The 72,089-nt window shown below is 32.6% G+C and overlaps 2 protein-coding genes across 2 annotated transcripts; one reads left to right on the forward strand and one right to left on the reverse strand.

Moving 5' to 3' along the window:
• Nucleotides 1–12,553: 12,553 nt before the first annotated feature.
• Nucleotides 12,554–49,756, forward strand: LOC134718771 (uncharacterized). The gene is made up of 11 exons (XM_063581475.1): nt 12,554–12,975; nt 23,231–23,277; nt 23,569–23,614; nt 30,613–30,714; nt 32,882–33,042; nt 37,699–37,818; nt 41,580–41,672; nt 42,807–43,014; nt 43,786–43,881; nt 44,718–44,918; nt 46,384–49,756. The coding sequence occupies exons 1-11, from the start codon at nt 12,891–12,893 to the stop codon at nt 46,440–46,442; spliced, it is 1,218 nt and encodes a 405-aa protein (XP_063437545.1). The 5' UTR covers nt 12,554–12,890; the 3' UTR covers nt 46,443–49,756.
• Nucleotides 49,757–64,439: 14,683 nt separating this feature from the next.
• Nucleotides 64,440–68,473, reverse strand: LOC134718765 (hornerin-like). Its single transcript, XM_063581466.1, has 2 exons — nt 68,314–68,473; nt 64,440–66,911 (listed from the first exon to the last, which is right to left on the reverse strand). The coding sequence occupies exons 1-2, from the start codon at nt 68,386–68,388 to the stop codon at nt 64,998–65,000; spliced, it is 1,989 nt and encodes a 662-aa protein (XP_063437536.1). The 5' UTR covers nt 68,389–68,473; the 3' UTR covers nt 64,440–64,997.
• Nucleotides 68,474–72,089: the final 3,616 nt, after the last annotated feature.

A 72,089-nucleotide genomic window follows, 5' to 3' on the forward strand; every position in this document is an offset into this window, starting at 1 on the left:
CACCCTGTTAGTCCGACATCCCATTGATCCGACACCCCAATAGTCCGACACCCCATTAGTCCGACACCCCAATAGTCCGACACCCCATTAGTCCGACACTTTAACATAGATTATGACATTATAACTATGCAAATGCTTGAAATACTGAAAAACATAATTGCAAACTGCGTTCGTACATTAAAAGATATATAAAATTTACACAAGTACCCGGCCACATCCACTTGTATTTTTGTCCATTTGATGAGTTAAGCCATTTTCAACTGATTTGTATAGTACGTTCTTATGTTGTACTGTTATACATTTGTACCACTGTCCCGGGTTAGGGGAAGGTTTTGAATTTCACTAACATGTTTAATCCCGCCACATTATGTATGTATGTGCCTGTCAGGAGCCTGGAATGCCGCGGTTGTCGTTTGTTTATGTGTCATTTGTTTTTCGTTCATTTTTTTTATATAGATAAGGCCGTTAGTTTTCTCATTTGAATTGTTTTACATTGTCATTTCGGGGCCTTTTAAAGCTGACTATGCGGTATGAGCTTTTCTCATTGTTAAAGACCGTACGATGACATATATATTTGTAAAATTCTGTGTCATGTTGGTCTCTTGTGGAGAGTTTTTTCATTTGCAATCATACCACATCTTCTTTTATATATATATATATTGGCACGATTAAAACATCGTCATCACACAATTTTAGGGGAAATAAGTTCCATTTCAGAGAATCGACAATCGCAGTTGACTTATAAATTCCTAAAAGATGTTTCATATATCCACTTGTTGAAGCCTATACCTGAAAATTAGCAAAATCAAAAAAACTTTAATTTAGGAACGTCGATTATGTTACAGTTCTGATTTCTTAACTTTTACTTCAAATTATTCTATTTATGTTATCAACTACTCCTTAATTCTATTCAATGATTATCAAGCTGTTCATTAGACTCCGTGTAATATGACTCAAATGCTAATAAATATGTACAGTTTTAGCTCACCTGACTTAAAGAGTCAAGTAAGCTTTTCTCATCACTTGGCGACCGTCGTCGTTAACTTTTACAAAAATCTTCTCCTCTGTAACTACTGGGCAAAATTTAACCAAACTTGGCCACAATCATCATTGGGGTATTTAGTTTCAAAAATGTGTCCGGTGACCCGGCCAACCAACCAAGATGGCCGCCATGGCTAAAAATAGAACAGGGGTAAAATGTAGATTTTGGCTTATAACTCTGAAACCGAAGCATTTAGAGCAAATCTGACATGGGGGTTAAATTGTATATGAAGTCAAGATATCCAAAATGGTCAGTTGACCCCTTAAGGAGTTATTACCTTTTACAGTCAATTCTTTAACACTTTTCACAAATTTTGTAACTAATGGGCCAAGTTCAATATAGATAGAGATAATTGTAAGTAGCAAGAATGTTCACCAAAAAGTATACAGATCTTTACATTTATATAAATATGAAGTGTATGAAGTTGTAAGAAATAATCTTAAATTGTTTTTGAGATACGGCGCAACATGTGACACCCCCCCCCCCCATTTTTTATTTTAAAAAACCTCAATATCTCTTAATAAAATTTTGAAACCAAAAAGTATATAGATCTTTAGGTAAATAAAACTGAAAAGTATGTTAAGTTTTAAGCAAAAATCATAAATGGCTTTTCAGATACGGCGCGACATGTGAAAAAACTACACCCCTGTTTTTGTTACAAAGTCCCGTAACTCAAAAAGTTTAAATCTTATTGTCATCAAAAAGTATACAGATCGTTTGACCATCATAAGAAACAACTATATAAAGTTTAATGAAATTTGGATGAGTCGTTCTCAAGTTACGATGCGACATGTCTACGCCGGGCGGACGGATGGACAAACGGACAGACGGACATGTGTACCATATTACGTCCAGTCAAAATTTTGATTCTTGATCTTGGTTCCGTGAAACTACTATTGCACAATTGAATACTGGTAACAAGTAAGAATATGACGATATTCAAATATATCAAATACAATAGATACATGATATAATAGGACAAACAATAAACAATCAAATGAATACAGAAAGAACTCACAGTTTTCTGTTTCGGTCAAACTAACCAATGATTGATTGATTGATTGTTTGTTGCTTAACGTCCAGTGGCAAATATTTCATGCATATTCAGGACGAGAACAAGTTCACAATAAATACTATAGGTAGGTCTTGAAATAATAGAGGCCATCTGGGATGATGGTCGGGGAAATTTGGACTGCCACTGGAAAATGAGGGTATATTGGATAGGGACAGACATTTTGCCTTGCAACAGGCCACCTACGGACCCCTCAAAGAGTTGTTGCAAGGATTCTTAAAGGTGGCACTCTTCTTACACGAGGCATCGGATTTAACGTCCCCAATCTGACCGGACGTGACTGCGAAATTGATACATCCCGCACAGCCAAACGGACGCCCCACTTCGGCAAGCGTTTTACTGCCGGTCGGAAGAAGACCAAGTGACCATATTTCTATTCCCCAGTCACCCGTGGGGGTTACTAACCAATGAATGTATATCTTTAATCAGCTTGAATCAAGTTATTCACCAATAAATGAGTTGAAGTTGAAGATCGTTGTTTGCATCTCCCGCAATGGAGGGGTGAGGGTAAGCAAGTTCGGATAGCGGGTTAATTGATGTGGAAAGTGTGTTCACAGTTTCGGAATGCAAGTTATCTTATGTTGTTCCTCGTAAAGATAAACATTTACATAATAGTACTATCGATGTGTCCTTGATTCTCTGGTCTAACACTAGGTTCACAAATTAGTAAGTTTCTGTGTATCAGCTTACTACTATTGGTCGGGATTAATTGTATTGTCGGACTATTGGTGTGTCGGACCAATGGGGCGTCGGACTAATGGGGTGTCGGACAAATGAGGTGTCGGACTAATGGGGTGTCGGACAAATGAGGTGTCGGACCAGTGGGGTGTCGGACTAGTGAGGTGTCGGACTAGTGGGGTGTCGGACCAATGGGGTGTCGGACTAACGGGGTGTCGGAACATCGGGGCTGCCCCACCGAAAGATCGTATCAAACATTTATTCATTTTTAACACATTGAGATGGTTGACCTACAATTTGCCCTCAGTCTATAAATAAACTCAGTTGTCTGTTTTCTACCTTATAATGACATGTTGATGTAAATACATATAAGCTTTGATGAGTTAAAACTAATTCCATTATTAAAACCTTTTGAAAGACATGTTTGTAGAAGTTAAAAATAAAAATACAATTCTATATATTGTAAAAACTCATGAAACATTTCAAACATGCATCTGTTTGGATCAACCTTCCGGTTAGAAATTTTTCAAAAACAAATAAATTGCTGGACTTCTGCGAGGATTATAAGCAATCATGTACAAGAAAACTTGATGACTCCTGTTCCATTCTATTTTCGTTATTTAGTTTCATAAAACCGAGCTTAGTTCTGCACCGTATTTATTTTGATTTGAAATAGTATATCTCAATTTAGAAAAGTGATATAAAAAAAAAATCGAAGGAAAAATTAAAACGGTTAGTCCCTTTGTTAGAACAAAATTTCAAAAACATTAATCAAACGAATAACCGACTTTGACTCGGTACATGTATATGATTATCTAGTATAAATGGTGGATTAAACCTTGTTTTAGTTTTTCTAATTCCAGGCATAGATAATGTAAGCCGTATTTGGAACAAAGTTTTTTGAATTGTGAGTTGCAATGCTCTTCAACTTTGTACTTGTTTGGTTTTCTAACTATTTTTTATCTGAGTGTCACTAATGAGTATTGAGTAGACGAATTGCGCGTCTGATGTAATAATTTATAATCCTGGTACCTTTAATAACACTTATTACTACCTCATAATACTGGTCATCATACTAATGTCTTGTTTATGCATTTGGAAAAAAAATATTTCTTATAACCTTAAGCAATGCACAATTCGGTTATACTCTTTGAACTAGTGCTCATTGATTAATTTTGTTAAATATATTTGCTTTTGATGATCATCTTAATGTTCAGGTAAATTCATAACTAGACCGATGCTTTAAAATACCAAGTTCACAACCACAAATTATCAGTCGGCTCAAGTTGACAATGGAAAGATACACAAATTGACAAAGAAAATCAGATGTCAACGAATCATTGAAATGGAAACTAAATAAAGAACAATTTGAGACCCTTGTCCCTTTCATGAATGTGACCTACCGAATTAGACTATTTACCGGATTTGTTATCACATAAGCAACACGACGTGTGCCACATGTGGAGTAGGATCTGCTCACCCTTCTGGAGCACCTGAGTTCACCCCTTGTTTTTGATGGGTTTCGTGTTTCTTATTCTTTTTTTTTTAAGACATATACACGTTTTATTCCTATTTCCTGTGTACAATTACCTTAGTCGTCCAGGCTCAGACTAAGGGTCCCTGTTTACAAAGTGAAACCATCTATCCAGGGGAAATAGAAGGCAATACAAAAGTAGTCCACTTTTACTAATCACAAACTTATAATCGTCAAAAATTGACAAAAAAACAAGGTCGACTAAATTACAACATCAGTGCACCAATGATTGTCCGGGAAGCATTACAATCGAAATTGAAATTAATGATCATTTAATTAGCATATGTTATGTTGATCAAAATACAGCTGAAAACTATAATTTATGTGTGCCTTTGCAATTTCAATTATATGCATCACTTGCACACATTACATCGGCTTTATATTCATAGAACAACATCAAGTTCAGCTGGCTAGAATTGAAAAGGGAATCTTTGTCATTAAGGAATTTAATTGAAAGGAAAAAGCTAACAAGTACACATGTTATAAAATCCTCTAGAATTGTAGTCTCAAAAAGGTTAATAATAAATGCCGCCCACATATTTACGTCTATTACTAAGTATTCTTAACTTCACTGTACAATCAAGTATGCCTAATTATTATGGTTCGAATACATAGATTAATTGGGCAAATCTCAAACGTCTCTCAACTGGAAATTAAACTCTTGACGATGATAATGATAGCTTCAAGTTTATATAAACTAACAGTTTACCATCTACAGTAAAACCTGGCTAAACCGAATCCTGCGTAAACCGAAAACATGTATAAACCAAACTTGTTCTTTAGCACCGTCATATCAAATTGTATGCATTGTCAACCTGATATAACCGAACATAGATCAAAACCGAACAAAATCATAAGTCCCGCAGAAATTCGGTTTAAACAGGTTTCACTGTATTGTATAATTTATATGCCTCAGAAACTGTCCTTGATACAGTTTGTTATCAGCATGCAGTCGTTACAATTTTTAACATTTACAAAATACAGTGTTTAAAATTTTATACTTCTTTGTGTTCACTTTCGTGAATGGTCTCCACTCTCGAATGGTTTTATTGTTTTTGTTCAAGAAGTTGTCTCCCCTCTCGTGTACTTTTGTGGGTTTGCTCTCCTGTTTCAAGATTATAATTTGTATATATATATGTAGTGTTTCGGCTATGGAACCATTGTTTTGGTAATTTCAAACAATATTTGTCAGATTAGATGTTTTACAATTGAAATTATAACTTAAATTTGAGAAATAAAACAAAGATGTCAATGTTTAACCTAAACGATATATCATAAAAGTTGTCTGAACCATATATAAATGCCATGAAACAAGTCATTATTCGTTACTGAAAAAATGTATTTCAGTCAGACAGTCATAAAAAATCCATCTTAGCCATACAATAGTAAAAAAAGCCATTTGAAAATGCAACACTATTAGCATCAGAAAAGAGAAGACAATAAAAGACCCGTATCACCACAAAGCTGTGCAAAATTATGAGTGATTTCTTTTTCTAAATTTATTTTGTATTAAGTAATTTATAATTATGACAATAATAATTCATACCACACAGAAGTGCTGACTATTGGGCTTGCGATATCTTCTTCCAAGAAACCTCCTCCAACAGTAGCATTGACCATGAGGTTCAAAATATATAAATAAACTTCTGTTTTGACAGAAATTATCATTGATATGGTCATACTTATAATTTAGGCGTTTAAAAAACTTTGAACTGTTGAAATACTAAGCTTTTTATACCTCAGAAATAGATAACCTTACCTGTATTTGGCAAAACATTAACGAAATTTTGGTTCAAGTGCTCTTCAACTTCGAACTTTATTCGGTTTTTTTAAGGTTTTGTAATTTGATCGTCACTGATGAGTCTTTTTCAGACATAACGCGCGTCTGGTATCTATAATGAGCCAAAATGACCATTCAATCATGGGTAAGAGAAAAACGTTTAATATTTGAATTTAATCTTACATAAATATGTGCCCTTACATTTGTGTGTATAACCATAAAAGAATGAAGACCTGAGAAAAACATCAAACTGCAAAAACAAGGTTATCAAAAGTTCATTTAATATTGTGTTATCCGTGACGAAAGAGTGATCCCAGGATTAGTCTTAAAATGAATGTACACCTAAGTCTTATGTAATTATCAATTGCATTCTTGTATTACATGAATATTTGAGTGATACTTAATGAATCTGTATAAGCTGTTATTCAATAGCATCGGTAATAAAGGATTAAATCATTTTATCTAATGTTGATTTACGAGTCATATGTATGTCACGCCTACAAGCCATCGTTGACGCAATATCACTGAATATATAAAAAAGAAGATGTGGTATGATTGCCAATGAAACAACTATCCACCATAGACCAAAATGACACAGACATTAACAACTACGTACGGCCTATACCGCTTAGTCAGCTATAAAAGACCCCGATAAGACAATGTAAAACAATTCAAACGAGAAAACTAACGGAGTTACTTATGTAAAAAAATTAACGAAAAACAAATATGTAACACATAAACAAACGACAACCACTGAATACACAGGCTCCTGACTTGGGACAGGCACATACATAAATAATGTGGCGGGATCCCAACCATCTCCCTAACCTGGGACAGTGGTATAACAGTACAACATAAGAAGACCATTTTGCTGCTATGAATAACAATCACCAAAAGCAGATTTACTATTTAAAAACTAATGACGACTTTATTGTTTGTCTTCCTACCTTTCTATTTCTAATTATATGTATATGATATAGTGCAAGCGACATCGCTTTGAATGTACTCACGTTTCTATATTGGCTAGAGGTATAGGGAGGGTTGAGATCTCATAAACATGTTTAACCCCGCCGTATTTTTGTGCCGGTCCCAGGTCAGGCGCCTCTGGCCTTTGTTAGTCTTGTATTATTTTTAATTTTAATTTCTTGTGTACAATTTGGAGTTTAGGATGGCGTTCATTATCAATGAACTAGTATATATATTTGCTTAGGGGCCAGCTGAAGGACGCCTCCGAGTGCGCTGCATTGAAGACCTGTTGGTGACCTTCTGCTGTTGTCTGTTCATCTATGTTCGGGTTGTTGTCTCTTTGACACATTCCCCATTTCCATTTTAATTTTCCATTGTTCCATAAATGTAAACTCATTAAAAAATGGAGAATAAATGACAATTTTTAAAATAGGAAAAAAATATCCAATGATGCATGTGTTTTGTTTACCTATGAAGTTTATTTTTGTTTGATAACGAAACACTTGGGGTTCGTGTTGTTTATTCTTTAGTTTTCTAGTTATGTCATGTGTACTATTGTTTGTCTGTTTATCCTTTTCATTTTTAGCCATGACGTTGTCAGTTTGTTTTCAATTTTTGAGTTTGACTGTCTCTCTGGTATCTTTTGTTCCTCTTTTGAAACTAGTGCAAGACCCTTTTTGTGTAGTCAAGGTCATTAAAAATCACCCTCGTCTCTTGAAACTTGTTTATTTTTCCAGTACAGTTTGTAAATATTTACAGTAAAAATTATTCATCAAATACCTTTTACCATTTATACAGAATATTTAAATAAAATTGAACTTGCAGAAGGGTATGTCTAACGTACCTTCACTGTGGAATTTAAAGTAGGAGGTAAACCTTACAGAAAACTTTCAATTATTAACCAGAAAAGTAATTTAACAAAAGTTAGTGTTTTAGCTAGCTATAAAACCAGGTGTTATCCACCATTTTCTTTATAAGAAAATGCCTGTACCAAGTCGGGAATATGACAGTTGTTATCAATACATTTGATGTGTATGATCTTTTGGTTTTGCCATTTGATTACGGAAATTCCGTTTTGAATTTTCCTCGGAGTTCTGTTGGTTTTTTTTTGTCATTTTACTTTTTACAAGTTCATGTAAACTTTTGTCATCTGAACAAAAAAGAAAATGGAAATGGGGAGTGTGTAAAAAGGACAACAATCAGACCAAAGAACACAATACTATCAAACCTGTTTCAAGAGACCACTTAAGAGAGAGCAAAATAATGGATTCCTTACATGTAAGACATCATGGTGTTTTTTAATACAGGTTTAATTTATAAGAAATGTACTACAGAGGGATCTGAAATCGGTGGTCTTGTAACATATGTATTTGCTTAATACAGATGGTCTCTTAATCAGGTTTAACTGTACTTCATATAGTATTATGCTTTTTTTATATATTACAAGACAACATGTCTTTTCTTTACGTGACAATCGTCATGTTCCAATTGAAAGTTATGCAACAATAACAATCGATTGTAAGGGCATGTGATCACGTTATCGTGATGGATATGGTTAAGTTTCAGAATCAATGGTACTTCAGTGTCCTGATACACGGTGATACAAGTGGTTTTTATATTTGGGGGAATATATAATTAACAATAGATATTACTACGCGACATGCAACTTTCCTTTCAAAATAAAACATTATTCTTGTGTATGTGCAGCAAGTTAAATGCAACTTTTTATGTCTTACTATGTAATCGGGTAATGTTCTTTTTAGACATATTATGTCTTATCATATATGTATACATCTTATTGATGTGAGTATTACTACGCGACATGCAACTTTCCTTTCAAAATAGAACATTATTACTTTGTGTGTGCACAAGTTAAAAATGCAACTTTGTATGTCTTATTATCTAATCAGTAAATTCTCTTTTTAGACATATTACGTCTTGTTTTATATTTATACATTTATTGAGGATGTGATTTGTCTACGATATGTATATCAAATCACATTTAACCTTGCTGTAGCTTTCTATGCGGCACAAGTTTTGATCATTGTTAAAGGCTGTATAGAAGAAGAAGAAGAATTGTTTATTATAGTGCAACCTGAATATAAAGTATATCGTTACATTAAATACATAATATAAATCTTCAGCCAGCCAAATAGGCGTATGATGCACTGTTTGAATCGTTATTTAACATACATATAATTAAGAGACTTTATCATTGTTCATAAAATTTAGTGTCATGTTATAAATATAAGCGAATTGCAAAAAAGATAAGATAAATAATTTCAAATCAAATGATCATAGTGTTATAGTTCTGATATGATAACAGTCTGCTATAAAATTTGCCACGAGTTTGCTAAGTTTGTGGTTAGAAAGAAGCTCACACAGTTTATCAGTGTCAGAAAGACCAGATATATCACGGAATGTTACACAAATATTTTCAAACAGTTTGTTTCTTTTCTCTGTATATTTTGGACAGTGGATCAAATAGTGTATTTCGTCCTCAACGGAGTCTGTATCGCACATTTTACAAGTTCTGCGTTCTACTGGAATGTTTCTAACTCGTCCCTTTTCGATTTCTAAAGGAAATGTCCCACAACGCATACGTGAAATAGAAGATCGTTGACTTCTAGTTAGGCAACGTTTCAGAAAAGTTTCTGTTTCAAATTCTGTTTTAAAAAGTTTGTACGTTCTCAGTTTAGGCATTTGTTGAATATTGTCAAACCAAGATTGTTTATGTTCGTTTTCTAAATGCATTTTCACAGAATCGATTAAGTATGGCGTTATAATATGTTGATTATCTAGAAAAAGCACATCGTTGAGTCCGCATGAATCAAACAATATCTTTGCGTGATTGAACCACGTATTTGGGGGAATATATAATTAACAATAGATATTACTACGCGACATGCAACTTTCCTTTTTAAAAATAGAACATTATTCTTGTGTATGTGCAGCAAGTTAAATGCAACTTTTTATGTCTTATTATCTAATCGGGAAATGTCCTTTATAGACATATTACGTCTTATCATATATGTATACATCTTATTGATGTGGGTATTACTTCGCGACATGTAACTTTCCTTTCAAAATAGAACATTATTCTTGTGTATGTGCAACAAGTTAAATGCAACTTTTTATGTCTTACTATCTAATCAGTAAATTCTCTTTTTAGACATATTACGTCTTATCATATATGTATACATCTTATTGAGGATGTGATTTGTCTACGATATTTATATCAAATCAAATCTAACCTTGTATGAGGTTTGTTCATTGTTAAAGGCTGTATGTCTACGATATTTATATCAAATCATGTCTAACCTTGTATAGCTTTCTATGCGGTATGGATTTTGTTTATGTTAAAGGCTATTTGTCTACGATATTTATAAAATCAAATCATATCTGATTTTGTATAGCTTTCTATGCGGTATGGTTTTTGATCATTGTCATAAAGGCTATTTGTCTACGATATTTATATCTAATTGTATCTAACCTTGTATAGCTTTCTATGCGGTATGGGTTTTGTTCATTGTTAAAGGCTGTATGTCTATGATATTTATATCAAATTATATCTAACCGTTTATAGCTTCCTATGTGACATGCGGTTTGTTCATTGTTCAAGGCTGTACGTTGCTCTTTTGTTGTTTACATATACGACATTTGGTAGTGATAGCGAGTTGTCTAATTGGCAATCAAAACACACGTTCTAATTTCTATATCAGATACAGGGAGTATACTGTCGTTTATCGTATTTCGACATGAGGTGTACCTTTGAAAGTCAGTATATTTACATAGATATGGCGTTATTTGGTTTTCATCAATGTATGAGTTGGAATCTCCCGTCGATATCTTCCGTCTCTGTTTTATAATGATTGCATTTGTATTAAAAGGAATAATGAATATAAAAAATGAGCTCCATTTCTTGAAAATATAAGTAAAATTGAGAAACTTGAGAAAGGAAATGGGGAATGTGTGACACTGTCAAAACGACAACAACATGACCATAGATTAGACAACAGCATAAGGCCCCAAAGGGTCTTCAATGTAGCGTGAAACTCCCGCACCCGGAGGCGTCCTTCAGCTGGTCTCTTACCAACATGTGTATACTAGTACAGTGATAATGGACGTCATACTAAAAGCCGAATTACACACAAGAAACTAAAATAAAAAATCATACAAGACTAACTAAGGCCAGAGGCTCCTGACTTGGAACCGGCGCAAATGTGCAAAATGTACATGTATCATATATTTTTTGGTACATTCCACGCAGCATTTGCGACTAGTGAGACAGGATTGTTAAACTTCCAAATGGTTTTAGTACTTTACAGCTATTTTATCAAACATTTGTTCTAATATATACATAAAACGCCGACCATTCATCTTTTGAGTTGGAATTTTTTTTAGAAGTACATGCTTCAGACGGAAAATGAAACATTCGTTTGCTACAATTAAAAATTAGATTGAAAAGCTATGTTGGTCAAATGCTCTTATAAATGAGGGTTAGGAATGATGTCTTTCATTTCTGTTTTTTAAATTTGTTTACAAATGATTCTATTCTCTGTATTTTGTTACGCACGTGTAAACAACTCTCAATAAAACATCAAACTACATGTACACAGAAATTAACAACTATAGGTCACCGTATGGCCTTGAAAAATGAGCAAATCTTTTTCGCATAGTCAGCTATAACTGACCCCAAAATGAAAAGAGTAAAACAATTCAAACGAGAAAACTAAAGGAATAATTGATGTACAAAGTTATGAAGGAAAAATAAGTATGTTACACAGCAACAAACGACATTATGTTCATAAATGTGCGGTCCTCTTCAAACAAGGAAGTAAAATTTTATCGGTAGAAAATCTGTTTTTCTAAGTAATTGCAGTTCCATAGTGCAAAGCAGGAAATAACTTTATATTGCATTTCAAAATTTATTTAGCTTTTCTTTTTTACATCTTTGTTAATAGTAAACTCTAAAATCAGTCTTAACACTTTGTCTCTTTTTTTGTTTTGCCAACAATGGTTTTGGTCCGACAAAGTTTAAAATCAAACCGTTTTGCTCTCGCAGAATCTTGGTTTTTTTTCTTTTTTTTCTGTATCCTGTTGCTATATAGGGTGTTTAATTAGTTTAATTATTTCCTTTCGTTTAATTTAACGTTCGAATAAATGATTATAAACTGTTCGTCAAAACAATTAAAGATTCCTTGAAATATATTTTATTGCAGATTATATGTTGTATTATTTGAATAATCAATTCGATTGTTTGTTTGTCTCCTTTCAATCAAAACTGAAAGCATACTATGACGTCTGTCAAACAGCATTATCGATCATTGGAGCGTTTGTTATAACAACATTTACACCATATTTAACAAACTTCTAATGGATCACTGCTTTTACAGAATCCAGTCTTGATTCCAGAGCGTTATCAACACTCAACAGTAAACCGATCGATACCATCAGAATAAATACAATTCGGTTCCCTCTGACCTTTTCCTAACTGTCACCATTGAATAAGCAGCATCTCATCATGGTAAAATTGTTAAAATTTTGTCCAATCAAATATTAGACAACTCTGATATCCATGGAAACGGTCTGCGCAAATGAATCTATATTAGGTTATACAGATTTAATCGTACAGTTAGTTATTAGTTTAGTAGAGATAAAGAAACGCTAGAATATTATATTTTTATAAGAGCGCGAGATTATTGTATTGGAATTATAAGAACTTTGACAAAACAACATTAACAAACTTCCGAACGTACGAAGGAAAACAAGTTAAGAAAAACAAAGACTTTTAAAGTTAAAAAAGAAATTAACAGCTATGAAAATCAGTTTGGAATCGTTGTGTGTACTTGTGTTCGTCTGTGTGGTAACGGTTCTATCAGCTCCCGCCAAAAAGAATATTGGTGAGTAAAATATATAAGTTTAAATCTTTATTTATTACAATTTGTTATGAACTTGTAATCTTGAATGGTATCCGCTTTTCAAAATTTAAATTGAGTGAATATCTATTGTATATATGTAACAACATTGCTTATCAAAATAACAAGGTATATATATATATATAACAAGTATGACAGAATGCAGAAAACAATTAAATAAATTAAATAATGCAGAGATAACTTATAATAGCACATACTTTACATATTTGTAATTTGCGATCTTAATTTTCATGTAGCCTTCAGATAATTAAATTTTTTCTTAGTTTTAAAAGTTGTTTGACCCAGCTTTTCGAAATTGACATAAAAACTTTCGTGTATTTGGCCATGGACAGTAATACTTTGGTTAACAATTATAAAACAAAGATTAACCAAAATTAACATGTGTTCCAGACCTTTCATGCCGTTGGTGTTTTTTTTTTCAATTATTAGATTGAATTGTAAATAATCATTAAATATTTGTCACTGGACATTAAATATTTGTCACTGACTAACAAGCAAGCATCAACTGATCGGGTTGTTGTTTCTTTGGCACATTCCCCATTTCAATTCTCAATTTTATGAATGTTTTCAATCTGAGACCTTATAGTCATCAGACCTGTGTTATGTACGAGTAAAAGCTACTTGACATTTCAATCTATTTTTGGTAGTTCGCGGTTCTTATTACGAAAAGAACTTTTAAACCAATTTTGTTTAACATGAACTCTAAACATTGCAGGCCTCTCATGACAGAAATTTGTATATATCTGGATGTTTTGTAGTAGGAACTATTTAATGTTTTTCTTTTTTTTTCTTTGTGGTATTACATAATGTGATTGTTTCACTGAAGCTGTTTTATGTGGTGTTTTATTGTTGTTAAGAGCGATGGAATTTGCGGTTTCCATTCTTCAATATAATTCTGTAATCCTTTAGGTCATTTTTCAATATTTTTTTTTACTCCAAACTTTCGTTTGTGCAAACCCCGTCCTGAACTTTATTTACGTATATCCAAAAATTTCAATGTCTTCTTATTCGGTATTCAAAAACCATAAGATAAGATAAAATGCATTGAAAACTTGTTGTTAAACTAAACTGATGACAAGAGTTTGCTAAATTGTGACATTATACACAGCTACTTTTGTATAGGTATATTTATGTACTATTTATGTATACCACAAATCTATAGTTCAGGAAATCTACTTTGAATATTCAGTACTATTGTGTTACCTACGAATTATTGTAATATTTAAGTACCTGTATTTTACAGTACTTGATTTGTACTTGAAATTTAAGTACCACATATTTTTGGTTGCACGGTTACATTTTCAGCATTTTGAACGTTTTGTCTTTTTTCAAATCTCATGAAGTTATGATGTTCAAACATGGAATACTGTGATCATTGTTGGCATCATTTTTGTACCAACATTTTGAGTACATATCAAGTGTTGGAAAATACAAGTACCTAAATATTACAATAATTTTAAAATAAATAAATAGTACTAAATATTACAACTACAGATTTTAAGTACAGATATAGTACCTATGCAAAAGTAGATGCGTAAGAAAAGATTAAGCATGATACAAACTACTACACCATACACCCTATCAATATAATGGAATTATATACAAGTAAGAGGTTAAGTTACATGTATCTATAAAACCAGTTTAAATCCACCATGTTTCACATTAGAAAATCCCTGTCCCAAGTCAGGAATGCGATTGTTGGTATCCATTCATTTCTGTTTTGAATGTTCCTCGGAGTTCAGTTTTTTTTATTATTTGTACATCCATATCTTGACACCATAATAACTTTGTCTTTCTTAATCTTCGCTTTATTTCATTATTTTTTTTTATCTTAAAGACATGGAATTTAACCTTAAAGAAAGATCAAATACATATTTACATATTCATTGCTACAAACCATCCCATTTTTTGTTCTCAAAGGTGGACTGTACTTCGATTTTTTAGACGACAGCATTTATAACTCTCTCTATTCTATGCTTCATTTGTCGTGTTTTTTTAACCCAAAAAGACTTCTGACAATTCAAAAACTTTTACATAGGATATTTTATATTCTTACATGCAATATATTCGTAGTTGTATTTATATAGACTTATGTTCGTCTTTCGGTCGCATTTCGTCAGTGTTTGTTTTGACATCATTAATTTGTTTTTGACATTTGAGTTTGACGATCCCTTTCGTCAATCGGTAATCCTCGGGTGGTTCCGCTTCTCTCCTTCTATGAGGTACGGAATCGGCCGAGTTGTGACGATTGTCCCTTTCGTGTCATCCGGCTCTCTCTATAGCTATCTTTTACCGCAAATCATTCTTATACAATAAATATTCAATTACTGTAATAACCAAATGTGCTCATGAATGTCAAACTCGGAGCATGTAAGAAATTTTAATCATTTTCATTCGAAATCTCTATAAGAAAAAAATCTATCTTTTATGTTATATGAATATTTATATTATAATTTTTAATTTGGTTGAATCAAATCTGTCAGTGGAAGTGCAAAATATTAATTAATTTTGAATATTTTAGTTTTGAACAGTTTACGGCCGTTTTATTTGACACGATGGAATAATTAATTTGGGTATGGCAGATGTTTCTTTACATGTAATATCCGTTAATACGATTGTTGACGACGCTTCTCAGCTATCAATATATGACTAATTAATTATTCATGGAAATATAATACAAGTTTTATTTTCCTGTTAATTGATACGATTTGTAATAAATTTCACATTTTATTGTTAATCTTATCGATATGTTGCAAAATGTCATAAATTTCTGATCAATTTTTACTTGAGAGTTTTCGAATACGGATATGACTGAAATCTCTTAGTTTGATAACATGCATAACGTCATCCTAAAACAATATAAAATGTTTGGTTTCTATAATATTAACTTGTAATGTATGCACTGTTGTAGATCATAATAACTTTTTAAGGTATCAACTTTATTGCACCAGTTGCGCATTAAAACAAATAATATGTTATGCAAATGTTAAAAGGCTGATAAAACCCAAAAAGAAACTAAAAGTAAATCCAATTTCGGACTCTGCGTACAAGATGGATACATTCCTTAATTTTGTAATGATTCCGAAATTTTGAAACAAATAAGTTTTATATCTGTATATTTATTCAAGAACCAATGTACTCTAGGGAGGGAGTCAATAACATTAAAAGTACCAATGATACATGAGGAATAAGCAAACGGTCAGCTCGAAAATAATTGAAAACGCCATGGTTTATTTGGAAAAAAAACAGATAAACACAAAACATAATATAACATAGAAAACTAAAGAATGAGCAGCACGAACCCAAGCAAAAATCAAAGTGGTTCTCAGATTCTCCGAAGTATAGAGTGTCAAATAAAATTGAGAATGGAAATGGGGAATGTGTCATTGAAAGAGACAACAACCCGACCATAGAAAAGAAAACAGCAGAAGGTCACCAACAGGTCTTCAATGCAGCAAGAAATTCCCGTACCCAGAGGCGTCCTTCAGCTGGCCCCTAAACAAATATATACTAGTTCAGTGACAATGAACGCCATACTAAATTCCAAACTGTACACAAGAAACTAATTTAAAGTTAACAATAATACAAGACTAACAAAGGCCAGAGGCTCCTGACTTGGGACAGGCGCAAAATTGCGGCGGGGTTAAACATGTTTATGAGATCTCAACCCTCACCCTATAACTCTAACCAATAGAAAAAAGTAAAAGCATAACAATTCGCACATTAAAATTCAATTCAGTACTAAAAAGACTAAAACTAAATGTACAATTTGGTGAAGAGTTGTCGCATTGACAATCATATCTTTGTCATATCTTCCTATTTTAATATATACAAATTAGAAAATCTTCCAACTGTATTGATACTTTATAGAGCATTTATATTTTTGTTAATCTTCAAGTCAGAGTTATAAAAAAATATGTAAGAAGATGTGATGTAATTGCCAATAAGAAAACACATTATTTATATATGTGCCTGTCCCTAGTCATGATGCTGTAACTCAGTGGTTGTCGTTTGTTTATGTGTTACCTTTTTTTTTTTCGTTCATTTTTGTCGAGCCTTCGACTTTAGTCGAAAAAGCGAGACTAAGCGATCCTACATTCCGTCGTCGTCGGTGTCGTCGTCGTCGGCGGCGTCCACAAATATTCACCCTGTGATTAAAGTTTTTGAAATTTTAATAACTTTCTTAAACTACACTGGATTTCCACCAAACTTGGACAGAAGCTTGCATATGATTATAAGATAAGTATCCAGAATTTAAATTTGTAAAAATAAAATTCCATTTTTTCTGTATTTTACTTCTAAATGGAGTTAGTTTTTTTCTGCGGGGAAACATTACATTCACTCTGTGGTTAAAGTTTTTAGAATTTTAATAACTTTATTTAACTATCCTTGGTTTGTACCAAGCTAGAACAGAAGCATGTGTATGTTCATAAGATAGTATCCAGAAGTAAATTTTGAAAGAAAAAAAAATCCATTTTTTTCCGTATTTTACTTTTTAATGGACGTTATGTGAAATATAAATCTAAAATAAAGATATATCAAATAGGAATGTAAGTAAAATTCACCGATAGCGCATATGCTTCAGGCAAGATCGTCACATGTAGCACACGTGATCACGTTGACAGATTATATAAAGTCACGTGACACCAATTTTCTTGTCTGCGATTGTAAGACTTTGTGTCGAATTGACAGAAAATCGAAACATTTACTATAATTAATTAAACAGAAAACATAAAACAATATGTTGAATCCGACTGCGTATCTGACACGTGATCTGTAATGGCGTTGTTCATAGTCACGTGATTTCTTATTCATAGTATCATCATTCCGTAGTTTCAAAATAAAGATATTACAATTTGCATTTGATTTCTTTCTTGTTTTTTTCACCAAACAATGAATGAGATCAATTTATTATTTCTCGTGATTTTGGGGCCTTTTTTAGCCGACTATGCGTCATGGGCTTTGCGCATAGTTGAAGGTCATAAGGTGACACAAAACTGTACATGGTTCCATGCATGTGTCTGTCCTAAGTTACCCCGAATAATCCAGTCGTTATATTCCGACTCACTATCGATCGCTACATTAACGACACTGACCGATAGAGGGCGCTGAATTATTCGAGTTAGTCCTAAGTATAGAAAATTATTGGTTGCTTTGTTATGTCATAATGAAGTTGTCTTTTGGTTACTGTATGTACATATTCTGTTTAAAACTAAGCTATGACCAAGCAAAATCATACCGTGGGATATTTTATGTCGTTATTTGTATCTGTCAAGTACTTAAGTATTGTAATAATTTCAAACACAGCAATAAACTAACATAATATCTATCAATAATAGTTATTTTATTCATTTATTGTGTTAAATTTCCTTTTAAAGTGGAATTATATGTCTTTACCAATATGTCACGGAAGCCATTGAAAGCTACATAGAAAATAAACAATACCGTTGTTTAAAGTTGACACGGAACAACGGAAAGTGATCAGAAATCAAATAAAAATGGCCGCATGTATCAGTGTCAAGAATCGGTTATTAGATAAAGCAGTTTGAACTTTAAACTATTACTGATTTTCAAGGTTTTAATTTTAATTTAATCAAAATCCCTGCGAAAGTCATTTACATTTTGGCCTCAAGATAAAATCATAATCAAGTTTAAAATTCATTTGTTTTATAATATGCATGCACCTTCAGTTGATACTAGTACATTCAAAGATAAAATATAAAAAGAAAAGACACTTCTATAAATTGAATGAATCCGAAGCTGGGAACGCTGAAAGTATAATACTTAATATGTAATGTTTAACAGGCATGCGTATACGTACAAGAATGAAACAGCAAGATATAAATACAGCTCTCCATCCAAGTCATCATGTGCAAAAAACAAAGGGCTCATACTGACCAGCAAGTTATTAATGACCTCAAAATGACTTGTGTCAAACAATTCACCTTCAGTTGATACTAGTACATTCAAAGATAAAATATAAAAAGAAAAGACACTTTTATAAATTGAATGAATCCGAAGCTAGGAACGCTGAAAGTATAATACTTTATAATATGTAATGTTTAACAGGCATGCGTATACGTACAAGAATGAAACAGCAAGATATAGATACAGCTCTCCATCCAAGTCATCATGTGCAAAAACAAAGGGCTCATACTGACCAGCAAGTTATTAATGACCTCAAAATGACTTGTGTCAAACAATTCACCTTCAGTTGATACTAGTACATTCAAAGATAAAATATAAAAAGAAAAGACACTTCTATAAATTGAATGCATCCGAAGCTGGGAACGCTGAAATTATAATACTTAATATGTAATGTTTAACAGGCATGCGTATACGTACAAGAATGAAACAGCAAGATATATATACAGCTCTCCATCCAAGTCATCATGTGCAAAAACAAAGGGCTCATACTGACCAGCAAATTATTAATGACCTCAAAATGACTTGTGTCAAACAATTCAAACGGGAAAATCAACGGTCTAATTCAACAAAAACGAAAAATATGAAACGATACATACTAGTAGTTTAAAGACCCTCTAAAATTTCAATTGCCATAAGAACGTGGATCATTGGTCAAATAAAAGAGAACAAAAAAACATTAACCAGAGATGAACATGTTGTTAGTTTTGTCACATAGAAAAGATTGCCATCTAAAATACATCGATCTAATAAGATCGTCATTGTTCATATCTCCAATAAAGAAGATCAGCAACCAGAGATGAACAAATTGTTAGTTTTATCATATTGACAAGATAGCCATCTAAAATACATCAATTTCATGTCGCTTCTCTGACATTAATATACAATGTTAGTCCACAGAAATAGCGTATGGTGAGGATCTAATGAAATTAACAATGAAATCCGTAAGAAATCTTTGTGTAAGATGACACTGTAAGTCTAGACAGACTCCGAATGACTTGATACTTCGTGATTTAACACATCACAGATTTGGGGGTCTGTATGGTGTTAGCAGAGAAAATAGAATAATGGGCAAAAAGTATAGAATAAAGAAAAGAGGGAAAAAAAAGAAAACAAAAAAAATAGGAATAGAGATAAATGGGATGCTCTAATATAAAGAATATTAGGGAAACTTAATAAAGATCAGAGAAAATTTAATTTAGAAAATTGAAAAATAAATGAGGACCCTCCCATTCTGACCCTCAGATTGTAGGATTGATTTCTTGGAAATTATAACTCAATAATCAGGGGAACATCTTACATCTAATAATTACATTTGTACAGAATAATGTAATTTATGTGAAAATTTTTGTCTAAAATAGATTAAATCTGCCGTCGTTGACATGTTGGTACAGATTTATTTCTCTCTATAAAACTTTACGGGGATGTTTGTGATGAACAGCAATGGCGGGGAAATCGAGATACACCTTTAAGGGGCCATAATTAAGATTAATACATGTTTCTAACAATAATATTATACGATCATTTATATTCTTTAGCCATTTCAATCGCAATTATCGTTTGCTGCGACATATTCCATATGGACTGTTATTTGGACGGAGAGTTGACTCATTGGCACTCATACCACATCTTCCTATATCTAATGAAATTGTTTTAAAACCAACATCAATCAATTTAAAAAATTTACAAGACATTTAAAAAATTTAACTGCAATGTATTTACAGGATTGTTTGCCCCCTTACTGCATCGACATCTTTACACATTATAGTGTATGATACTTTATAAATTCCAAACGTACAGGAGACGTAAATTGGAGAAACCCACTGATAATTATAGATTATCATTGATTATCTCAACGAGATTGATTTTCTCGCTTGAGCTGGTACAGCGAAAGTGAGAAAAGCAATTGAGTTGAGATGACCAATGCTAATCTGTTTATCGCTATTTTACCTATGACGATGTTGACAATTTCAATGTCAATTTCGTTAGCAACGCCACAGGCTTCCTTAGTTTCTAGCGATAATTTTTCCATCTCAAGCAAGAAGCATGATATGAAAATTATCTCAAAAAAAGATCAAAGGAAAAATGTACAAAATAGCGATAATCGTTTTTATGATGCAGGCGGATTGTTGGTGATATCATTATTCATGAACCAAAATAAGAATCTAACTACGCCATTATTGTTTGAACATCCATTAAAAAAGATATCAAGCAATCGCAATTATTTGGTAAACTCTTTTGAAGACATGGCTCAAAATACGTCATATTCTAAAACTGTGAACTAATAAAGATTTTCTTGGCTACCATGAATAGTCAGCCCAAGCTGATCTCCATGGTGATGACATTTACATGCTTCATTTTATAATTTACACAATGGATCCTACAGCTTCAATTTTTTTTTAAACCTTATTGTATTTTAGTTCTGTACCACCAATGAGTTAACGAGATCTGGTAAAAAAATCTATCTCAATTCCATGCTTGTCACGTAGCGAAGTAGCCGTTATTCAGTAGGTGTACTTATTGCTAATCTTAACGAATATCGATATAAAGAGAATTACCAATGATTGTATAAAACGCGGGGGCGACGCTTCTAGCAGATTCTGTCTTTTATGTTCTGGGTTGTCTTTAATACATCAAGATATCAAAAGCGTTTTTTTTTGTGTCTGTCTGAATGTCATTTTCGTGATTGTTGTGGCATTATGAAGATAAGATGTTTCATTGTTAATACGTACATAAAAGTCACGTTGATATGTTCAATAAGTATGGTAGATCAACATAGCTATAAAGTATGAATAAAAACAGATTATATCTGATCTTACAAGTAGAGTTCACTTAAAACTAGAGTCGCAGGTGTTGTAAAATCGAATAGGCGTAGTCAACTTGAAACTCCAATATATACTTGTTGTCTGATATTTTTGGTATTCAGTTGAAACTTGAGTCTCGAATGGTGTTCCAATAAAACAACATGTTATTCTCAATTAGCAGTCCTGAAGTAATATAGGCAATTGCTTGATTTTGATTATTGAATCACGTGATTTTGCGATTTTTTGGGGGAAATTTGTACCGATTGTTCAGACAGGATGCTATATATTTTGTTTTCAGCAAGCAACATTGCCAACAATTTGTCCTTCAATTATCATTAACTTTCACAAATACTCTTGAAAAAGTCTTGCTTTTTTGAAAGGGATCAATAGCACGTTAAGCAGTTGGTATGTAACAGTACCTAAAGTATATAATGAACAAAATAATAATATATCAGCGTGTTTGAATTATAGATTTTTTAGTACGATTGTTTACACAGTCTTTAATTTTCCTAATCATTGTGTATGGTTCAAGGATTCATTAATTCAAGGATAAATTGATCGCGTACGACGTTAATTAATTACTTGCTACAAGATATCATTAGAAGCTATGGAGTCATATTCGTCACTGTCACACTAGTATCAACATTACCAATACAAAATAATATCAGAATTTACAACTTTCTTCTAATCGAGGATTTTTTTAAACTATTTTTTTATTCCATAAAGACTTGTCTTTATCCCACGTTATTCCTTTAGGAGTCTGTTTATTGGCGATACATGATGAAAAGTGAAATGGGAAATCTGTCTAACGTATTGTATGTATAGATGGCGCTTTACAACATTGTGAAATCTGCCAAACGTATTTTATGTATAGATGGCGCTTTACAACATTGTATTCGCATCACCCGCAGATGTTATTCGATTAAATATATTTTTGTATGGTTATACTTGTAAATATAATTTTATAGTCTCTTCAGAATTTATTAAAAGAAGAAGCAAATTTCTTGGAATAAATTCCGCTATAAAATCTAAAACGCGTAGGAAGATGAGCATCAATAATAATTCAGGGACGTGTTCTTTATCCAAGATTATGAATGATGTGTGCAGTCAGTCATTCAAACTTTTCATATTGATATTTTGATTAAAGATGGGTTTTTTTCAACGTTTTTAGGATGTCCTTTACATGCATATATAATAATAGAATATCGATCTCCGAGAAAAATTCAAAACGGGATGTCCCTTACGATCTGTTTTAATTACATTTTACTTCTTTCTTGTATAATATCACCAGGAATATGCATGAAATATGTGCCACTGGATGATCATAAACAAACAACATAGGTGTTTTTTTATATTATTGCTTTTATTGTTAGGTCAATTTTTGTCTATTTTGTCAGTTCCAATGTAATTGTTATTTAAGGAAACTACAATTTTTTGCAATTAGCTTTACGGGTTTACTCAATTTAACATGATATATGTTTTTATTTCAGATTCTGTCCAAAAGCCATCATCATCATCATCTTTATCGTCATCATCGGTAAGTATACATAATTTGAAATTCAGTATCTCAGTTGAATATTTTTTTATCTACTGTAGGTAAGTTTTTTTAAAGAAGTAGACAACAGTTATTTATTGTTGCCATTCTGAACAAACTTGTTATAAATTAGGCTTTTAGTTTTCCTTATTGAACTGTTTCATATTTTCGTGTAAAGACTCTTTATAGACGACCTTACAGTATGCTTTTCTGAATTTCGTGTCTTTAAGCCCGGGATTTCGGGATCAGGACCCCTCCTTTCGTCCCACATTAATATATTTTAATTGATTTCAGATTCAACAGCAAGAAAAAGAGCTTGAAAAACTGGCAAGATTAGCAGGTAAAATTATCATTTTATGTTGTTTAATTATTACTTTTTGCTGTTTTTTCCGGAGCACCTGAGATCACCCAGACGTTGATTTACTGTGTTTTGAAAACTGTATTGAAAAAGATGGGCGAAAGATACAGGTTTTTTTAGATCTTTTGGTTGTGTTTTTTTTTATCGATTTTGTCATACGGCGTTGTCAATTATTCTTCGAATTATAAAATTTAATATAATTTTTTTCAAATGTATATGTCGGACATGTGTATCTTTATATTGTTACCATATAAGAGAGTATCACAGGCAATTGTTATCTTAGAATACCATTGTTATCCACAAATAATTGTACAATGTGGTTTCCTTTGTATCAGCATGTAAGCCACACCGTAAACATGCGATGATTTTAAAACATTGGATTAGCATGATAGATTTAATAGGAAGATGTGGTTTGAGAGCCAATGAAACAACTCTCCATGATAAGTATGAGACTGAGACTGAAAATATCCCATTTTGTTTTATGTACTTAAATCATTGCCATGTTTTTTTAATATTTTTTTCCATTTGTATGAATATACATTTGTTGGGGTTGTTATAATAGTTCTTATTATTACGTTTAAAAAAGTTTCATTTCAAATAACTACAATTCTAAGTATCCGTTATAAATCTTATATAAATGCACACCATTGGCAAATCCCAATAAAGTACATGTTTTTCATCATTCTTATTTTCTCTTTTGTCATTTCAAAATCAACTGCGCAGCAATTCCACTGTGAGAAAGAAGAGATAAATAATAAACTTATCCTCTGAAAGAAACAATGAATTATTGCTTATTACATCAAAAGTGATGGAATTTCCTGACAAAACAAATGAGATAAAAACCCTTTACTGACAGAAATTTTGATTAAACAGATGAGCCAATAGCTAATAAGAATTTTGCTTTCCATTTACTCCGTTAACAAACGGAAGTCATAAATCTGATCTTATCTATGACCAGAAGTTCATGTCATAAAACAATTTGATTGCTGTTTCCTTTTATGATATCAACCATTTACGTTCGATAAGTCAGATAGCAAAAGTTAGACTGAAAACGTGATTTACTTCATGTGTTTAAAAAAGGTTATGCACTTGTCTGAATTCGTCGAATCGAAGTCGAGCTTACTTGTGGTGATTTGCATTATTCGAACTCCCTAAATTGAAAACCAGTCACGTCATTGGTTGAATTACAATTGTTTTGGACGTTGTTAACCAATTGGTGTTCCTATTTAAAAAAAAAAGTTACATGTACGTAGACTACATCGTTTTATAACCAGATTTGTCAAAAAGTATCATTGAAGTAAAAACGACCTGAAAAAGTACAAATTTTGAAAGGGGGCTAACTCTTCAAAAGCTATTACTTAAGTGTTAACTGAACTAATGCTTTGAAAATCTTTTTTTTTTTTTGGAAAGACTTTTTAAACTGCAGTTTATCTTATGTTTCATAATGATTGCTTACATATCCTAAACCTGCACATTTTTTTTATGGCATCCCAAATTACTTTGTTGAAATTATATGTTGAATTCGAACATAATGTAAGCTATTCGGTAGTAAAGCTTTAAGTTAAACTATATAAAGAAAATGTAGATGAGTCTCCAATTTCGTCTTTTGGTATAATCCTCTTTGAAAAAATTAAGCCTTTCCGTTCGGATAACCCTCGGTTTTTGTTTGTCTCCTAATGACATAAAGTCCACCAGTAAAGCAAGTTAATTTAGACGTTATTCTCCCGTGGTTGTAGATTATTCTCCCGTGGTCGTAGATCAATCTGTAGAATATTTAGTATTGTCAATTCTTAGCGATAATATATGGCTTCGATAACTTTGACAAGAAGTCAATGACACACACCACGTGACATCGACCCGGGAGACAATTTATATCAGGAACAGATTCCATTCCATCCAACATGACAAAAAAATCGTCTAGCTTGCGTCAGACTCAACATTGAATTTCAATGATGTTTATAAGAATTGATTCTTAGATTTATTGCTTATTTTTGAATTTGAATGTGTTGCAAGTGAGAGGTTTAGCTAGCTATAAAACCAGGTTCAATCCACCATTTTCTACATTAGAAAATGCCTGTACCAAGTCAGAAATATGACAGTTGTTATCCATTTGTTTGATGTGTTTGGACTTTTGATTTTGCCTTTTGATTTTGGACTTTCCTTTTTGAATTTTCCTCGGAGTTCAGTATTTTTGTGTTTTTACTTTTTGCTCGTTCTGTACCAACCACATGGCTTCAGTACGAGATAAAAAAAAAAAAACTTGAACGGTTAATTTTCTCTGTCAAGCAGGTGATTGTTTTGTTGTCTTTCAAGTTTTGAAAGTTCTATTGAATGATAACTTTTTATATATCCTCTATTAAGAAAACTAGAATTTGTCAAGAAACCAAGTTTCCAATTTTTCAGACAAAGTTAGGTGGATTTTGCCAGCTATGCTCGATATATCCCGTTTGGTCATATAACGACTAAATCATTCAAATATTTATACATCTTCAGGACTGTTTGAGGATTACTGTTAATTTTATGTAAAAAAGCACTTCGGAAACAAAACGATTATAAAGTGGTATGTGTATCATCCAATCGAATGTCAAACAGTATGTTTCATTTCACGTCGACCATTGTTTGCAGAAATGTTGAACCAAACGTTAGAATTTTGACATTAAATCAATTCCTCGTTTTATCTGTGTAGATTAATATTAACTATTAATATGTATGACATTTTTTCATCCACTCTCAATATTTACGCTACAATTAATCGCTCTTAACTTGTTTTCCCCTCACATTAATGTTGTCATTTTGTTTGATTTACTCGAATTTAAGATGAACCAATCACATCATGTGTATTGAACAATAAAGACTCCCAGGGGTACAATTAATAATTTATGATTTATAATGAATTTAAGAAGAACAATAGATTATAATGTAGGAATTCTTGTAGATGTTTCTCATTAAATGTACAATACCCGATTTAAACCTACGAGACAGTCATCAGAATCACACTTTATTTATTCATGCTGACTTTAAGAAGAACAATGCGTTAACACGTGGGAGGTTTTGTGGCTGTTTTCCATTAAATGTATCACAATATGAAAATAAGAATATGTGGTATGATTGTCGTAAATGGAACAAATCTCCCACAAAGACCAAATGACGCATTAGTTTATAAATAAAGGTTATCGTACGACCTTCAAAAATGAGCAATGTTTGTTTACAGCACAATTGATGTCTTTACAACATTTTATTCGTAAAAACTTGGTGTTCTATCAGAGCTATAAAAAAAAAGATGTGGTATGATTGCCAATGAGACAACTATCCACAAAAGACCAAAATGACACAAGCACTAGCAACTATAGGTCACCGTATGGCCTTCAACAATGAGCAAAGCCCATACCGCATAGTCAGCTATAAGAGGCCCCGATAAGACAATGTAAAAGTAGTTCATAAAGGTTTCTTCAATAACCGACAACATGCTTTGTATTGCTGATTTAGACTGGTGCCACATGAAACAGCTGATATCATAATTTTGGCCAAAATTGCACATTTTTTTTCAAATTTACACCTTTATTTTTAACGTACCTTTAGGATAGAAAAGACATACGACACTGGAGCGCTTTCTTGGAATACCCTTCAGCCAAAAATGAATAAGAAAGTTTGAAAGGCTATATGATTACAAACATTAAAGCAGTCAATTTTATAGACAGTCATATTGGTTGAATTAGGCCATTCCAGTTGATATATGCTAAAAGGGGATGGATGGTCCTCTCTGAGAGGTGTTAAATTTATACATCTTAGGGGTGAAATTTTGGGTTTTTTCATTTGACACGTACACTTATATGCAAAATCTTCTGAGGGTCTTTCAGCAAGAAATTGTTAAAATAATTACATCTTATGGGTTACAAAAATGTCTATGTCAGATCTAAGGGGTGCTTTTTAATGTAGACAGTTTCGTATCATGCATTATCTTATATTGTATTTAAAATTCTAATGGGTACAATCCTTGCAGTAAAAAATTCTGATAGGTATTTTTTTTCCCCATGAAATCCCATCCACCCAATATGAACAGAAACTCTACATCTGATAGGTCTTAATTTATAGATCTGATAAGTAGTTTTTCATGATGTTTTTTTTCTGATACGTATGAACAAAAATTCTCCCCATCCATCCCCACCATTCAGAAATTAACTGGAATGGCCCATTGTTCTAGAAGATGAAGACACGACAAATATAAACTAATTTCTTCATTTAGTATTATAGATGTCTTCAACTCAATTTTATTTTTCATAAGCTTTTTTATTTTATTTTTCCTGTGTCTGCCTCCTGTCATTACTGATGTCGCGCTGCGGACAATGTGCGCACTGAAGCACAAGTTGACACTTGTATTGATAAATTGGTCTTATGTGAATACAGGATTATATCACAACTCATTTTTTGTATTTTGTGAATGCCTATGCATCCTTTTTGTGGAACAGTTTAATACTTGTTTCGCGAATGTTCATGCACTCTTTTTATGGAAGAGTTTAATGCTTGTTTCGCGAATCCCCATGCATTCTTTTTCTGGAACAGTTTAAAACTTGTTTCATATAAATAAATGTGACTGAACTTCAACTCATTCGAAGGCTGATTAATGTTCGTTTTTATTTGGTTTACGTCCGCTTTTTGTTGAATTTGTAAAGTATGGACCAAGTACAAAAGTATTTAGAAAATTCAATTTAAAAAGTATAAAGCTTTGTAAGATGAAATTATACTGAAATCATATAAGCGTCAATTTATATGCATACTGAGGAGGTGTTAATGAGTTTGTTTTTATTTTTGTGATTTGTTTTTCGTACTGGTTGACTGGTAGATTCGAAAATTTGATTTGACGCAAAACAATTTAAAAAAACAATCACGACCTCGCATTCAAATCCTGTATATGACAACCAATGGAAACGTCGAAAAATCGATGATAAATATCTTCTAATGCCTCTGGAAGAAAGAGTAGCTTCAATTTACTTCCCTGTGCAAATTACATTTGAGCTAAATTGACGATAAAAAAATCTAATAAAAACAGAGGCTTTCCGAAAGAAAATAAGTTGAATAATCCAATAAGCGTTAATTTCCGGGTTAACATCCTCCGAACGGTTAATTCTAAACAACAATGGTCCGTAAGCTGTCGTTATGGTATTATGGTCCAACAATGGAGAACGTATTGGTCATTTTACTAATCGGAGATTCAAGGACAGGTTACTGAAGTCATATTAGCATCAGGTTGACAAGATGAATGCTTCAATGTAGCAAAATACCCTTTGAAGGTTATTCTAGAAAACTGTCTTACGTTGAATAGAATCGATATCATGCTTTATATCTTTGGTTTTTATCTTCTATTTGTAATCTTGAAATTACGTGAGTTTTATTTTCTTCGTGACATGGACGTGGTTAACCAGGAGTATTTAAAAATTACTAAGACCGGCATAATGTAAATAGGTCATTCCATGACGCACTTGTGAAAAAATAGTATAGAATAAAGAAGCTATTCTGTTGCCCTCGTGTACTATTGAAATTACAAGTTTTGAAATTTCGCCTTTCTTATATAGTTTACATGGACATGGTTAACCAGGAGTATTTAAAATCACTAAGACCGGCATAATGTAAATAGGTCATTCCATGACGCACATCTAAAAAAAATAGTATAACGTCGTAATTACATGGCGCACGTGTAACTTATGGAGGGTGATGACGAGGGAATTTATTCGAAGGTTTCACGAAAGCCGTCATGTTATGTTAAACCAGAATGATGAGAGCCACTAGAATGAAACACCAACTGTTTATCCTTTTCAGAACCCGATCTAATGCTCATGTTCTATTGGGTTTTAGTTGTGTATGTGTATCATTCATATCATGTGTAATTATAAACTGTAAAAGACTTGTTTTATGTGTTTTTGAACAATTTCTGTCCGTGTCTGTCTTTTTATTTTTTGATAGTCCATTTCTTTCTTTTTCATAATAATGTTGTGAATACTAAATACACAATGTATATAATGTTGTTACCAATCAAGTAAGCATATCAGTGGTAATTGAATTGTTGACGTTATTAACATAGAAGCTGAAGCGTATTCCTATTCAATCTCCATTAGCAGGGAATGTGATGTAAACAAAATCGACATAAAAAAACTGACATACATAAAATGACAGTAACATACGTCACTGGCCTTATCACTATTCAATTAGTAAAGGCTACATAAGTTCGTCTGTTTAAATACAGTATTATGAATTCTCTAATGACGCGAACAGTTATAAATATGGACGAACAATATCCTGTATATTCAAATATGGAAAAAAAGTATTATATATAAATACGTAGTTATATAAGGTGAATGTTTTTTTTCTATCAAAAATACGTGCATGGTACTATTTCAGTCTTTTTATGTTCAGATCAGCAGGTGTTAGAGAAATGACGTCTTTTAACGTCACAAATATATTTTAGAATGAAAACAGATGCTTTATGGTTATAAAAAAACATTTTTTCCCTAATGTAGTACATATATATTTTCTGTTGTTTTGAATTTCCGTCGTATGATCCTTTGTTGATAGTTGTCACATTGTCGATCACACCATATCTGTTTATTTGAATTTATTTAAGGTGGTACCTAACACTACAGGGAGATAACTCTGTAAAATCAGCAGAACGTTTTAATGACGTTGTGTCCATACGTTGTCAAACTGCTATATAACCAGTGTAATTTTTCTGATTAAACGGTTGGTTGAAAAAAAAATTAAATTCTTATATTTTTGTCAAAGGGTCAAAATTAATACCTTGTAAAAATTTTAAGAAAATTAAACGAGCCAAATTAATTTTAGTTTAAGTGTTCGGTACCACCTTAGACAGGCCTAGGAAATATACAGGTTGACATCTAGTAACCGTTTTGGTATACAAGTACATTCAAAAATTGTATGTATATATTTTTGGTGTCTTTTTTTTTAAAGAATTTTTTTCCTATTTTTAGCACAAAGATTATCCCATAGCATTGGTGTGCAGAAACAGAAATCTTTTCACTACAGTAATTTAAATGGAAAAGAAAACAGCGAATCGCAAGCAGAAGAAAAAGGTAACATAAATTATGCAAATTTGTGGATTTTTAAAGAGTTTTCAAGAGAGTTTTCAAAAATTATAAAGAAAAACTAAAAGTTACCATGCATGGACATAACAAATCCGTTCTTTTCCCTTTAAATGGTGTCACTATTGAAAATCTCATTCGATTCGAACATTTATACAATAATATGACTAAGCCAAAAAATCAGAAAAAGTCGAAAAATTGAAACTGAATACATGTGCATTAGAAAAATCAATGTTTTATGAAAAACGATTCGTTCATGTTTTATCATGTTATGAAGTGTTACGCTCTAGTAAACCCAATAAGCCGGCATTATGCATATTAACATTGACAATAGCATTCCAATTTCCTCATTTCAAATAACAAAGGAAACTAGTAAGGAAATATCAGTTTCAAATTACTGCAATTTCGTTTTTAACATCCTTTTTGGATTTTATTTTCCAAATCGTTAACTTTAAAAGTGTATTTCCTTCCTTTAAGGATAAAACTTCCGACACTCTGAATATTGAATTTCTAATTACAAATACTCACTGGGTATTACTATAACAGTGTGGTTGGATTGTTATTTGTGTTTGTTCACACTAGCATGTATGATACACGTATAATATGCGCGTATGGGATCAAAGGTCGAATTAATCCGAAGTGATTTATATAGGACAACACGTTTATAAACAATTCGAAATTCAGTTTTCAGTACACAATGAAAATTGCAATAGTAAACAACTTATCACTTTAAAGTTCTAAATAGAATTATATAAAACAGGAAAATATGAGAAGTTTCCATCGTATACATACGTAAATAAAAGAATAAAAAGAACTTGGTTTTATTTTTCTTCATCTATTTATTAATTCGGTTTCCTGGAAATTCATCAACACTCAATAAGAAACGGAACCCATTTATGGTACCCCAATTATCAATGGAAATTACCCGAACACCCTATATAATATAGTACATTACAGATTTTATAGTTAATAAAATCCATAATTTTGAAATATTATGTCAGCTGTACTCTAAAAATGTAAATATTAAATCCAGGTATTCGATTTCTATATGTCTTGTATTCAAGTTCCTTATATTATATATATGTTCCGGACCATATGAGTATTTGGACCATACGCGTATTTTCATGACCATATGCGTATACTCATATGGTCCGACCATACGCGTATGGTCGGACCATATAAGTATAATACTCGTTTGGTTATTGACGGGCTGGACCATATGAGTATTTTGACCATATAGGTATTTTTTTATAATTACATTTAAAAGTTTCAGTAATACAAAAACTTTATCTAAAAACAAAGATGGTAACATGACAGTGTATTATTTTTATAATTCAAATACTACGTAAAAATTAAACATTGATGTCATAGTTAGTTTTCATCACTAATTACATTCTAGTAGGAAGGCTTGGGTGACATTAACTTCCACACGGTATTCATAACTTTTTTGCATTTGCAAGTCTTGGTTGTGCACGATACTTTTCATTTACACCTTTTGTTTGCGAGGGAAAAGCTAGCCTTTTTGTAGCTGCGTACAGTGATATCGAGGTCTTGGGCCATTTCGATATGTCTACGATGTTTTTAAAAAGCTATAGATCTCAAATATCGTAACATGACTGCAATACACCATATTCACAAGACAAATTAAATAAACTATGTTTCTTTCCAGTGCCTTCCAATCTTGTGAAACAGTTCTAGAAATTTAAGTTACTCGTAATAAAAAAAAATCGAATATGACCATCGGTATAAAATGTGTTTATCATAGTTTTCGCAAAGTAAAATAAAATTAAATTAACTATGTGAAACTTCTAATTCTTATTTAGCTAATTTTTATTATAATATAATAATAAAATCATCTATATGACAGCGTCTTTTTGATGAACTGTCATACCATATGAATAGTTTATAAGCTTAAAAAGTAAACTGTAACAGAGTGTAACAGAGTGTTAATTACCCCGACCATACGCGTATGGTTCGACCGTACGCGTATGGTCGGACCATATGAGTATATACCCATATGGTCATGACCATACGCGTATGGTCCAAATACTCATATGGTCCGGAACATATATATAGCAATATGGCGGATAAAATTATTCAAAAGATAGATAACTCTCACCAAATAAAAATACTGAAGAATTAAGTTTTTGTTTTCTAGTTGTCAATCCAGACACTGGTGACCTTGTCAGTGATATCAAACAAGAAACAAAACAAGATGGCGACGTAATGACAGAAACGAAAATAAACATACCATCAGAACATATAGAAAAAACATTTCTGGAAACGCAACCAGAAAGTATCGAGAGTGTTCCTTTAGAAGTAAGTTAATTTTTTTATCACGTCTTTTTTTCTTTAACCTATCTTGGATACTATAGGTACACTATGTACGGCATGAAATTAACGATACTATCAATCCAAGAATCCATGATGTATTCAGATTTTTTAAGACTCCGATGATATTTGAAAACCCCAAATGTAATTTTCTAATTACAGGATTTACAATTGAATACGAATTATTTCCCTTCTTGGTTATTATTGGTTCTCTGTGTGCAGTGTAAAGTAATGTTGAGAAGTAAAGAGAAACTTACTAATCGAGTTTGATTACAATTTTTTTTGGCGGGAAAAGACCGTTAATAATTTCAAAATTTTCACAAATATTATCTTTAACTTCTACTAAAGGGCCCATGATTACATGATTTTTTATCTTTCAGGTGGTACCCAACACCTTGACTAAAATTAATTTGACTCGTTTAATTCTCATAAAATTTTGAATATATATATTTTCTTTGACCTTTTGACAAAAATATAAAAATTTTAAAAAATTTGAACAAAGCATTTTATCAGAAAAATTACACTGTTATGTAGCAGTTTGACAAAATACTAATTTTGATCATTGAGAAGCTTTTTATTCCCTGAACAACACAACGTAATTAAAACGTTCAGCTGAATTTACAGAGTTATCTCCCTGTAGTGTTTGGTACCTCCTTAAATTAATATGATGTAGAACCCGGTAATCGTTGACTCTATATTTAGCTATATTGTGGAGAATCTTGTCAAATACCCGACACGGAAACCTGTTGTTCAGTGGTTGTCGTTTGTTATTGACCTTTACATTTTTTGTAATTGTTAAAATTTTATACATTGTGCTTGGATTAAGAGTTACAACTTCATATTTACAACCGGACTTAAATTCAATACCTTCGGAGTAATTTTCATAATTCTGATATTAAGTTTCTAGAAATTGCTATACAGATAGATTCGTATAACATTCAATCACTAAAAATACGTAAATTAACTTGCTGAAATCAATACCATGAATGAAACGTATTTCTTTATTATCTTAATATTCAACTGCTACAATGTAGCATATGATGGTACTTTTCCCATAAACTCTAAACATGTGGGTGTTATTTTGATAAAACAAATGAGCTAACATTATCGGATTTTCGTTTGAAGATCAAAATAGCTACATAAATTGAATAATTGATTTTGCTATTTTATTCAAACTCAATTTAAACTGTAAAGACTGAAAATAGCAATTGTAAATAAATTACCGATTTTATATTGTCAAACATTCAATTAAATCGTATTTAATGGGCGATAGATACAAAACAGGAAATGTTTATAGCAGCGAAACTGTTTGTTGTTAGGCACAGTTTTCATCAAAGGTCAGAAAGGAAGCAATTATCTTACAGGTTTTTGTTCCATCCCACATAACTCTGTATGTGCACGTCCCAAAAGAGGGGCGAAAGATACAAGAGGAACATTCAAAGACATAAATCGAAAACAAACTAACAACACCGTGACTAAATAAGAAAAAGACAAATTGACAAATAATAGTACAAAAATCACAACATAGAAAAATATACTTATCAAGACAAACCCAACAAAATACTGGATGTGATGTCATGTGCTCCCAAAGGGTTAGCAGATCCTACTCCACATGTGGCAACTGTCATGTTGCTCATGTTAGTACACACCAAGTCAGGAGGTTGTCATTTGTTGCTGTATTATGTCTCTATCATAAAGTTTTACTTTATAAATGAGAAAAATCAACCCGTTAGGTCTCTTGTTTGAATTAAATTACATTTGTTATATGAGCGCCTTTTATAGCTTACCATGCACTATGATTTTGCTCATTATTGAAGTCCGTCGGAGACTTAAGTTGTTAATGTATACAGCATCAGATCTTTGCTGAACAATTATGTCTCATTGACAATCATACCACATCAGATCTCCTTATGTTTGTATTCTTCTTTAATGGCCTGTTCAAAAATGAAAATAAAACTTTACAATTTTGAAGCGTCCGTCATACTTTTTCAGATGGCATTAACTGTAATATTATAATGGGTTCATTTATTAAGAAACCCGTGATTAAAGTACTAAGATTTTTAATAGGTTTCTCAATAACTGTTGTCTTTTATTAACCAAAAGACAAATAAAGATGCAAAAGACTGCGTTATGAAGAGGTATTTGTGCACACGGCACATCTGCAACACATTATTATGGACGTTTTTTACACCAGCTATGCTAAATGGTACAGCGTCCTTAGAAACAAGATGGCGTCGCAGCGTACACCAAAGAATATTACCCATGATGCATTAGATTCTGAAACGGCGAATTTCTCACCTCCACGAGAAGTTATCAGACTACTGCCATAGCAAATACTTAAAAAGGAATCTGATGTACAGTAGTTGTCGTTTGTTTATGTAATATATACGTGTTTCTCGTTTCTCGTTTTGTTTATATAGATTAGACCGTTGGTTTTCCCGTTTGAATGGTTTTACACTAGTGATTTTGGGGCCCTTTATAGCTTGTTGTTCTGTGTGAGCCAAGGCTCCGTGTTGAAGGCCGTACTTAAACCTATAATGGTTTACTTTTTAAATTGTTATTTGGATGGAGAGTTGTCTCATTGGCACTCACACCACATCTTCCTATATCTATACATGATAAAGCCAGTGGAAGATTACATGTTGTAGTTCAGAAAGACAGGATAGCCTGTGTTCAAACATTTTAGAGAGACAAAATACCCAGTGGTCGAAACGTTCGGAAATGTTTTTGACACAACAGTAATTGAAAAGCATTCAGTAATCGCTAACTATCAAAACAGAATTAATATGGTGTCGCCTCGGTATTTACTCTGAAATGAATCAAACAGTAAAATTTATTCAATATCTTATAATCTGTCAATCATTGATTTGAGTTGTCAAGATTTTTATTTGAACATAAACAATTGTGTCAATAAACTTTGTCAAACTTGTTATTTGTGTATGAACAATTTTTTTCATGAAAGTAAATTGTCAGGCTAAAAAAAACCTGTTACAGTACCAAGTATGTGTTTTTATCATGAGTAGTGATTTCAAACTGCCATTTAGATACCAAAAGAAGCACTTTAAATTAAGAAACATAAAAACTAATGACAGAAACTGTTTCCAGAAACCGTCCATCGATCGTGTCTGAAATTACAATTGACAACCATAGCGGAAATCATGCCAGTATACGTAGGAGTCTCGAGATTTTAGAATCAGCTTCATGCGTCATCACTATTAATAAAAATCTACTTGGTGCTATAAATAGATATATTAACGATGCTTGTTCAAACTAAAATCAGATTGCTTTCTAAGGTAAAGTCGCTATACTGGAATAAGTAAGCTATAATGTGACGTTTTCCCGCAATGCCTTTTTATTTATTTCAAATTACTCTATTAAAACATTAATTAAGATTATTTTCAAAGAATAAACGAATTTCATAGCGAAAATTAATCAATGCAGAAAACACGCATTGAGGTTCTTTAATATCTAAAAGTGGAAATCAAAGGAGATCAGGTAAATAATCAATATAGCTTTCATCTAACGACAGCAGTTAAGCAAAAGGTCAGGAAACGTAGAATCATTGACAGATAGTTAACAGTAAAAGAGACGTTTTATAAGGTGATAATAGAGGTATTTCCGTAACAGTGTGGACAACCGCAATACTTAAAGAGGCACTAGCTACAAGATATATATAAAAACATAAAATATGATTTTTTGGTTCAATCATTAATAATGAAAGTGAAACAATAAAACACTTTTTCGCTTTTAGCAGCCATATGGTTAAATTTGGTCAAAATAATCTCAGAAATGTTGATGATGAATGAATCACTTGCAAGTGAATAATTCGACATCATTGTATTCGGTATTCAATTGAACTTTAGTTTAACCCCTTAGCTAGAGATAACGCATGCATTGTGCGTGTAAATGTATTTTAAGGAAAAGAATGTCAACATTGAAAGTAAAACAAAAGTAAATCATTTTGATTGACTGATTAGATCCACAAAAAATAATTCTAATACAGGTCAAAACGATGATAAATATAATTTTTTTTAATCTATAATATGAAATTGAACAGACCTACAAAAATCCAATTGCAGGAGTTGCTAAATCTATTTATATCTATATTTATGTTAAATCGCGTCTGTTCATCAGAGGTCAACTCGATAGTTTAAAGTAGATGGCTTCTAGACTAAAATACACACGAAACGAAATTACATATTACCATGCCCTTGCCTTGTAAATTGTTAAGTTTAGACATTTGATCGTGTGGATAATTGTTTTACATTGTTATAAATCAAATATAAGAATTTTAGTCAACTCTATGAACATGAATTTAATAGCTAGTGCGCCTTTAATTAAGTTGCTAAAAATACTGAATTATTCTCAAATGTAAAAACAAACTTGAATTTGGGAACTGCATGTACATTATATCATACCTCAATCATAAACGAAGTTTGGACTAGTTATTCATCATATGTATACCCCCTTACTACTGAACACTCGTGTATATTCTCATAAGCTAAAATACTCATGCTTATCATACCCCATTACAGCTATATATACATGTAGTACAAATGTCTGATTTATAAGAAAAGAGATTAAAGCAAGTTGTACATTGTAAAATAAATGAAATTACATTTGTTGGTTTTTTTTTTATTTTAGAAAGAAGACTACAGTGACGCATTTCAGTTTACTCCTGTTGAAGTTGCTAAATATTTATACCAAACGGGCAATTTCCAAGAACTAACACAAGCTTTGTCAGATTTGGTTAATGCATCTATTGTGAGTATTGTATTGTCGTGTTTGTGTTGTCCTCTGTACAGTTTTTAGTATATATAACTAATTGTTTTAAGCTTTATTCTGCAAAATCTTTCACAAATTTTGGGTTCTCAAAGCCCCACAGATTCGTTCTTTATTTGGCTCTCTTTTTTTCATTTGTTTGGTTCGAGCTTTACTAACGAATTTTTCGCAGTTAAATATGTCAACTCATATCTTAACTACGTGCGCCTGTTTTTAATGTCAAGTCAAATGTTAATTAAGTGCACCTGTTAATTATGTCTATTCATATTTTATCTACCAGTACTTGTTAATTCATATTAACTACGTGCACCTATTAATTATGTCAATTTGCTAACAACATGCGCCTGATAAGCATGTCAAGGCATGCGTTAACTGTGTGCGCCTGGTAATGTCAATTCATAATTATCTTAAATAAGTATGCATTTTGATGCCTACAACATATGCCTTAATGTAAAATGTCCTTACAAAAAGAAATTGACGAATTCAGTTGTATGCCAAACCTACGATTATAGAGGGGCGTTTTGTTTTCTGGTCTGTGCGTCTGTTCGTCCGTTTGTTCGTTCGTCTGTCCAGTTTCAGGTTAAAGTTTTTGGTCGAGGTTGTTTTTATGATGAAGTTGAATTCCAATCAACCCGAAACTTAGTATATATGTTCCTTATAATATGATCTTTCTAATTTTAATGTCAAATTAGAGTTCTGATCCCAATTTCACGGTCAACTGAACATGGAAAATGATAGTGCGAGTGGGGCATCCGTGTATTCTGGGCACATTCTTGATTTAAATTATATTAGCATAAAATCAATTATAATTATCTGGTTTTCATTTGTTTCTGTATCATATATGAAAGCACATTTCATTTTAATATAAGACTTAAACATGTATTCATTTGAGCCAATGCATATATAATTATATCTCTATCATATCAAAAATTTAATTTAAATGAAGTTTACCCACAATGCCATTGGGATTGGTAGTATCTAATTTCCTCCTAGATTGTGAAATTAAATCTTGATCAGAAAGTGTTTCATTTCAACATTCCGGAAATTGAAGTTGTTGTATTGTCTTTTATTGACTACACCATTTTAAATAAGACCAATCAAAGTTCTTCTGATTAAATGTTGCTGCGTTTTCTGGTTCAATTATGTCCTACTTTTTCATTCAAGGAGTTCTGCCTTAGGTCGTAAATCTTATATCCGGTCTTTGAATGGAAGTTTGATTTCTGATCTGAGTTAACCGGATACTTGATAGATTACTTTCAAAGTATTAAAATTGTAAAACGTATTTCCGACCAAAATGATGAATGAATTTGACAATCTGTAACCATATTTAGCTCAGATAGCAACAAGAAAACATGATTTATACTCTCATGACGTTTTCCCGTTAAAATTATCTTTCAGTTATTCTAATATAATTACAAATAAGGATTGGCTCCGGCTATTATACAACAGTTACGATCTATATATGGAACGTCTTGTTTAATTTGTGGTTTTATCTAATTGTACGTTGTCAGGTTTGACGGAGTAACCAGCAGCCAAGAAACACATTTTGAACTAGATATATATTACCTCACAAACCTAATTTTTATACATGGTAACGCCTCATAGCATATGAATGGGTAAAGTTATTGGTAACACATTTTGATCTAGATATATATTTATAGCTCAAAAACCTATTTTTTATACATTTTAACGCCTCATAGCATATGAATGGATAGAGTTATTGGTAAAACATGAAAGTAAACGTTATGGCTTCAGGGAGATCAACAAATATGATTTCCATTATTACAAGATGACTGTGTAACTTTCACAGATGCTAAATCTTGATGAACATTTTCGTGGATTTTCTCAATTTATTTTTAAAACAACACATTTCACCCAACATTTGTAGAGTTTTATGTGACCTATATATACTAACTATTATCTCGCCATCCAAGAGAAAAGCCTGTATATTGCTATATTAATAATATTCTATATCTGACTTTAAACATCGTTTGCGATGTAATTTGATAACGTGCTTCGTTTGACCTGTAGTATATTTGAGATGGTAATTCCACATGGATTCTATATATGGACAATTTTATCAATATTGGTGTCTATTCCGTTGTTTGTTAAGCCATAACGTTGATTAGTTCTTCTCTCTAATGAGTTTATTGCATATTATTGTTTTCATTAAATTTCATAAATAATGAAATAATGTCTATTTCTGTATCGTTTTGGCCAGTCATCTCCAAATATTTACTTTATAAAACAGCTACATAATTCTAACAATTTTTTTTTTTAATGAATGATTTATAATTGTTTTGAATGATAGTTCCATGACAGTCTGAATGATTGGTCCTAGATTTCTTTATTGTTAACTTTTTTATATACCATTTTACTTATGCTTTTTAGTTTTGCCATTTTTCTCTTTTCTTTATTATTTAACATCATTAATTCTCTAGTCTTGTTGATGAAGGGGCTATATTTTTCATTTCTTTATTGTTTCAGCGCATTTTTCTGCCTTTATTTTCTTTTTAGTTACATAATTCTCTTCAATTGACAATAACCAGTTAAAACTGAAATAATCAAAGTAATTTAGTCCTGCTATCTATGGTGAATTTATTTACAACCACTGGGTCGATGCCACTGCTGATAAAGATTTATTTCCCCGAGGGTATCAAACGCCCAGTAGTCAACACTTTTTTGTGTTGACATTAATTGTTATTTATATGTTTATATTTATAAATTTACTGTTTACAAATGTTTGAATTATTTGAAATACTAAGGCTTTTCTACCTCAGTCATAGATTACCTGAGCTGTATTTGGAAAAAAATTTAGGAATTTTGGTTCTCAATGCTCTTCAACTTCGTACTTTATTTGCTTTTCAACTTTTTTGGATTCGAGCGTTTCTGATGAGTATTTTGTAGACTAAACCCGCGTCTGGCGTATATACTAAATTTAGTCTTGGTATCTATGATGAGTTTATTTAAAGGTATCAATATTTATCTCATCGAACTGAATAGACACTTTGGGATACTCTGGAGCTTGCAATATTAGAACAAAATAAAAATTGATGATGTATAATTGTTCCATCTGTAAAAATTCTACTTTGTCAGCTTGAACTATGAATTCAATTTTTTCAATTCAATATGTTATTTAAGTCTATCTCATCTCTCAAAAATATATAATATAACATTACATTTAATGTAAAAATATATGGATATAAAAAGAGAGCCATTATATACAGAATATTATAAGAGACTATAACATTAAAAACATTATCTAAAGAATGAATGTCAAACTATGTGTTAATAGGTCACTGTAAACTTGTGAGCTCTAACTATAATAGTCTAATTCAGTGTTAACAGGTCGCTTTACGTACATTTGTTAGCTTAATTTTGAAAATATATCAATGACCAATTCTGTGTTAAGAGGTCGCTTTACATAAATTTGTAGACTAGCTGTCTATCAACATCCATTGTTCATTTTTAATCAGTAAGAACATCCGTTAATTTTGACAATTAGAAAAAACAAAACGTTTATAATTGTATTCGACTTTTATACAAGTGAGAGGTTTAGCTAGCTATAAAATCAGGTTTAATCCACCATTTTCTTCTTACTAAAATGTCTTAAGCAATTCAGGAATATGACATTTGTTGTCCATTCGTTTGATGTCTTTGAGCTTTTGGTTTTTCCATTTGATTAGGGACTTATCGTTTTGAATTTTCCTCGGATATTCGTAATTTGGTGAATTTATTTTCAGATGACAGAAAAACAAGCCATTGAATACAAAGACAATGTCCGATCTGTTTACAACAAACTTGTCCAAGCATCAATGCTTTCTGATTCTAATGAGGTAAATAGTATTATAAAGACATATGTTTACAACAAAATTGTCCAAGCATCAATGCTTTCTGATTCTAATGAGGTAAATAGTATTAAAAAGGCATCTGTTTTCAACAAACTTGTCCAAGCATCAATGCTTTCTGATTCTAATCAGGTAAATAGTATTAAAAAGGCATCTGTTTACAACAAACTTGTCCAAGCATCAATGCTTTCTGATTCTAATGAGGTAAATAGTATTAAAAAGGCATCTGTTTACAACAAACTTGTCCAAGCATCAATGTTTTCTGATTCTAATGAGGTAAATAGTATTAAAAAGACATCTGTTTACAAAAAACTTGTCCAAGCATCAATGCTTTCTGATTCTAATGAGGTAAATAGTATTAAAAAGACATGTGTTTATAAACAAACTTGTCCAAGCATCAATGCTTTCTGATTCTAATGAGGTAAATAGTATTAAAAAGACATCTGTTTTCAACAAACTTGTTCAAGCATCAATGCTTTCTGATTCTAATGAGGTAAAAAGTATTAAAAAGACATCTGTTTACAACAAACTTGTCAAAGCATCAATGCTTTCGGATTCTAATCAGGTAAATAGTATTAAAAAGATATCTGTTTACAACAAACTTGTCCAAGCATCAATGCTTTCGGATTCTAATCAGGTCAATAGTATTAAAAAGATATCTGTTTACAACAAACTTGTCCAAGCATCAATGCTTTCTGATTCTAATGAGGTAAATAGCATTAAAAAAGACAACATGTTTTTATAACAAAAGTTCAACTTTCTCAATCGATTTATGAATTTCGAACAGCGGTATACTTCTGTTGCATTTATTCATACTAATCCTGCTAGAGCACATAGCATATCTGATCAAAAGCTATTATAAGCCGCTAATGTTACATTATAAATGTCGACAGGTGATATATAGAAAGAAAATAATGGACAAAACAGAGAATAATAAACAAAAGAAATAAATGCGTAGGGAAAAACAGGCAATACAAATGAATATGAAGAGTAGGGTCAAATTGGTACAAAAACATAAAGAAAAGACAATAACCGGACAGTAAATCGAGAATAGAGAAAAATGACCTTCATATCAAAGAATAAAGCCGTACACTCAATTATGATATTTTTATTTTTTCGTAGGTTCCTTTATACAACACTGGGTACGAATCACAAGACAATATGCTTCCGACCGAAGTACTACCTGCTTACAATTATTACAACGAACTACTGCCTTACGGAAGTGCTGACACACAACAAAATATGCTCCCTGAAGTAGATGAGGGAAACGGAATTAGTGACCTTGTTAACACACTAATGGACGAATGGCTGACCAGAACTGTATTGACAGGTATTGTTTATTTACTAGTATACAAAATACAAGTAGTTACACTATGGCGACCATTCCTTGGCATTTCATGATTTGATGTCACACAAACATGACATGTTTTAATAAATTATAACGCGATCTGGATTGATGGCTAAGAGACTTGCCATTCATTAAAGTAAATGCTTACTTTACAATGTAATCTTATGAGAAAGTGTAGACGACTGTTGTGTAAAAATTCAAAAACCCAATATTTTCCCTAAAACTCATATGGGCGTAATTCTTTTTAGTCTTCTTAGATTGACACCTTATATTTATTGTATTGTTTTCAGTTATCTTTTTGCCAGGCACAAATAAATAAAAGCGCTTACACATAAGCACGAGCTAAACATTGCCACAGCTGGTTGAGTTTTATGTCCCCAAGAGTATCCCCAGCCTAGTAGTCAGCATTTCTGTGTTGACTTGAAATATCATTCATTTATGACATATATGTTCATGCATGTATTGTAATTATTAATTACCTGTTTACAACACTTTGGATTTTTGAAATACTAAGGTTTTTCTGCATCAGCAATAGATCCCTTTAGCTCCATTTGGCAAATTGTAAATGTATTTTTGGTCTCCATTGCGCCTCAACGTCGTACTTAATTTGGCTTTCATAACATTTTTTATTCGAGCGTCACTAATGAGTCTTTTGTAGACGAATCGCGCGCGTCAATCCTGTTATTTATGAAGAGTTTATTTACAATCTTTTTTATTGTCTGACTTTATAATCATTATTGCTTATCCTTTCAGGAGATAGAGACGCTGAGACCATGTTGAGTGAGATCTGGGACAGTGTATCACAGGACGACAACCCTGATGATCTTGGACAAATGAGAGATATTTTAGGTAGGCTACGAAACTATTGTTCGATAACCACTGTATGAAATATTCCTACAGTATAATATATGGGGCTCTTGGTTGAGGTTTACAGAATTGTGAAAAACTGACGAGGATATAAAGAACTTAGGGCAATCAAATAATTAGAAATAGGAAACAAATTGGGGATACACTATAAGGAATAATTGGGTACTAGTGTATGGTCCATTCAGACCCTCTTATGATGAAAATTAACATATGTTCGTCGATGGCAATTTTTACCAAGGAAAACAACGTATGGTTATTGATAACATACAAATTTAATTTTGTCGAGTAAAATTTGACTTTCTTAAACGTAGTTTCAATATATACATTAATTTGTGTAGTATAAAATGCAAAACCTAAATAAATGTCAGAGGGTTGAAGAAACACTAAAGACATGTTGATTTTTTTTTATTATTTATGTTTTATTATGCCCCACCTACGATAGTAGAGGGGCATTATGTTTTCTGGTTTGTGCGTCCGTTCGTCCGTCTGTCCCGCTTCAGGTTAGTTTTTGGTCAAGGTAGTTTTTGATGAAGTTGAAGTCCAATCGACTTCAAACTTGGTACACATGGTCTTTATGATATGATCTTCCTAATTGTAATGCCAAATTAGAGATTTTACCCCAATTTCACGGTCCACTGAACATAGAAAATGATATTGCGAGTGGGGTTTTCGTGTACTGAGGACACATTCTTGTTTATATATAAATAATAAACTGGATATGTGTTTACTGTTGAAGACTGTATGTTGCCCTCTAAATATCTTTTGGTAATTTTTGTCGCTGGGTTGCTGTCAATTAATCACGTTTGTTTTGTTGACAGTTGACATATTCACGAGTGAAATTATCGAGGGACTGACATCAGATGTTCAAGGAGAAGTACCGTATTATGCTGATTTGTTGACAAACAAAGCAGACAACAAACAAATGAAAGTTGCAGACATAGATGAAAGTGCGGAAGTTAAACAAAATGGCGACGAGGAGAATAAAACAGAAAACTCAGAGGACGAAACAGTAGACAAAGGTATGTATAGGAATAAATTGTTGTGTTTTTTCTACCCTTGAGTAAGTAAGACAGGAAGGCAGTTACTTTATCTTAAAAATAATACAAAAATACAAAACGAAATTCAAACAAATATAAACCTATCAATTATTGAAATGCATCTTTGTCATCATCTTATGGTGTTTATATATCTCAACTTGTACGATTCACTCGTGTATGTAACAATATTTTAGATTTTTACGAGAGAAATTTATGTATTACTGAAAACTTATGACACCAGGGTTTTCGATATCACAAACTAGTCAAAACATTTACTAAATTTTATCATTGGTATAAGGACATCATTCTTAAATATAGCTCAACATGCAGACTTCTTATGCGTTCAGGTATTTCACATCCATTTTTTTTATGGAAATATTCTGTATAAAGCACAAAGGTGTCAGTATTCACCTCAGAAACTAACAAAACCTTTAAATAAACTTAATAAGAAGGGATATAGTTACGATACTGCTGTCAGGTCATTAAAGATTGCATATTTTGGCGTTAATATTGATTCACTTATAGGGTCTTTGTATCGGAACTAAACCCATTTATTAAAAAACCAGTTGTTGCCATGACACGGATGATGTTCTTCTCATATATGTTATGATGGTATGATACTAAACCCCTAACGGGAAGGATTGTGTCTGATGTTCATATGATGAAATCATAATCTCTCAGTCAGTTTAATTGAAGTCTGGAGCTGGCATGTCAGTTAACTGCTAGTAGTCTGTTGTTATTTATGTATTATTGTCATTATGTTTAATTTCTTTGGTTACATCTTCTGACATCAGACTCGGTCTTCTCTTGAACTGAATTTTAATGTGCGTATTGTTATGCGTTTACTTTTCTACATTGGCTAGAGGTATAGGGTGAGGGTTGAGATCTCACAAACATGTTGAACCCCGCCGCATTTTTGCGCCTGTCACAAGTCAGGAGCCTCTGTCCTTTGTTAGTCTTGTATTATTTTAATTTTAGTTTGTTGTATACAATTTGGAAATTAGTATGGCGTTCATTGAACTAGTATATATTTGTTTAGGGGCCAGCTGAAGGACGCCTCCGGGTACGGGAATTTCTCGCTACATTAAAGACCTGTTGGTGACCTTCTGCTGTTGTTTTTTCTATGGTCGGGTTGTTGTCTCTTTGACACATTCCCCATTTCCATTCTCAATTTCATCTGGTGTTACTTATTTGTACTATTAGTAAATGGCATAAGCAGACAATATTGTTAAAACAATGACAACTAATAAATGTATCGCATAATATGAATCTAGTATATAACTTACATTTGTGTATGTTATTTTGTCATTGTTATTACGAATTATTCGTTTGAGTTAAAACACTAATTACATTTTATATAAATAAAAATAATGATAAATTATTGCTCCTAACCGATGTAATAATTTGAAAATAATAATAAAAAATGCAATTTTTTTTTAATTTTTAGATGACAGCAAGGCAGAAGAATTGAAACCGGAGGAAGACTTAAAACACTTGAAGATGTAAACTGCTGTCAAAATTTGTTGGGTTAATTTTTAACAAGCTTGTTTCAAGCATTTCATTTTTGATTATCGAGTACTGCCTACAGTCTCTGAAGTAAATTTCGTTCATACATTGAATATTCATGATGGCCTTCGGCAGTTCATAACACGGGAAAAAATATTGCGACAACACAAATAAACGGAAGACACGGAAATAACAGATCTTTCCGTGATTGATTTTATTTATTATGTTTTGTTTATACAATAAATTGATCCAAGCAGAAGGCCATTTCGAGTTTCTGTTGCTCCTTTAATGTGCGCTTTATGACGTCATTCGAATTTGCTGTTACCTAAAATGGCTTGTTTGAATCAAATTTCAATGATCATTATAGAATCCTAAATTTTTTAAGTATATATACTGTGTAGAAACAAAATTGATTTTTTTTCACACCAAATGAGACCAGTAAAGAAATTTGCACGAGTCGAAACAAATGACGTCCATTCAATCCTAAAAGTTAATGGAACTGCAGAAAACTCGAAAAGTGTATGTTATAGCGTAGATTTTACTCTGCAATTATCAGAGTTAATTTGAAGTCACTTTACGCTAAATAAACATAGAGACGGCTATTTTGTGCATGCTTTGAAGGAAAAACGTCATATTTTACGAACGCGAAAATTACACTATTTTATCAATATTTAGAAAACAGTAAGACTAATATTGTCATTATCTCCAAGTGTATTTGAAGTTCCAAATGTATATTGTTTTTACTATGTATAATGTGTGTCATGGCCAAGGCACCCGACTCGATTTTATATACTTATTTAAATGCCCTGTTTATAGATTTAGAAATTATTAAAAAAATAAGGTTTCAAATCCTTCAGGCAAAACTGATCCGAGATACATTTGTCTTTTTTTTAGGCCCTTACTTAGCATATATGGCATACCATTGCTGTGTTGTTACGCATTCGTGATTTTCGAATGTTTTGGTTTGGGCGTTTCCAATGAAGGTAAATCCAGAAAGGATTTTCGAACGCACGAAATTTATAAATTTGTTTTCAACTTTTTCAATTTTTATTTTTCAACGATTATAATTTTTCGTACGTTTTGTGAGGTGATGCAATACACATGTACACAAATAAAAAAAGTAAATGTTATCATTAATATACTGTTAATTCTATTGCCTAATATATGCTGTATCATATAATGAAATGTATGTATAAATGATTTCGAAATAAGACGGGTAATGTTGAGCTATATTAAACTATCAATTAATACCGACCTGAAATGATCTTTACCAAGAACACTAAAAGTTGTAAGCTATGAGATACGGCTTCAAATGACTCTGTGCTCTGGATTATAAGTTTAGGGGTTTTCGGATTTATTTTGTTTTTAAATATATATATATATATAAATCGGTATCTTATAATTCGGAGATTGTCTGTCCCCCACGCATACAGTATTGGCAACATAAAATAAAACATTATGAAACTTTATATATTTTGTTTGAATGAGTTGGCTGTGTTGTACAAACATGACCAACAAGGATGTATATGTGAGGGTAAAAATGGGGTTTTCAAAATGGGTAAAATCAAGAAAAGAGAGAAAAATAGCATTAGAAAAACGAATAAAGAAGACAGAAATGAAAGCCCTTATCAATATCAGACCTCAAACCCTCAAATATGTGTACGTGTTAATTCAAACTTTGTAAGTTCTATGAATATTCGTATCTTTTTTCTTACTTTTAATTTTGTGTCTGTTGTCCATTCATGCAAAGGAGACTTTTGTACGGATAGTACCGGTGTCGAAGGAATAAATTTGGGGATGTTTTTTTAACAACCACGTCAAATGTCTAGTTCAATTTGTAAAATTTAAACAAATTTGAAGAAATCTATTTTGTATTTGTTTTGTCAATAAAAAAGGGGGGTTGTTCCTACTAGTTGGGCAGAAATAAAACTAAACACTTAGTAGTTGGTTCTCTAAGGAAACACTTACTATGTCACACGTAATTTTTGTCTTTCCTACAAACAAAATAGCATTGGATGATTTTTCACATCTGGGATATCAAACAAATAAGGGATTTCTAAAACTTCATATGAAAATTTTCTGATATGTATATCTACAGGCCGATAACAGTGTTTTGCATAAATAATAATTTTCGCTGGTCGAAGTTTTTGTTTGGCTACGTGCTTTTGTTAAAACACTATTTTTAAGTTTTCGTTTGAACAGTTCAAGATGGCCATATAGGTAAAGTTAAATCAGGTTAAATTTTGCTATCTTATAACTCTGTTGGTAATATAGCTCTTCGTGTGTCTTAAACGTTAATGATTTTGAAATGAATTAGGTTGAACGTTCTAGATGAATATAAACAAGAAAGCGCTTTGGACGCACGACGTATTCATGTTTATTTTTATGTAATAACATAACAAATTTATTTTTTATGATATTTGCTATGTGATTTTTATTGAATTTAACGTTTTTTTCTATTGAAATTTTATTGATATATGTTGTGTCCAGAGGTTTCTGAAAAATCTTTCAATATGTCCCGATTTCGAGATCCTCGTGATGTTTTAAGTAAACAATAACACGCTTGTTTACGGTTATGTTATCTCGTTTCAAATTATTAAAGTTACATTTTATTACCAAACGTCAAATCAAGCATCATTTTGTCAGTGAGTGCCAACAAAATTGTATATAAAGAAAAAATAATACATCTTATTGAATATTTAATTTATAATTGACCATTTTGATTTAGAAACAAGTAACGCTATGCTATATTGGTGTTTAAATTACAGATAACATTGATCTGCTATCAATTTTAAGTTTACAAATAAAATCAACTAATTGAGAAATTTTATATAACAAGGAATGATGAACTGATGTCGGGGTTGAAATTACAAATGACAATATACTATTATCGTATGTAGATAACAAGCAATATTGTACTGTTATCGGTTTAAACCCAATCAACTGTTATCATTCATAGATAACAATCAACATATTACTGTAATTGGTCCCTAGAATACAAATGACATCAAACATTATAGATCTTTAGATATAACAAATACCAATATACTTTTATCGATTAGAAAAAATAAGCAATTTTGAAGTGTTATCGATATCTAGCACCCAATCAACTTTATACTGTTATTATTCTATAGATAACACATTACATCAAACTGTTATTGGTATTTAGATAACAAGCAACATAATACTGTTATCGGTATGTAGATCAACATTAAACTATTGTGATGTGTATATATTCTAAAGTTGTTATTTTTATATGTTGAATGAAAGATATATGAGAGAAGTTATTGTTAAATAAAGTTAATAAAACATTACTTCATAGTTTCATTTTTGAATAAATCACTAACTTGTGGACTCAAAAGAGAAACGGAAAAGATGGTTTCGTTAAAAACAGTTCTATTCTTTGGTATAAATAAATTTAAAAAATGCGCGAAAATGACTCCTTTCACACTGCTTTCAAAATGTTTGATATATGTTATTAAAGAAAGTCAATGGCGAAATGAAATCAAGCAATATGAAAATAAAAGCTGTGGTGTGAATGCCAAGGAGACAACTTTCCACAAACAAAGGATGAAGAGGTTCACAGCTATATAGGTCAACATTTCGCCTGTTATAATGAAAAAGTCCTAAAACACATAGCCAAGTGAAAAAGGGACCGAAATACCAGATGTAAATCTATTCCAAATCTAACGGCCTTATTTATGTAAAACAAAAATAATTAAACGAAAAACAAATATGATAACAACTACAATTAGGGAATAATGCGTTTCTTATTAAGGCAATTATCCAATAAAATATTTAAAGATTATTGTAATAGAGCGACACAATGACTTTTTTTTAATATTAAATACATAATAAAAATATGTTATATGATATTAACATCAACATCAAATTACAATCCTTAAAAAGACAGGCAGAAGGGTCAAACGCATTAGAAAGACACACCTACAACGCCTATGACAAACACGAATATACGGCAGACAATATAGAGTAATAAAGATTGCAAAACCGCCTCAACTGAAACAATAATGTTATCACATTCATCACATTCAAGTGTTTATTATCAATTGAAAACAGAGCAGACAATATTTTATAAAAAAATCCGAAATGATTTGAAATCCATGTAGAAACATAAAATTTATCATACAGGATATCAAACTATCAGATTTTAAATTATACTAATTTGAAGGGTCTTACTCATGTTTAGAATGATAGGAATCAGCTAACAAATTAGTCTATCGTGTTATACGATACGTCGATATGGATACACCAGCAAATACTTGATTAATGCAAATGCTCTTCTAACAACTATCAACCAGAACACCAATGACGCAGATTAAAGCAACTCTAAGTCACAGTATGGCCTTAAACAATGAACGAATCCTGAATTGTAATAATACAAAGTCCCGACATGACAATCGGGAAAAAACATCTCAAACTAGAAAACCAACAAATCAAACGAATACAAATGTTAAAGACAGAAATCAACAAGACAGCTGCATTACATGCTCTAGACTTAGGACAGTTATACACAGAATATGGCGGAGTTAATATGATTTTAAGTGTCTCATTTCTGGGTCATCCTCCACGGTCAGTAGAAGACGAACAAACTGTAAAAATAATAAAATATGCGCCAAACCCTTCCCTTACCTGAGACAGTGATGTTAAAGCACAACATCCAATAAAACTGTCAACACGATTGAATTGACATGATAAATAAAACAGGGACTTATTGTTCAGTGGTTTACGTTTGTTCATGTGGATTATAAGTATTTCTCGTGTCTCATTTTGTTTATGTAGATTAGACCGTTGGTTTCCTGTTTGAATTGTTTTAGTTAATATGAGCTGACGCTCTTACCTATAACTGTTTATTTTAGCCTCATTGCAATTTGGATAGAGAGTTGTCTCATATGCACTCATACCACGTCTTCATATCACTTATTTCGCGTACACTGAACAATTATCAATATATATAACTTAATTTTATTCTTTAGTTTTCTATGTTGTGTCATGTGTACTATTGATTGTCTGTTTGTCTCTTTTTTCATTTTAAGCCATGGCGTTGTCAGTTTATTTTTGATTTATGAGTTTGACTGTCCCTGTGGTATATTTCGTCCCTCTTTTAAGTGATAAGAAAAAAACATTTTTTTTTATATTTTCATTTTTATCTAACAATAAAAATAAACTCGTATGGTTCTGCACAATAAATAGCCAGTCTATATCTTTAAAATATCCTATCATAATTGCAAATGAGACAACTCTTCACAAGAGAACCAATGACACAGATATTAACAAGCACTTTTTTCGTTTCTTTTAAGCCAGTTGTGAAGTAGTTATTTAGAATGTTACATGCTAATGTGCACATCCAGATATATCAAATTATATTTGACACATACATTCCATAAATACATGTCGAGGATATATCGGGAGAATGTATAATTCTCAAAATATGCAATCATCGCGTTAGTCATAAATTTTGATGTGAAAGTGTCCACCTTTGTTGAAACTAATATCTATTTCAGAAGATAACACAGACATGGTGTTTTGTATTATTCCAATTTCTAGCTCTGGTGGTATAATCAATCAAATGCAATCAGTCCAAAAAGGATTATTTATAGAAACGACTTCGTTAATATAGAAAGCACTTCTCTTTTATCTAAATTTCATGTTTTATACTTTTGTGGTAAACCTTCTTTTACTTATCGACGCTATCAATCAAAAATTTCATTTCACACTATAAGGCCTGGGGATTATCTATTTTTGTTATCTCATTGAACAGAATATTTTTCTCTTAAGTTAGAGATCAGAATATTGTTTTTCAGAAAAAAAAAGTGAAATAGTATTTCCCATAGAGGTTGGTACATTCACAGATACATGTCTATTATATAGATAAACTCATTATAGATAGATATAGGAAGACGTGGTGTGAGTGCCAACGAGACAACTCTCCATCCAAATAACAATTTATAAAAGTAGACCATTCAATGTACGGCCTTCAACCCGGAGCCTTGGTTCACACCGAACAATATTCTATTAAGTGCAACAAAATTACTAGTGTAAAACCATTCAAACGGGACAACCAACGGTCTAATCTATATAAAAAGCAAGAAGCGGGAAACACGTACAAATTAAATAAACAAACGACAACTACTGTACATCAGATTCCAGGATTAAACTTTGTATTAACACCAGACGCGCGATTCGTCTACAAAAGACTTATCAGTGACGCGCGAATCCCAAAAAGTTAAAAAGGCCAAATAAAGTCCGAATTTGAAGAGCATTGAGGAACAAAATTCCTAAACGTTTTGCCAAATACAGCGAAGGTAATGTATTCCTCAGGTACAATTTTTTTTTTGCGTTCTGAAAGGGTGCACTCTATTTAACTCAATAAAGGTGTGCTTGTTTACATTTTGTGTTTTAGCTATGTGGAAATTGAGTTAAGATTGTTTAGTCATTCAATCGTCAAACATTGCTTTAAACAAAGGTCAAATAGTAAGTTGGAGAATTTGTGCAGACTTTCTTTGGCACAACATTATGTCGATTTTACATACCGTCTGGTTACTATTCATTTGCTTTTCGTAATGTATACTTTGTTTGCATTCAGTTTTTTTTTGCATATAACCGTCAAAATTATTCCCGTTGCATGTCAGTCTATTTGTTTCATATGGAAAAATTTGCAAAATATCAATCCTGAATATCTTTCATCTGGTTGTTTTTATATTCAGAGAAGCTCTCATGGATTTTTTAGATCTACAGTTGACCGATCAATCGAGCAGACATTGAACAGAGATACAAAAACAAGAGGTTCAAAATTCAAAATTTCTGTAAACAGTTGATTAACAAATATGACTATATTTGTTCAATGATAATTCATGTCAGCACATAAGTGCTGAGTGCTGGGTTGTGGTACCCTCGGGGAATTAAAACTCCAACCACAGTGGCATCGACCTCATATAGATAACAGGATTAAATTTTGTATTTACGCCAGCCGCGCGTTTCGTCTACAAAAGACTCATCAGTGACGCTCGAATCTAAAAACAAAAATATTTTAAAAGCCAAATTAAGTACGAGGTTGAAAAGCATTGAGGAATACAATTCCTAAAAGTTTTGCAAAAAGCAGCTAAGGTATCTATTCCTGAGTTAGAAAAGCCATAATATTTCAAAAATGCTAAATTTTTGTAAACAGTTAATTTATAAATATGACCATATCAATGATGAATCATGTTCGCTCAGAAGTGTTGACTTCTCGGCTGGTAATACCATCGGGGAATTAAAACTCCACTAGCAGTGGCATCGACCCAGTTGTTGTAAATAAACTCCTCATATAGATAACAGGATTGAATTTTGTTTTTACGCCAGCCGCGCGTTTCGTCTACAAAAGACTCATCAGTGACACTCGAATCCAAAAAAGTTTTAAAAGTCAAATAAAGTACAAAGTTGAATAGCATTGAGGAATAAAATTCCTAAAAGTTTTGCCAAAAACAGATAAGGTATCTATTCCTGAGTAAGAATATCAATGATAATTCATGTAAGCACAGAAGTGCTGACTGCTGGGCTGGTAATACCATCGGGGAAATAAAACTCCACCAGCAGTGGCATTGACCCAGTGGTTCCACATGCATGCTATTGTTTTTGTTTTGATTGCTCGGTAGACTGTTACATGTACACTTACACATGCAGGTAATTATCATTTCAAATAATGAAATTAGCATAAATTTTTAATGGGAAATTATATACTAGAATGATGCAATATATAGTCAGAGTTCGTATATTTCGTATATGAACATACATAAAGGAAAAAATATAGTTTTATTTTTTAAATCTGCATTATTTCCCCGATGGTATCACCAGCTCAGTAGTCAGCACTTTTGTGCTGACATGAATTATCATTGATATGGTTATATTTATAAATTAACTGTTTACAAATTTTTGAATTTTTGAAATACTAAGGCTTTTCTACCTCAGGCATAGATTACCTTAGCTGTATTTGTCAAAACTTTTAGGAATTTTGGTTCTCAATGCTTTTCAATTTCGTATGTTACTTGGCCTATTTAACCTTTTTGGATTCGAGCGTCAATGGTGAGTCTTTTATAGACGAAACGCGCGTATTGCGTATATACAAATTTAGTCCTGGTATTTGATGAGTTTATTTACATGAATATAGAAGTCAACTGGATACAGTTTATGACATTATTTATATGTAAACTGTGTTAAGGACACATTAAAATAAGTACAATGAACATAGTTCGTGAACGATAATTTCTAAGAACAAATATCTGGTGGACTTTATTACATAGGGACATTCATTAATTCAGCATTCCAAAAGCAATAGACAGTTAACAAACACATACATTTTTGTACCTGGATTATAATTTAATACGATAAATAACGCAATGTTCTTAAATTGACAACACATTTACGTTAGGGACTACTAGCTGGTACAACATGCCAATAAATTGTAACTTTACATGCATTTTGATACATGTTTGTCTCTGTATGAAATGTTTAGAATGTTAGTTACCAACGCAGAATCTAAGAAAATATCCTATTTAAAACAAATATCTCATTCTCAAATTTTTTGCCAATTTGAGGGAGCGATTAACTTTCAAGAAAAGTAAATGTTATGGTGTTCGAATCCACCTCTTGGTAAGGTGTTTTCGACACCAGTATATTAAGTACTTTTCGATATGTATATATCGTTCAGGTGGTCTCTCAATGACGGGTTTATTTTATACATATATGACAACATACAGGTACAGTGGTGAACCCAGGTGCGTAGAGAACAGGGTTATGCATGTATAAATGTGCCTGTCTCAAGTCAGGAGCCTGTAATTCAGTGGTTGTCGTTTGTGTGTGTGTTACATATTTGTTTTTCGTTAATTTTTTGTACATAAATAAGGCCGTTAGTTTTCTCGTTTGAATTGTTTTACATTGTCATTTCGGGGCCTTTTATACAGTGTAGCTGACCATTCGGTATGGGCTTGATGGCCGTACGGTAACCTTTAGTTGTTAATTTCTATGTCATGTTGGTCTCTTGTGGACAGTTGTCTTATTGGAAATCATACCACTTCTTCTTTTTTTATATATACGCCATCCCTCCTCCTTTTGGTCGCGTAAACAAATCTTTCAAAAAGTTGTTCACTTCGATCCGCTCGCTGGTATATATTCAGCAATTTCCGTTCTCTGGAATTACGCCCCCACTTTAAAAAATCCAAGATCGGCCCCTGATGTACGCATATATAGTCAGTGAAATCTTTTAATCCTTTTTTCCAGATAATATTTTTCTGATCTTTCAAAGATAAGCTTTAGAAGAAAATTGACATTTATAAATTATGCAAAGAATCAATAAAAGTAATCTGTAGAATGTAGGGTTCATTGGAATTGTTTACTTTAATAATGTCATTTATTCTACAGGTTAAACATTGTTTTTAAAGGTCACCTCTCTGGAGGATTATTAATAAGAAGATTTTTGTAATATACTTCTCTATAAGGTTTAATTATAAAGGGTAATCCGATTTCTTATTTAAGGAAACTTAAGATATTTGATAATCAAACAGCTGATAGTACTCATGAATAAAGCTTTGGCCTTTAATTTATAGTATAAAGTAAGGCAATGTGGTATGATTGTCAATAAGACAAAACAAAATGTTTTTCATCATTTGATAGACATGTATCTTATTCTTCTAAAGTTAAGGTTTGCGTGATCTCTCAAAGGTTTACATTATATTGCGGAAGAAATGTTTATAAAAAACAGTTTGCGTGGCGCTGATATATGTGCTTCCGTATCTTTACATAGATATAGGAAGATGTGGTGCGAGTGCCAATGAGACAGCTCTCTATCCAAATAACAATTAAAAAAAAGTAAACCATTATAGGTCAATGTACGGCCTTCAACACGGAGTCTTGGCTCACACCGAACAACACGCTATAGAGGGCTCCAAAATTACTAATGGAAAACCATTCAAACGGGAAAAACAACGGTCTAATCTGTATGAAAAAGAACGAGAAACGAGAAACACGTCGTATAAATTACATCAACAAAGGACAAGTACTGTACCTTAGATTCCTGACTTAGGACAGGTGCAAAAAAAACATCTTCAATATATTTTTAGCTTGGTTTCAAAATAAATCGGAAGAAGCATATTTCAAAAAGATTTACAAAACGATAAATGTAGGTCGATTGAGATAAATGTAGGTCGATTGAAATAAATGTAAATGTAGGTCGATTGAGGTTGAATTAATAAAATATAGAAAATTATATTGAAAATATATATAATTCCAGACCAAGGCACCGACCGCTTATCGTTATTTTACTGATAAAAAAACACTGTTATACATCTGTATCATGAGGAATTAAAAAAACACGACGAAAAAAATGCAGATTTTACTCCTTTTTAAATGCCGTCTATGATGTCTCTTTACAAAACAAATACTCAAGAATAAAGTATCTTTTATTGTACTGAACGCTCACAAGTTCAGTCATAAGTACGTCAATGAGACAACAACCCACAAAAACCCAATTTGAAACATCTTGGCAAATCTTATAAGCTTACACTAGATGTAAGGTAGCGAAATCCGCCGAGGTTTGCTAATTGACAAAAAACTCATATTAAAGCCATTAAATCACAAGAAAATAAGGTTGAGAATGGAAAAAATGGGGAATGCGACAAAGAGACTGCAACCCTACCAGAGAGCAGAAAACAGCCTTAGGCCACCATTGGTGATAGCGAGACACTCCAAGACGACCATAACAAACTCCAAGAGTGGGATTCACGATGGCAGATGAATTTCTATCCTGCGAAGTGCATCCTGATACGGATTACCAACAAAAGAAACCCACTGATAAGGAACTACCAACTACATGGTAACACACTAGATGCAGTCGAGCATGGAAAATACCTGGGAGTCACCATAAACCATGACATACAGTGGAAGACACTTATCAACCAGACGGTAGGCAAAGCATCAAGGACACCAGAAGAAGTGACACTGTGAAGGAACATAGCTTGTTGTTCGGTGTGAGCCAAGGCTCCGTGTTGAAGGCCGTACTTTAACCTATAATGGTTTAATTTTTAAATTGTTATTTGGATGGAGAGTTGTCTCATTGGCACTCACACCACATCTTCCTATATCTATAGGACGGTGTAAACCAGAAGTCAAAGCTAATGCCTACATGACCATTGTCAGACCAACCTTGGAATACGCCTCCTCTGTATGGGATCCATACCAACATAACCTTGAAAAAGACCTAGAACAAGTACAGAGAATGGAAGCTATGTTCGTGTACAATGAATACCAAGACGTATCCCCAGGTTGTGTCAGTTCCTTAATGGAAAGACTAAGATGGGAGCCTCTTAAAGATCGCCGCTACAAAGACCGACTCACCATGGCATACAACATCCGCAATAGATTGGTGGATATTGACCCCTCGAATTATTACAAACCCGGAGATTCAAGGACTAGAGGAGGCCATCGCATACACCAACAGCGCACTCTAAAAGACCAATACATATACTCCTTATTCCAAAGATCAACAAGGGAATGGAACACTCTGCCGGAAAAAGCCACAACAGCAGCTACACTAGAAGAGTTCAAGGCCAACCTTACCATCCTGCCAGAGGCCTTGACAGGAGCTTCACACACCTAGAACTCCTTAGACCCCAGATGTACATAGTTTTATTTGTAAATAATTTTCCTGTAAACAGTTTTTATTAAGTGAGGAGGGAAGGCCTCATGATTTCACGAGCAAGAGTCATTTATACACTCAAGAAGAGTCCGACTCTGTACTGAAAGAAGAAGAAGATTGGGTCTTCAACACATCGAGAAAATCCCGCACCCGAATCCGTGCTTCAGCTGACTTTTCAACCAAATGTGAACTTGTTCAGTAAAAAATGGACGTCACAATAAACTCAAAAACATATAAATGAACTAAAATCAACAATTATACAAGACAAACAAAGGCCAGTGGCGGAGTAAATATACTGTAATAAGCATGCACCTATTGGTCCAGCCAAGCAACAAACACATAATACAAATAAAATTGAGAATGGAAATGGGGAATGCGTCAAAGGGACAACAACCATACCAGGGAACAGAAAACAGCCGAACGACACCAATGGGTCTTCAACACAGTGAGAAAACCCCACATCCGGAGCCGGGCTTCAGCTGGCTCCTCAACCGAAATGTGAACTTGTTCTGTGAAAATGGACGTCACAATAAACCCCCCAAAAAATGAACGAACTAAATTAAAATATCATACATGACAAACAATTGCCAGAGAGGGAATAAGGTACTGTAAAGGTAATATATTGGTCTAGACGAGCAAAAAATATATAAACAATCAGGTATCAATCATGTTTTCAATCACTCTTTCTAACAAGGCTACCAATAGTGACTTTTTTCTATATATCTTCATAGAACATAACATACATTGTACATATAATGAACCAAATAAACTCTACATTATACAACCTAGTTCGTCCTGATAAGTCGGGTTTTAAAATTTAAAAAAAATCCGGTGTAATCGCAAATAATTCTGTAAAAATCTATAAAAAGATAATCTTAATATGACACGATGTGCACCGACACGAATTTAATTAACCTACATTCGGTTTTATCTGCCTTTACTGATCTCTCTGGAGACAGACGCCTACACAGAAATATTTCTTCTATGGTATTGATAATGATTGAATGTAATTAACATCAAGTACCTAACTCAGACGGGAAAATAATATAAAAGGTATTACAGATTTAATCTAATCAATGCTAACGTGGAATTGTAAGAGTTTCTAAACTAAGCAGACTGATTAAGCATCACTTTTGTCAGTCAATTTAAATTTAGTTTCATCACTTTAAAGTATATATAGTTGAAATTGTCCCAATTCGGAAGTTTATTGTTATATTTTTTCCACAAAAGTAGTTTTTCATGTAAATGTCGTTTGGTGAATGTATTTGAATTGTATGGAGTTATTGGGTCAAAAGTTGAATTTCTGAATAGAAAGGTCAGTCAAAATCGCCGAAACATTTAAATATGGCACGCACATTAGTGTTTCTGTTTAACTGATAGCATACAATATCTGGAGAGGTTTTAATTGTTAGCTTTGAATTAGCTGTCAGAAAATACTGCGAGTACTCTCAGATCGTACTATGTGGTGTGGTTATGTAAAATTATATCCTGCCACATACACTCTGTGATTTTGTTGCTTTTTATCGATCTGATGAGTTAAGCCCTTATAAACTTATCTTTATAGTTTAAATTTGAGAATGAAAATTGGGAATGTATCAGAGCGACAACAACCATAGAGCAGACAACAGCCGAAGTCCACTAATGGGTCTTCAATGTAGCGAGAAACTCCCGCACCCGTAGTCGTCCTTCAGCTAGACACTAAACAAATATGCATACTAGTTCAGTGATAATGGACGTCATACTTTACTCCGAATTATACACAAGAAACTAAAATTAAAAATCAAAGCAGACTAACAAATGACAGAGGCTCCTGACTTGGGACATGCGCAAAATTGCGGCGGAGTTAAACATGTTTTTGATATCTCAGCCCTCCCCCTATACCTTTAGCCAATGTAGTGTGTTCTGTGTTCATAAGTTGTACTGTTACACCACTGTCCCAGGTTTGGCATGCTAATATGTTTAACCCCGCCACATTTTTTATGTTCAAGTCCCAAGTCAGAAGTCTTTAATTTAGTGGTTGTTTTTTGTTGCTGTTTTACATAATTTGTTTTTGGTTCATTGTTTTGTACATATAGTTATAGTTATAGTTTTCTTGTTTGAATTGTATAAAATTTGTCATTTCTGTGTCGTCTATGCGGTATGGGCTTTGTTCATTGTTGAAAGCCTTGTGGCAATCTATTGCTAATAAAATTGAGAATGGAAATGGGGAATGTGTCACAGAGACAACAACCCGACCAAAAAAAACAACAACAGCAGAAGGTCACCAACAGGTCTTCAATGTAGCGAGAAATTCCCGCACCCGGGGGCGTCCTTCAGCTGGCCCCTAATGTTCATTTCTGTGTCATTTGGTCACTTGTTGATAGTTGTCTGATTGAAAATCATACCAAATCTTTTTATGTTTAAGTTTAGTAAAGTGCCTATCGAATCAGTGGGCAATACTGGTTTTAATTTCGTTCTGTACCAGCTACTTTTCTGAACTGGATTTCATTTGATAATTACATCAGTTTGTGTTGAAAAGCATGATTATCAAATTTATACACGTACGCGGACAGTTAAAACAAAGTAATATTCTAATGGATCTAGCTAAACACACGAGTTGAAGAGTAAGAGCCGTGGTGTAGTGGTTAGTACATCGAACTACTAACACAAAGGTTCCTGGTTCGATTTCCGTCTGGGATGAAAATTTCAGGGACTGAATTTTTCGGCTCTCCCTTGACAGTATGGTCTTGAAGAAACGATGATAGTATGTCGGAAGGGGACGATAACTGGCTGACCCGTGTTAAGAGAGAGCCATTTCTCTTGCACGTTAAAGACATCCTTGTAGATTTCGAAAAAACGGCAGGCTAATGCCGCTACATGGCAGCACTCGCTTCCGCAAAGTGGAGAGGGATTAATATAAGTTACAAAACTTGTTTCCCAATCCACTTTAAATAAATATGTTTAAACTAAACACGAGTTGAAACTGGTTGAGAAAACAAAACCCCTTTTTATTACTAATAAAACCTTTGTTATTTTACTTTGTACTCGAATTTTCTTTTTTACATAAAAGAGTTTGATATGGAATGACATGTGCGTGTCCCTGCTAAACGTGTCCATAGCATGTTAATAGTTACGTCATTGTCTTTTCAATTTCTATGTTAATACATGTATTTGCTAACTAAAGTCTTTGAACATTCATTAAAATATTACATGATTTATTTCTAACACGATATATTGATATTAATAGATTGCTATGAATTTGTAACAATATCCATGTAAATTTAATCATCCTTTTTGTATGTTATAATCCCGTTAGAAATTCAATATTCATTTATATTAAAAAATATTCTTTTCAATACGACAACGAGTCAAATTTCTTTAACAAATTAATCTATTATAACGAAACTTTGCAGCGTGTATGCAGTGACAAAAGTACTTTCAGAAAGAAAAAAACAAGACGCTAACATTTATTATTAATAAAAGTAAAAAGAGGTATACAAAGATCGACAACTCTAACATTTATGCAAGTCTAACTGAGTTTATTACGATATATGTATGCATGGGCTTGAAAGTAATGAATGGTGTTGCATTTGCGGAAAGGTACAATGCGTATCGTCCATTCTGTGACAATTTTGTTTATTCAATGTTTGATTTCCTTGTAGTCCAAGATATAGTTTTTTAAGAAAACGTTTAATGAAAACGACAGTATTTTTGTCGCTGTATATACGACTCCCATTAATTATTTTTTGTTGTTTATAACGATTAAAACGTCAATATGTTGTCGTTGTTTATGTTTGCTACTTTAATAGTAATACAAAAAAAGGTAATAGCAGTATACCGCTGTTCAAAAGTCGTAAATCGATTGAGAGAAAAAAAAATATCGGGTTACAATCTAAAACCGAGGCAAACACATTAACTATAAGAGGAAAACAACGAAACAACAGAAACACTGAAGTGCAACAAAATACAAATTATCAATTACTAACTGTCATTCCTTTTATTAAACACCATGCACTTCCCATGATAATATTATAATAAAAGATATCTCATTGTCCATTGTTTGAAGTGATACTAAACATATAAATACCTGTCTGACTGTCAGCCATGATGTCCATTTTAGTTGATTGACTGACCGTCAATCAAAAACAGACAAAAGATACAGTGTTGTCGTGTCCAAAAATGCATTAAATGTTCAGGCTGTATTATTTTAGGTATATAAATCTTTATAAATCATTTCCGGGATTAAGCCGGTTGCGGATAACATTTTAGACTCGAAGGTGAAATAGTCTTTATCGGTCGTCCCTCTGTCTATATCATTCTGTTCAGCTCTTAATATTATTCCGTATCATGTCGTTGTGACGTCAAATACGTTGACCCGGCCTTAATAACTTTGACCCGGACTTATCAGCGACGTCATAATGTTTGAACCGACGTTAATAACTTTGACCCGAACTTATCAAGTCATCTTTTGTGTGCAGGCGAAACTAAGAAAACACTTCCGAAACACGCTAATATAGCCCGATAAATCGATTATCAGATTATCTGCATATTGATATTGTAAAATATCAGCTGATTGGCATTATATGAAGACTTTTTGATCTCGTTCGCTACGCTCACTCGACAAAAAGCTTCATATCATGTCTCGCAGCTGATATTTTACGATATCAACTTGCAGATGACCTGATAATCGGTACTTATCGTCCTTCCCTACGCCTATATCACCCTGCTCTGTCGCTCAGTTATTCTCGTATCAAGACTTCAAAACGAGACCAGGCATTATCAGCGACGTCACAATGTGAGAGGAGAAGTTATCAGCGACGTCACAATGCGAGAGGAGACGTTATCAAGCTTGCTTCATATCAAGCGTAAAACTGTCTTAGGGAGAGGAAAAAAGACCATTCATAGTACGATAAACAGATAATCGGGTTTTCTACGTATAGATATCGTAAAATATCAGCCGCTCGACACAATATGAAACTTTTCAGCTCGTTCGCTACGCTCACTCGCCAAAAAGGTTCACATTGTGGCTCGCAGCTGATATTTTACGATATCAATGTGTAGACAACCCGATAATCTATTGTCAGACATGCGTCGAAAGCCGACGACAGAAAAATTATCAATATTTGTCAACTAAATTCAGAGACCGCAGCCTAATCCTAAATCGAGAGAGGTTCGAACTAACAACCTCGCTATTGAAAATTTATAAATCGAGAGAGGTTCGAACTAACAACCTCAGTATTAACAGACTATAAATCGAGAGAGGTTCGAACAAACAACCTCGGTATTAACAGACTAATGATCACAGATGAACTACTACAATTCAGCAATAGTAATCAAAGGTAACAGGATTATAATTTAGTACGCCAGACGCGCATTTCGTCTACATAAGACTCATCAGTGACGCTCAAAATAAAAATATGTATAAAGCCAAACAAGTACAAAGTTGAAGAGCATTGAGGATCCAAATTCTGATGACCCAAAAATAACGAATTTTGATTTTTTAAAGTTAAAGTTGCATACAAAAAAAATGATGCGAGGTAACAATCAATGCAATAGTTACCCGAAAAATAACTTCATGACATCTAGAAAAGAAAACAGTCGTCAACTATAGACATAGGGCAACATACAGTCTTCAAATTTACGCAAAGCCGAAGACAGCATATACATGTAGTCTTCAACAATAGGCAGAAGGCAATGTATAGTTTTCAACAATATACAGATTTCTATACAATTTTGCGAGCTTTAAGTCGTTTAGAGAGTTCTATGTATGACAATTCTAAATAAAAACATACGCGAAGTAATCAAATTTATAAAAAATAATGAAGATGTTGCATGTATGATTGCCAATGAGCCAATTCTCAAAAAGAGACCAAAATGACACAGAAATTAACAACTAGAGGTCACCGTATGGCCTTCAACAATGAGCAAATCCTATACCGCATAGTCAGCTATAAAAGGCCCCGAAATGACAATGTCAAACAATTCAAAAGAGAAAACAAACGGCCTTATTTATGTACAAAATGACTGCTGTTAACACCAAATATTTTCAACAACGAATGACATGAAGATATGGCATACTCTTTTGAGTCTGCTTATTACTTTCTATATAACTATGAGACCTTTAATGATTCGAGTAGATAGGTAGAAACCCTACATGGTCTTCCAACTGCGGCTTTTTTTCACGAAAAAAGTCTCTAAACAAATAGCTTAACGTCACAATGTCCCTTGACACGTCCACCCTGAAAGATCCTAGGGCAACCGGGGTATATCTTCAAAAATCGAATTTAGAAACTCGTCTTTTGATCATGGATTACACACAAGCACACTAGAACTACAAAAATAAAATGTTTTATTCAGTTTGAGAAGATTTGATTACAAATAATAAATAGACCTTTTCATGGAAATGGATTATTGTGTACATGTATGATCGCCGCACATGAATTGCAAAATATGAACGCAAACTAAACTATATATGATAATAAAACTAGGCCGACCGACTGCATATCTTAAATAAATTACATACTTTTTGAAAGTAACATCTGCGACAATATTGAGTGGCAAAATGTGACGAAAATAAACTTTTCTACGATTTAAAAAAAATGCTACACGTTGTTTGGGCGTACAATATGTACAAGTGAATAAAATGATATTTCATTTTATAAAATATTCTAACATTCCTTTTAAATTTTGAAAGTAACATCTGCGACAATATTGAGTGGCAAAATGTGACGAAAATAAACTTTTCTACGATTTAAAAAAAATGCTACACGTTGTTTGGGCGTACAATATGTACAAGTGAATAAACTGATATTTCATTTTATAAAATATTCTAACATTCCTTTTAAATTTTGTAGCATGCACGAATAAATTACTAAGAGCAATACACGTTATCAAAGAATTAATCCGTTCAAAATCCTATTAGTCATTGCTCTTTGTAGAATTTCTTCATAGTCAATTTCGATTGGTTCAATATGAGGCCTAACAACAGCAGGTACATGCACTGGATGATGAACAACATTTCCGGCCACGTTGTGTGCATGCGCAGCTGCTATCTTGTTAGATGCTACGGGAGACAACCCGGGAGATGCATTTGAGGCAATAATATTGTTAAGACTTTGTATTGTGTTATTCAAATCAATATTGTTAGCCCCTGGAAAACCTGCACTTCCGTTTCCTGCGTTGTTCCTTGTACTAGTTGAAGCAGTCACCAAAGATGTATTTATCTGTCCAACAGAGTTTGATAGATGAGTAGCTAGGTGATGATTCTGTAGAGAATTAGCTTGACCAAGAACGGCTTGCATAGCTGAGATTTGATTTTGTTGGTTCCCTAGGTCTAATATTTGATTGTTGGCGATGGCATTACTTAGGCCATTAATCATTTGGTTATGAGAATTTTGAACGTGTTGATTAGAGAATGAACTGCCAAGATTTGTAGCTTGACTTAAAGTTCCTGTTGACAAACCATTGACATTATTTAGACCTTGATGACTAGCTTGTTTCCCTACAACATCACCAACTAAAGAATTTGTATGTAACCCAACATTGTGTCCGCTTGTAGCTGACGCTAGGTCAGGCAATCCGGACGTGGCTACTCCGTTACCATGGGGACCTAGATTAACCCCATTGGCATTGTGTAGATTATGGGTATTTATCCCTGAGTGTACTTCATTCAGTCCAGAAAGGCCAATATTTCCATGTGTCCGTGTATTTATTGCGCTATGTCCAACAAGACCAACATGTTGTCCAGTGAGTCCGTGTGTTCCTGGTTTAAGTGCATTATTTGGTGACAATGAATTCGAAAACTGACCAGTCTGATGATGGACTGTTTGGTCAAGAGGGACTGCATTAACTAATCCTAGAATTTCAGAATTTATATTTACATTTCTAGGTCCAGATCCTAAATTTCCATTTAGTAGGTGATTAGATGCACCTAATGCAATGTTATTCGCGGTCACGTGATGCATATTTGAATTGCTGCTGAGATGATGGTTATCACTGATTGGTTGATGAAGGTCATGTGCTATATTTTGGTGTGTTTGTTGGTGATTCTGTAAAGACATGCCAGCAGATAAGTCATGGATATTACCATGGTGAGAATCAACGAACGCGCTATTTTGATTAGTGTTTTGTCTGAAGCTTTGACTACCTATGTTGTTTTGACTACCTATGTTGTTTTGACCAACTCTATCATTATTACTACGATCTCTAGACTGAAACTGACCACTGTTTTGAGAAAATCTGTTATTGTTAAATTGGTCTCCAGGCTGACTTTTGCTTTGAGAAAATCTGTTATTGTTGAATTGGTCTCTAGACTGACTATTGCTTTGAGAAAATCTGTCATTGTTCAATCGGTCTCTAGACTGACCATTGCTTTGAGGAATTCTGTTATTGTTTAATCGATCTCTCGACTGACCATTGCTTTGAGGAATTCTGTTATTGTTTAATCGATCTCTCGACTGACCATTGCTTTGAGGAATTCTGTTATTGTTCCATCCATCTTTGGATGGACCGGCATCTATTCTGTTTCCTGGTCTTCTCTGGCTTCTGGAATCAAGATTTCCTTTATCAAATCGTGAATTCACATCAGTGTTTTGCCACTGTCCTCCTCCGTTATTTCGGAACTCAATTATAATTTCAGGTGTTTGTCTTTGAGAAGCTCTTGGAACCTGGGGTGAAGATCGTCGTCTGCTGTTGGCACGAGCTGGCTGTCGACTGTTTGTTCCAAATCGTGGACCATTTCCGAAAGAACTTCCTCTATTTGAATTTGATTGGGATTGAAATTGAGGTCCCCTGCCTCTACCAAACTAAAACGACAGATGCATAGATTTAGATACAATTTGTACAAAAATTCAGCAAACACACACAAAAAAAAACAAACGTAAAAGCAAAAGCAAAAAATACACACTTATTACATTTAGAACCGGCTATTGTTCACAATTCAACATACAGTAAAACCTGACAAAAACTAACTCTTTCGGGACTTGAGATTTTGTTCGGTTTTGGCAGGTACTAGTAATTCGGTTTCAGCAGGTTCACAATGTATAAATTGTTATATGATTGGTCTTCATGACAAGTTTGTATTAGACAGGTTTCCGGTTTATTCAGGGTTCGGTTTTATCAGGTTTCACTGTACTCGTTAATTTGGTAAATTTACCTCCATTAAGCAGGGATTCTAGAGATATTTTTATAGTTATTATGAAGCTTACGTTAGTACGTAAACAATCATTTTACTTGAGACCTGAAATTGAATTCAAGTTTAGAAAAAAAATTTGACATTTATATTGAACTAAAAGTAAAAGGTGACTTATTGGTCCATTGGGCCGGGTGTATTATATATGTAACTATATTTTGTACAAATTTATATATTTATGCTGACTTACACATGTCACTATAATAAACAATTTACTTACTTACTTACTTTTATAATATACGATCCGAAACTACTATTTATTAAAAAAATATGATCTGGGATGATTGCAAATGAGACAACTATCCACAAGAGACCAAATGACACAGAAATTAACAACTTTAAGTCACAGTACTGTTTACCACATAGTCAGCTTTAAAATACCCCGAAATAACAACTGTAAAACAATTCAAACAAAATTATATAACACAGCATCAAACGATATTCATTACAGGGCTCCTCCACTTTAATACAAAAATGTTGGCAATTATTATGAAATACATTTATGATTTATATTTTTGCGATATATCACTATTTAAAGATAAATATGTATTCTCGCACACACAAAAACTATAGGAAAAACATGTTACCAAATTTCAATATTTGTATACAGATAATGATTTCTCAGTATTGACGTTGTCATAAAATGCTTTTCCTCATTCGACCCCCTCGGCAAGCTGTTTAGATGGTACATAAAAATACAGGGAGCTAACTCCGTATGTAAATTTCAACTGTTTTTTCGTGTTAACTTCTGATCAATATAAGTGTTTGTAAAACAATTATATATGCAATGATTTCTCTGATAAAATGGGTGGTTCAATTTTTTTTGAAATATTCATGTTTTGGTCAGACGGTCAGATATGTCGTTAAAATTATACGAAAATTAAACGTGCCAAATGAATTTTAGTCAAGGTTTTTGATACCACTTTAAGCAGCGGATCATTAACTCCAAAACAATACTACTTGTAAATAGTGCTATACATTAGACAACTTTCATAAATAACCTTAATTAATCTTACCATATTTCCTCTTTGACATTCTGCAATTGATGAAAATATTCCAACAAAAAGAAATGATAACAAATTTACTCGCATTTTTCCAAGTTACATTTAATGCGACAAAAAGAAACAAAATAGCGAGAACGTTTCTCACGGTAACATTATATAGTACAATATAACAACACATTTGTAATACATGTATGACATAAGTCATTGTGACACGTAATAATTAACTGCCCACTGCAGCACAATAAAATCTGCCAAAGTTATGTATTAATACATGTATCTTAAAAATGGTATTCATTTTTAACACTTATATAACGGAGAGACATTAATCTAATGTGTAAACATGATTTATTCAATTCAAAATATAAAAATACACATGTACTCGTAAGCCATACACATTTTAGAATAATGTGCGATCAAATGTAATCCAAGATTTTTGGTGAAAAGAGACTCTGGGGGTCTTTCACATATTTTACAACAAAATTGATCGTAAGATCATCGCAAGTTACTAGTATACTAAATGATTAGGAATTAGGAATCTTTTTTTCCTTTAAGGTATTTTGTGAAAAGTGTCCCTTAATGTATTTTCAAACTTAATAACTACCTTTTTTAAATCTATTTGATATATTATTTTTACAAGATCATAAAAATCGCCGAACTTTTATTTATGTCTGTATAATAATGTTGAAGGCCGTACTTTAACCTATAATGGTTTACTTTTTAAATTGTTATTTGGATGGAGAGTTGTCTCATTGGCACTCACACCACATCTTCCTATATCTATTATAAGATATTGTTAGCAGGCAAACACTATTGCATTCGAATATAACTGTCTATGTGTAGATAGAATTCTTACTCATTATTATAATTTTTGTCTAAGTTATCAGTTCCTTTTATTTGTCTTTTTTATTATTATGTTCAACAAAATATAATTTCTTTCTTTGAACGACTTCATGGTATACAATGAGAATTCGAAATATATTGAAATATTTTTAAGGAAACCCCTAATAAGTATTCAAAACTTGGTGAAAATAGGCCACAGCCCACAAAACATACCCCCTTTTTAAAGTTAAATGGTTGCTACCTAAGTAAGTTATCTTGACTTAAGAACGTGAACCAGGATCATACAAAATAACATGAACCATAGGAGTTATCTGTAATCGGCATTTAGTTTATGCAATCAGGGGCGGATTTAGCCATTTTAAAAGGGGATTCCCAACCCAGGATAAAGGGGCTTTCAAACCAACTTTATATCCCCATTCAAATGCATTGATCAGCAAAAAAAGGGGTTCAAACCCCCGGAACCCTCCCCTGGATCCGCCACTGGCAATGTAAAATTACTATTTGTTCATTGAATAAAACAAATCATCCACTTATAACGAGGAATTTGCTCAAATTACTCTTAAACCAATACTTAATGTATCTTTATTCTATCTTATAAAAAGCTAAGATGATGACGTGTTTTACACGTACTGAATATTGCCGACGGCATCTACACGACTAGTAATGTTAACATGACATTTACATATGTACCAACACTTGCAGACAATAGCGGACAGAAGAACACAATAGTTATGTATGTATCATAAACAATGTTGTAATTTGGTGAGAAGGTGAGAATTTAAAAAGACGGGTTGAACATGGATAGTTAGTTACACAAAAGCAGGAAATAGTTGCGAACAAAATCGATGTAAATATGCCGCCTAGCACCATGTAACATGTAAATGATTATTCTACAGAAAAAAAACAATGCCACCCCTTCACCCTGAAATTACAGTTGTAGTTCCCTAATGGCAGAAAAACCGTCAAAATACAAAAATAAGATGATGTGAACATTACAATATTTTCTGCGTTTATTTTGAAATTTCCCGCGTGCGCTTTCACATTTGCCGCGTGTTAAATCACATTATCCGTGTGATGGATCCCATTTAACATTTTTGACAGCTATGCAACGTTTGGGATGCAATTCAAATTCAATTTTTCAATTGCCGCCATATTTTCAATATTAAATTATTTTTGGTAGAACAAACTATCCCTGTCTCATGTCTTTTCAAAGTACAATGAAAGAGCATGGTAAACTGTGCGGGTATTCACTTTTTTACATTACACATTATATTATATTAAAGTGAAAGTTGCAAAATAGATTATAACAAGATAGAAATTTATCAAAATATCTTACAAATATCACAATCTTCAAGGCATGCTCTTTCCATTAGGTTAAAATAGTACATATATATAGACAAAGTACAGTTTGTCATACAATGTAATATCTTTTGTTTTCTGTATTGAAAAACATAAGAATATGAGTGATGGCCATAGGCGGATCCAGGGGAGGGGACCTGGGGACCGCTTCTCCCCTTTCGTACAAAAAATAGTTGATGATATAGGGAATCACTGAAATACGACTGGATCGCCACCCATTCCACCCCACCCCCCATTTATATGTCAGTCAGCGTCCCCCTTATAAAAAGTAGTAGTTTCGCCACTGATGATGGTTCTATATACATTACATGATCTTCGAGACGACATCAAAAGAAATAAATGGACAATGATATTACAATAAGTTAGATTCAATATGTCAGTAGATATATAATCTGGTAGTTTTTGTTGTGAAATGGTGTTTTTTTATTCTGTTCCTATAGTTTTTACCAACACATTTTAATTCTATTATGATCAATAATACTAATATTGTGGTAGTGATACATGAAGATTGGTAAAGATTAGTTTCTTGTGTACAATTTGGAAATTAGTATGGCGTTCATTATCACTGAACTAGTATATATTTGTTTAGGGGCCAGCTGAAGGACGCCTCCGGGTGCGGGAATTTCTCGCTACATTGAAGACCTGTTGGTGACCTTTTCCTGTTGTTTTTTTATTTGGTCGGGTTGTTGTCTTTTTGACACATTCCCCATTTCCATTCTCAATTTTATGATTTGGACCCATAGTGAACAGATGTTGGAGTTTGAAAACAACACCGAGGGGCTATATTTACTGAATAATCAGTTGTTATTTCATTTTTTTAAATTTTCTAAACTGGTTAAATCTGAGCGGATTGCACTGTTAACCAGTGTACCAATAGTAACGAGCCAATACTGAAAATGGCGCAGTTATAATTTATACATAGAATAAACATAATTACCAGTAAACAAAATCTAAGTTAAACGCTTAAATGTTGTATTTTAAAAGATTTCGGAAAGGTCGTGGACTCACCGAAGACCCTGACTATACAGACTGTCCCCTTACGTTACGCAAAAATTACATTGCATGACATAAGTTACAAATGGTTTCATTAATGACGCCTGATTTATTGATATGAAAAAAATGTGAACTTTCTGTCATTATTAAGTACAACACATTTCGGAAAAAAAACTTCAATAGGTCATAAACAACAAAATAAAACTAACACAATTCAATTAATTAACCTGACATTTACTGTGTTTAAGAAAAAAGGAGGATTTTTGGTTAGGAAGACAAAGTGTAATGTACAGTGAAACGTTGATCTCGGACAACAATTTAAGAACGCAGTATCAATACTGAATAAAGAGATGTGGTAAAACTGCAAACATGACAAGGTGGTACCTAACACTACAGGAGATAACTCTGTAAAATCAGCAGAACGTTTTAATTACGTTGTGTTGTAAAAGAAATATTAAGCTTCTCAATGATCAAAATTGGTGTTTGTCAAATTGCTATATAACCAGTGTCATTTTTATGACAAAAAAGTTGGTTCAAAATTTTTAATTTTTTTATATTTGTATTAAAGTCTCACAGTAAATATTTTGACAAAATTT

The sequence above is a fragment of the Mytilus trossulus genome, chromosome 5 (assembly GCF_036588685.1).
Source record: "Mytilus trossulus isolate FHL-02 chromosome 5, PNRI_Mtr1.1.1.hap1, whole genome shotgun sequence".
Classification (NCBI taxonomy): Eukaryota; Metazoa; Mollusca; class Bivalvia; order Mytilida; family Mytilidae; genus Mytilus; species Mytilus trossulus.

Coding starts and splice junctions, on each gene's coding strand:
- LOC134718771 (XM_063581475.1), top strand. CDS start 12,891: ATGAAAATCAGTTTGGAATCGTTGTGTGTACTTGTGTTCGTCTGTGTG. Junction 23,278..23,568: donor CATCTTTATCGTCATCATCG/GTAAGTATACAT, acceptor AATTGATTTCAG/ATTCAACAGCAAGAAAAAGA. Junction 43,882..44,717: donor ACAAATGAGAGATATTTTAG/GTAGGCTACGAA, acceptor TTTTGTTGACAG/TTGACATATTCACGAGTGAA.
- LOC134718765 (XM_063581466.1), bottom strand. CDS start 68,388: ATGCGAGTAAATTTGTTATCATTTCTTTTTGTTGGAATATTTTCATCA. Junction 66,912..68,313: donor AATGTCAAAGAGGAAATATG/GTAAGATTAATT, acceptor CTGTCGTTTTAG/TTTGGTAGAGGCAGGGGACC.